The sequence below is a fragment of the Nothobranchius furzeri genome, chromosome 2 (genome assembly GCF_043380555.1).
Source record: "Nothobranchius furzeri strain GRZ-AD chromosome 2, NfurGRZ-RIMD1, whole genome shotgun sequence".
NCBI classification, from domain to species: domain Eukaryota; kingdom Metazoa; phylum Chordata; class Actinopteri; order Cyprinodontiformes; family Nothobranchiidae; genus Nothobranchius; species Nothobranchius furzeri.
In genome coordinates, this window is record NC_091742.1 from 99,968,512 (window position 1) to 100,040,590 (window position 72,079).

The 72,079-nt window shown below is 43.2% G+C and overlaps 3 protein-coding genes and 1 pseudogene across 8 annotated transcripts in view; 3 read left to right on the top strand and 1 right to left on the bottom strand.

Annotated features, from left to right (window-relative positions):
* Positions 1-1,279: 1,279 nt before the first annotated feature.
* On the top strand, positions 1,280-14,998 carry LOC107372458 (gastrula zinc finger protein XlCGF57.1). Of its 3 annotated transcripts, XM_070548580.1 has the most exons (4): positions 1,280-4,788; positions 4,859-5,325; positions 12,905-12,989; positions 13,058-14,998. In XM_070548580.1, exons 2-4 carry the CDS (start codon positions 5,323-5,325, stop codon positions 14,494-14,496), a joined length of 1,527 nt encoding a protein of 508 aa, XP_070404681.1. In that variant the 5' UTR covers positions 1,280-4,788; positions 4,859-5,322; the 3' UTR covers positions 14,497-14,998. The 3 variants fall into 3 exon arrangements, with proteins under 3 accessions (XP_070404681.1, XP_070404682.1, XP_054593511.2); XM_070548581.1 differs by having other exon boundaries at positions 1,280-5,001; XM_054737536.2 differs by lacking the exons at positions 1,280-4,788; positions 4,859-5,325 and having other exon boundaries at positions 12,862-12,989; positions 13,069-14,998.
* Positions 5,319-11,601, bottom strand: LOC139066249 (uncharacterized). 3 transcript variants are annotated; one of them, XM_070548688.1, is made up of 5 exons: positions 11,521-11,601; positions 10,555-10,748; positions 10,324-10,488; positions 5,747-5,991; positions 5,319-5,670 (listed from the first exon to the last, which is right to left on the bottom strand). In XM_070548688.1, the coding sequence occupies exons 2-5, from the start codon at positions 10,743-10,745 to the stop codon at positions 5,648-5,650; spliced, it is 624 nt and encodes a 207-aa protein (XP_070404789.1). In that variant the 5' UTR covers positions 10,746-10,748; positions 11,521-11,601; the 3' UTR covers positions 5,319-5,647. The 3 variants fall into 3 exon arrangements, with proteins under 3 accessions (XP_070404789.1, XP_070404787.1, XP_070404788.1); XM_070548686.1 differs by having other exon boundaries at positions 5,319-5,991; XM_070548687.1 differs by lacking the exon at positions 11,521-11,601 and having other exon boundaries at positions 5,319-5,991; positions 10,555-11,215.
* Positions 14,999-26,729: 11,731 nt separating the features above from the next.
* On the top strand, positions 26,730-39,686 carry LOC139066233 (gastrula zinc finger protein XlCGF57.1-like; annotated as a pseudogene).
* Positions 39,687-60,141: 20,455 nt separating this feature from the next.
* The window catches only part of LOC107374653 (oocyte zinc finger protein XlCOF6), a 27,847-nt gene continuing 15,909 nt past the window's right edge, over positions 60,142-72,079 (top strand). Inside the window, exons 1-4 of one of the 2 annotated variants that reach the window (XM_070548478.1) lie at positions 60,142-60,624; positions 60,721-60,883; positions 61,015-61,099; positions 61,605-62,015. In XM_070548478.1, coding sequence (XP_070404579.1) covers positions 61,090-61,099; positions 61,605-62,015 — 421 coding nt within the window. In that variant the 5' untranslated portion in view covers positions 60,142-60,624; positions 60,721-60,883; positions 61,015-61,089. The remainder of the gene's footprint in view (positions 60,625-60,720; positions 60,884-61,014; positions 61,100-61,604; positions 62,016-72,079) is intronic. The other variant, XM_070548479.1, reaches the window with a different exon arrangement.

The window sequence follows — 72,079 nt, forward strand, 5'->3', positions numbered from 1 at the left end:
GCTCCGCCGCTGTGTAGTTGTTTGACTACCTCAGCAACTTCTGCCCCCGAGATCGGACAGTCCATCCCCAGGCCTCCCAGCTCTGGTTCCTCCTCGGAATGCGCATTGGTGGGATTGAGGAGCTCCTCAAAGTATTCCTTCCACCGTCCGACTATAGCCTCAGTTGACGTCAGCAGCTCCCCATCCCCACTGTAAACAGTGTGAGCTAGTTGCTGCCTTCCTCTCCTGAGGCGCCGGACAGTTTGCCAGAACCTCTTTGGAGCCGATCGATAGTCTTTCTCCATGGCCTCACCAAACTCCTCCCACGCCCGAGATTTTGCCTCGGCAACTGCCACTGCCGCACCCCGCTTGGCTATCCGGTACCTGTCTGCTGCCTCCGGAGACCCACAGACCAGCCACGCCCTGTAGGCCTCCTTCTTCAGCCTGACGGCTCCCTGAACCTCTGGTGTCCACCAGCGGGTACGGGGGTTGCCACCACGACTGGCACCGGCCACCTTACGACCACAGCTAGCAACAGCCGCCTCGACAATCGCAGAGTGGAACAAGGCCCACTCGGACTCAATGTCCCCCACTGCTCTCGGGACGTGGTCAAAGCTCTGCCGGAGGTGGGAGTTGAAGACCGTCTTGACAGGTTCTTCTGCCAGGCGTTCCCAGCAGACCCTCACTATGCGTTTGGGTCTGCCAGGTCTACGTGGCATGTTCCCTTGCCATCTGATCCAACTCACCACCAGGTGGTGATCAGTTGACAGCTCCGCCCCTCTCTTCACTCGGGTGTCCAAAACATACGGCCGCAGGTCAGATGATACGACTACAAAATCTATCATCGATCTGCGACCTAGGCTGCCCTGGTACCAAGTGTACCGGTGGGCATCCTTATGTTCGAACATGGTGTTCGTTATGGCCAAACTGCGGCTTGCACAGAAGTCCAATAACAAAACACCGCTCGAGTTCAGATTAGGTGGGCCGTTCCTCCCAATCACACCCCTCCAGGTCAAGCTGTCATTTCCCACGTGACCATTGAAGTCCCCCAGCAGGACAATGGAGTCCCCTGATGGAGCACTAGTGATATTATATTATTATTATTATTATATTAGTGATATTCTCAGCACCAGAACAGTGAAACAAAGAAAGATTCCTGAGTTTGTTAGTAATTTTATTTATTAGGTGCATCTAACCTGTTCTATTTTTCTCTGAAATGAGATCAAATCAGTGCTTCTATGGGTTGTCTCCACTCTGCACTGGAAAATTTTACTTTATTTAGAGATGTGTTATTCCCCCCCCCCCCCCCCCCCCCACACACACACACACACACACCGGCCCCCCGCCACAGCTGGAAAAATTCCTAGGCGAAACACTGGACACCATGGGTAAGGGAGGTGGTGGAGGCTGAAGGAGAGATGCTAGATCTAACCTTATTGACTTTGTCCACAAAGAAAGACAGAAAGTTCTCACAGTCTGCAACAGAGTGGATGGAGGCTGTAGGAGAGGCAGGAGAGACGGTGCTGCTGATGGTGTTAAACAGCACCTTGGGGTTCCCTTTGCTCTGGGACACCAGGTTGGAGAAATAGGAAACCCTAGCGTCTCTGACTGCAGAGTTAAAGGATGTCAGAAGATCCTTTAGGTGCAGCAGATGGACGTGGAGATGGGCTTTCTTCCACAAACGTTCAATTTTTCTGCATTGGCGCTTCAGGCTGCGAAGGCTGTCATTAAACCAGGGAGTAGGGTTCACTGCAGGAACTGATCTGGTTCTGACAGGACAGATGTTGTCCAGAATGGAGAGGCAGTGCTCGTTAAACTGAGAAGTTAAGGAATCTGGGTCATTATCAGAAGAACAGGGTGGATCAAAAGCAGCAGAAAAATTGCTAGCTGTGCTCTCATTAAGAAAACGAGAACTAGCCATACGGCGAGCAGGAGGTGGGGACGCAGAAACTGACAAGTTAAAGAGGAGGCTGTCACAGGATAACACTTGTATTTTAATGAAGCAACAGATGTTTTACTTATAAGGCAGTTATGATTTTAAACAACAATGTCAGCGATCAGCAATTTTTCTCTATCAGTTGCTCTTCTATCAGCTTGAATCAGTCGGCCCATTCTGCTCTGACCTCTAGCATCAACAAGGCATTTGGCCCACAGGACTGCCGCATACTGGATGTTTTTCCCTTTTCACACCATTCTTTGTAAACCCTAGAAATGGTTGTGGGTGAAAATCCCAGTAACTGAGCAGATTGTGAATTACTCAGACCGGCCCGTCTGGCACCAACAACCATGCCACGCTCAGATTAGCTTAAATCACCTTTCTTTCCCATTCTGACCTTCAGTTTGGAGTTCAGGAGATGGTGTTGACCAGGACCACGCCCCTAAATGCAGGGTGGTAGAGACGTATGGAGACGGTCGTTCTGAGACATGAGACTGTGTGTTTTTGGTGAACATCAATGCAGGAGTGTGTAAAACAGCTCATGTTTAATTAAAATTAAATAAAATATTTATTTAACTTGACATAAATTGTAATGCTTGACTGTTGTGCTACAGCCATGGGAGGAACATTTTGGGTCCCAGCCAGATTCTCTGCTTCCCTGCTGCTCTCTCCATCATCATGCTGCTCCTTGCTCTGCCTCTCCACTTGTCTCTCCTTCACTCACCTCCTCCACTTCAGCCTACTTGTCTAATATATTAGCCACATGTTAGATTCCTAGCGATGGGTATCGAATTCGGTACTTTTTAATGTACCGACCGAATTCCATAGTTCCGACTGAGCACCGATTCACGTCATTCGAAACAGTGCCTCGTTTCGGTACCCGTCCTTCATAACGAGAACTTGTCTAGACAGCTGCGCATGCGCAACAGCGTTATGTCGGTCGCTGCGAGCCAGTTGTAAACAGAGCAGCATGGTAGAAAGAACGCACGCTAAAGCTTGGGTCCACTTCACTAAATGTGATGGGTAACTGGGTGATGATGAAACCAGCGACAACGATCTAAGTGAGACATCCTCATCTTAATCTGCTCCAGCAGCTAAATAAACTGTTTAAGATAACGTTAGCTTGATATGTTAGCTTCCATTGCCACCATTGTTATCAGCTAATGGTGCGTTTGCTTTCTCCTCGGAAATTCTAACTTCCCAGTAGGAAAAATCAAATGAAAAAGGACGGTAAAAGGAATGAAGATACACAGTAAATTTAGTTCACAGTAAAGATGTTTGCTTCAGTTTAATTATCAGCTTATAAAACTACAAGGACGATGTTAAAATACAAACAGTTGTGTGTTATTTATCGTGATATTTATCAAATATGGTTATATATTGAGAAAAATATATATTTCATTATAAAAGAGAATTAAAATATTAAACACTCAAAAGTATTTAAAATTGGTACCGTTAAGTACCGGTATCGATTCCTAGGTACCGGGAATTAGTACCGGATCGATTCAAATGTCAAAGGTACCCATCCCTATAGATTCCCTTCAATCACCAATAGGAACGTTGGGAATATCACACGTATCACGGTACAGATCACTCAGAGGGAACTGGGTCACGATAAAGAACAATGAGCATCTTCATCTAACGTTACCTCAACATCTTCCTCGGCTTCCTTCCTCTTCTTCTGAAAATGCGAGCAGAAATGAGTCTCGGTGGGAACATGACCCGACATGAAGCTGTACGCTGTTACCGATCTGGAATTACGCATTAACGACACACCACATTTGTTGGGTAATTAAATGTTGGGTAATTTGTACTTCTCCACTATCCCTTGTACCTGAAATAAACACACATCACAAAAGGGAGACATTTTACACTGAGTTAGCCAAATGAGTGGGAGACCACCAGTGACACTAACCCTCTCCAGAGCTAGAGTCCATGCGACTCTCTTACCAGAAACGGGCTCAAAACCTCAAACTTTAGCCAAACAATCTCACACGTCTTTTTCCTTTCATCAACCGAACTTTCTCACACACTCAAGAGCTTGTGGCTCACACAGCTGGCCCACTGCAATCAACTTAAACCACACTGCCAGCGGTTAAAGGCACGGTCCGTAAGATGACACCGGCAGGGTGAGGAGGAGGAGATTTTTGAATTCGAACGGCTGTTGCTCACTCCCCCGCCCTTCCTGAAAGAGCCAAAAGCCACGCCTCCTAATGTGCACGCGCAGAAAAAGCCGAGTCACCACCAGAGCATTGCTTCTTCGTAATAGAGCTGAGCTAGTGTTAGCAATGGAGTAATCTGAGGTAAGAAAGTTGTTTTTAACCAGCACATTAAACACTTACTGTTTACAAAAGGCATTTTATAAAGAATATCTATAAATATATTTATATTTTAAAATACCAGTAACAGTTGACAATCTATATTGTAAATAAAATTAATCCTATCAAATTGTTAGCATTTTATTACGAGTAATTAGCTTATTTTTAATTGCTTTGCCATTCAAGATGGGATGAATATATCAAAGCATATAATTTATGTGGTTGTTTTCATAGGGTTTCTGTTTATTGTTGGTTTAGCCCAAATTTTGACTAGATGTAATCCTGATCTGTGTCAAAATTGATTAATATGCAAGAGTACTTTTTATAATAGTATAATTTTTTTAATTCTAATACAAATTAGAGTTCATTGATTGAGGAATCCTCTGAGGAAGAGTTTGAACCTCCTATTGCATCCTCAAGACGTGGTGCAAAAAGGAGATGCCCACCATCATCTCAAAGCCGTGGTGCGTCGAGAGGCCGAAGAAGTGCGAGACACTCAGCTGTGGACCTTGGAGATGAAGATCTCTCTCGAGAGAGCGAATAGACTTTGAACGTGTAAGCATAACAATATTACACTAAATTATCCTAAAAACTGTTGCTGTAGCATCTCTTTCCACTTTTGTAGCAACACATACAGAACCTGAACCCTCAGCAGGCTATTGACGTCCTTACCATGGTGCTGGACAGAGACCTTGGTGTTCTCTTTGATGTACTTGCCCTCTCTGGTCCACCTGCCACAACACCTCCAACATCCAATCAACCTTCATGGTGTGTATGCTCCCACTGCAGAGATGCCAACTGATCTGGAAAAGAAATGCTGCCAACAGCCTCCCCAGACATGTATTTCAACTGTAACACACATGGAGGAGTTTATTCTGCAAAATGGTGTTCTTCGCCTGGCCAGAACGTTGTGGAATGAGTTTCGAGCGGTTTATGATGACCCGGACCCTGGTGAGGACAACAGACAGTTCCGCCATGCAGCTTACAGACAATTTGTAGCATGGCAGCATGGAAAACTTGGTGGAGGGCGCAGAGTAGTAATCCCAAGCTGTGTTGTCTGGAGGATAAGGGGAAAATTCCCTGACCCCAATGGTAACTACACTGGTTTTATTCCAAGACGATTATAAATAAATGTATATATTTGATATTTTACATAAGTTTGTTTTTTATATAGTTTTGTTTGATGCTCTAATAAAGTGTTCTAAAGCATAACTCTGTGTTGCATTTGTAAAAATACCATAAATGTTAAAACTCCTGCACAACAACAAAAACTTAAGTCTACCTCCAGCATTTTACATACATTTTTAAATTATTAGTCCTTATTTTCCCAAAATATATCTTTATTTTCAACAAACAAAAAAAACACAGGAAACAAAAATAAAGGTTTTGGGTTTTCTCTTGCCTCCCCCAACACCTATGTCTGTGGCAAAGTTTTACCTGTAAATAAAAAATAAACTCATTTAGCAATGGACTATTGTGTGGAAGATGTAAGGCAGATAATGTTTTATTTTACCATCACCGCGAGTCCGTAGGTGTTGTAGAAGTTCCTCTGTTGATGGTGCAGGGACTCCGGACAGCAAACCGTAACGCCTTGGATCCTCAGGCCTTAGCTTGTAGCGTCGAGGAAGACCTTTCTTGCTTGTCAAACGTTGGTTGACGATCATGGTTTGGATCTCTGGGATGTAGGAGTAGTCTTTTGCCACCTTCTCAGAATACAGCCTCCAGCATCTTGATTTTTTGTTGAATATTTTATGGTATCTGAAATGACACATGCCATAACTTGTAGTAGAGCCCTGCACTGAAGCCCTAGGCCCTCAGGTCGGGCTTCGGGCCAACGACTGTGTAATTACCTCGGACACGGGCCGGGCCGGGCTCCTTTATTTTTAATCGAATTCATTAAAAAAAATTGAAACACTTAAACCAGGGGTCGGCAACCTGTTCCCATCAAAGAGCCATTATTACCCGTTTCCCACAGTAAAGAAAACACTGGGAGCCACAGCAGCCGTGGCGTTGTGGGCGGGGCCTACCCTCAGACAGCAGAGCGCTGCTCACAACAGGTGACAGCAGCCAGTACCGGTCGCTCGTGTACGTCAAAGTTATCTTTCATAAGACGATAATCAATAAAATGATTTATATAAAGTGGATCCAGAAGTTGTAGCCCGTCTCTGCTACAATATTTAGATATTTTTCACCCTGTTGGTGGTTTTACTGAGCAGGTGCCACTTTTGTCATACGTTTCTTTTTAAAACACAAGGGCGTCAGTTTGTTTTCAGAATTGCTGGGGACAATAACCATACACTTGAGTGGGGTTTAAAAATTGCTGGGGACAATAAAGTAGGCTAGCACAGGGGTCGGCGGCTCTGGAACCGCATGCGGCTCTTCCATCCATCTGATGTTGCTCTCTGTGCTTGTGAAATAATGAATGGATATTTAAATAAAAAGCTTTATATTTTACTGCATTAATTTTACATCTGTAAGCTAATTCTAAATGTAAAGATTGTCGGCGTAAACCTGAACAGTTCCAACCCGGTCTTACTGTGAGACCGGGTTGACGCGTCACGCTTGTGCGTAATCATATCGGCGCTTCTGAGCTGCTTTCTGACCTTCCCCACCTACAAAGTTTAATTACAACAATCAAACGTGACAGAGCCTGGATTTGTATTCTGAACAGTCTAAACATGTTTTAAAAAGAAACGTAGGACAAAAGTGGCACCTGCTCAGTAAAACCATCAACAGGGTGAAAAATACCAAAAATTGAAGGCAGAGACCGGCTACAACTTCTGGATCCATTTTATATAAATCGTTTTATTGATTATCGTCTTATGAAAGATAATTAAGATGTACATGAGCGATCAGGCGCGTTGCAAGCTTTTCAAAAGTGTGGGGGATGTTGTCTGTGCCTAAAATAATTTCATGTTATTCATCTTGTTAGTTTAATTTCCATAATAGCGGAGCAGGTGCGAATTTTAGACGCGTCACGCATGTCTCCGTTTTAAACATGTTTAAACTGTTCAGAATACAAATCCAGGCTCTGTCTCGTTAGATTGGTGTAACTAAAGTTTGTACTGAATGAAACTTTACATTAAACCATGTTGAAAAGTAAAGGATCCGATTAAATAGTTTCCCCCTCATTTACAGTCAGTACAGTGCAGTGCGCACGGCTCTGGGGTTAATCAAGTTTAATTGTAACATTAATGTGTTACTGGACACGCTGGTCTGGTTGGTTAGACCAGTGTTTGAAGTGGAAAACACACACACACACACACACACACACACACGCACACCAATTAAAATAATGCTGATAGCGTGGACTAGAAGCCAGGTGATGGTTTACATATTTAAATGATGATCAGGCTGCTGTAAAATGTAATCTCCATCCACATCCAGACACAATTATCCTCTATTCTTTCTCTATTTGCTCTGCTCTTGTCTGGGCTGACGTAGCTGATGGTGCGCGCGGCGCGCCTAACTAGCGGCTGATGCACATTTTACGCATTTGGAGAGGTGGACTGGATGCTTTGCGTTTACTGGAAGTTGGTCCACTTAACGCACGGTTGTAGACTAAATATTAATGACAAATGAATGAAAATTAAATTGTGAGTTTTTACTTAATATTTTAGAAATAAAAATGACGGGGGAAAACATTTATGATGTCTTTTTAAACTAAATTTTCTAGTGCGACCTGCCTGCTTCACTTAAGTCATTGCTTATTAAGGTCCGTCCAAAATTACCGTGGCCCATCCAAAAATGAAAACCTGGCGCCGCGCCTGTTATAAACCTCTGCAAATTGTTGTTCTTCACTTTATCAAACTCAGACTTTGTACAGCTAATGTCAAGATGTAAAATTATGAATTCAGTCGAGCTCTTCCGTCCGTCCCTCTCCTGCTCTCCTGGAAACCCGACATCGGCTGGGAGGTGAAGAAGGAGATGAGGCAAACAGAGTGAGTGCGACGTAAAGAAACCAGACTGGTGTGGAGGTGAGCAAAACAGCTGGAAAAGTGTGGGTGTTGAATCCCCCACGGGTGCGACGCCCTCGGCTGCTGTCACCTGTTGTGAGCAGCTCTCTGCTGTCTGAGGGTAGGCCCCGCCCACAATGCTGCGGCTGCTGCGTGTTTTCTTTACTGTGGGAAATGGGTAATAATGGCTCTTTGATGGGAACAGGTTACCGACCCCTGGTATAAGATCTGAGCTGGTAAAACAAAAATCCTCATCAGCAGGCGTTTTTGAAAGTGGGGGGGACACAGCTGCCAATCACTAATTTTGCCGGGGACATGTCCCCGGCGTCCCCGGTTAAAATGACGCCTATGTTAAAACATGTTTAGACTGTTCAGAATACAAATCCAGGCTCTGTCACGTTTGATTGTTGTAATTAAACTTTGTAGGTGGGGAAGGTCAGAAAAGGATCCGATCATTTTGTTTTTCCCTCATTTACAGCGACGGAGATAACGGCGCAGTGCGCCTGGCTCTGGTGTTAACCAAGTTTAATTATATCTCTTTGCAACAATTGTCACAAGAAAACAGAACAGTTAAAAGCAGGGCTTGTGTTGTGTTGACCGGACAGTTCCCGTATTTGACCGTTTATTTTGACGGAGAAAGAATAGAAAGAATGACCCCGACGCATGCAGACAAACTGACATTTTATTCTATGCACATCACAGATGTAGCTAAATCACCCAAGAAAAGATTCCCATCTGAACATCTGAGCTGGACACTGAGCTCAGCCCAGCTCACAGTCAGCGTGTACTACATAAGGTACACAGCGAGCTGAAGATGTGGAGAGGGGCTTGGAGCACGTCGCAGAACCAGAGCGCATGCGGGAAGATTCCTCCGACTGATCTTCCCGCTGATCTGAATCTGATGCGGCTCTCTGCTTGTAAAATAATGAATGGATATTTAAATAAAAAGCTTTATATTTTACTGCATTAATTTTATATCTATAAGTCAATTCTATGTAAAGATTGTCTGTGTAAACCTGAACAGGTCCAACCCGGTCTTGCTGTGAGACCGGGTTGACGGGTCACGCTTGTGCGTAATCATATCGGTCGCATTCTGAGCTGAAGAGGATGTGAGATTCTGGGCTTCTCCTCAGACGGCTCCTGGATGTGTCGCCACATTGGAGACAGGAACAAGCGCTATTCAGCCAAAGTTTCATAATCAGGAAACATTTTCTAAGTGACAAGTCTCGCTGAGCGACAGGGTTTGGAAAACGCTCGCTTCAGTGGGAGGAACCTTCCCGCATGTGCTCTGGTTCTGCGACGCGCTCCAAGCCAATCTCCACATCTTCAGCTTGCTGTGCACATATGCGCTGACAGCGAGCTGCGCTGAGCAGTGTCCAGCTCAGATGTTCAGATGGGAATCTTTTCTTGGGTGATTTAGCTACATCTGCGATGTGCGTAGAATAAAATGTCAGTTCGTCTGCTTGCGTCGGGGTAATTCTTTCTATTCTTTCTCTGTCAAAATAAACGGTCAAATACGGGAACTGTCCGGTCAACACAAGCCCTGCTTTTGACTGTTCTGTTTTCTTGTGAAAATTGTTGGAAAGAGATAAAATTTAACTAGATTAACACCAGAGCCAGTGCGCCGTTATCTCCGTGACGGTAAATGAGGGAAAAACAAATTGATCGGATCCTGCACGTCTTTTAACACATTGGTCAGGGTTGACGCACTTTGTTTTCATTTAGTTGGTTAAAAAAAGTCTGGCTCGGGTCGGGCTAGAGAATCCTGAAAACCTTTTCGGACCGGGTCGAGCTGGAGCTCCACTCCCTCGGGCCGGGCCGGACACGGGCTCAGATTTTAGGCCCGTGCAGGGCTCTAACTTGTAGTATACAACAAATTAGCTGAAAAAGTGTTTTAAATTAAAAGTAATTTAGGTAAGCCCCACCTGGAGGCGCTATTATTGAAAATGTGGTGTTTCTGTTATTCTACAGTTGGCCTCTTAACAGCATGTTGTTAAACCAATATGTAGCAGTTAGGAGCGTTGTGGTTGTTCATCTGAGGAAGTTGTTAATAAAAAATGACTAAAACTGGACCAGTGAATTATGAATTCATGAGTGTATGTTTTATTAAAAATATAAATAAATAAATACATACTGTATCGATCCATCTGCTCTCCTCTTCACTTCTCGATGTGAGTGGTGATTGTAGTCCAGTGCAGCAAGCAGTATCCGTGCCTCGTAAACAGGTGGGATGTAACTGAATCTTTTGCTTGCATACATTAGGAGATGGTTGTGAAACGCCTCCAAATTTGCTGTAGATCTAAAACAAGAATTTAACATTTAGAACAATTATATTATTATTTATAGCTATAATTAAATACAGTACCTGAATTTCAAATGTTTTGGGACTTCTTTCAGCCAGCGTTCACTGAGAATGATGTCACTGAGGGCTTTGTGTGGAGTGGAGCCTTTCTGAATCCAGTCTTTCTCTCTGTCACTTAGTAAAGGATCATGCTGACAAGCATCCAGAGACCACTCATGTTCTCCAGTCACATGATGGAGTAGACCGATCCACATGTCCTAAAAGACATATGTGGCAATTAGTTACACTTTTTTATATGAAAACACAAATAATGCACTTACAAAAAACTCATAAGTGTTTGCCGACTTGCAGCAAAACCAAAAATGGTTACAGATATCTTTGTTCCACTGTAATAAAACAAATCTCCCCAGCCTTCACAGATTTTTGCACGAGCTGATTATCATTCCTTTTATTTTAATATGGAGTTTTCACGTAGGTAAGACCGCAAAATCAGACAGTAATCTGTACACGTGGCCCACCCAGGCTAGCACAATATGTCTTTCAGTGCTAATGGAAACGTAAGGTTTTGGATACGTTCCTGATCAATCACACCTAATTCTAACTGCTGAATCATCTCCTCAGACTTCTACAAGTGCTACATGAGCTGCTGATTACTCATTTTAATCAAACACGCAGCTCAGGAAAGTGTAAACATCTAATACAGCGTTCAAGATGCTAACTGAACCCCGCTAACTCTGAAGTTATAAATAAGAGCTTAAAACAATACACTGATATGGCCTATAGTTAAATGCCACACTAATCATTAGCTCCCATATAAAAAAAACACTAAAATCCCCTTTCGTTACTCAAACTTCTTCCAAATATAGCATAAATAGTTCGACTAGCATCGATTCATGTCGACTTAGCATTCAAGCTAATGCTACATTAGCCAATAGGACACCAAACATACAAAGCTTGTTTGCTCTATTACTTCTTTCAGTGAAAGAAAGATTTTAAGTAAATTTATCCGAAAAACAATAAATAGCTTACCTGTCTAAAAGATACTTTGCCAACTCTTCATCCGTTTTCAGGCCGTGTAGATCACGAAAATCTCTCCATCGTGTGTAAAACAATCTCCAATGTAAATTCTACTCGACTGTCTTAAACGTCTTACAGCCACTTTTGAAGAAGGGCTTTTAAACTTTTTAAATGTTTTTTGAGATGTGGAAGGCAGTCAAGGAATCTGTAATTTGGGGTTTTGTTGCTCCATGTTTCTGCAGTAAGCCGAGTGAGGCGCGTGACACTGTTGTGCACGCTGAGATCTGCTCGTGCTCGATGATTGACAGCTGCCCCCTGGTGGAAACGCAGCACTATTGGTCAATGCGTTAGGCTTGCAGAAATATTGGCTGAGCTCTACAGGGCAGGGGAGGAACTTAGGAGAAAATTGAAATATTAAAGATTATTTACTTTTTTTAATAAAATTGGGTCAGATGGTCACAATCAAACATTTTTAAAGTTATTCTACATTTAAATCTTAGACTGTGCCTTTAAGGAAAAAGGTGCAAATTAATGAAGTACTTACTCTCCTCTGCGTGGTACATTCGTCCTGAGTTCGGGAAGGCGAGAGCTTAAATTGGAATCTGCCTGCAAGGCTAAAAGGCCGGCCGGTGAAACAATTTTAGGTCCCCGGGCTTTGATGGAGGTAAGTGGCGCCTGTACGGCTCCCCGAAGTCAGCTTCCCACCGACTGCTCTGCCTCCCCGTACGGGCCACCAAATGATAGGGAATTTTTCATTTATCCCATATTACCTTAAAGAACGACAGACAGAGAGAGAGAGTAGATTGATTATTCGTAATTTCCATTACCCTGAATCGTCATGCGAGAGCTGGGCGCTGAAAACCCGTCCATGGAGCCACCCGGAAACCTCCCCCACTCTGCTCCAGACAAAGCCCTCAGCTCACCAGCTCTGCATGCCCGCATTCTCCACCAAAATGTTGGGTAATTAAATGTTGGGTAATTTGTACTTCTCCACTATCTCTTGAACCTGAAATAAACACACATCACAAAAGGGAGACATTTTACACTGAATTAGCCAAATGAGGGGGAGACAACCAATGACACTAACCCTCTCCAGAGCTAGATGCCACGCGACTCCCCCTTTCTTCAGAGTTTCCAGTGGCTTTAATCAGCAAAGGATGGAGAAGGCGGGGCCTTCTCGGGTTACAGAGGTACAGAGACCCATCACCCCCCACACAAAGGAAGATTCACAGACCAAGCAAAATGAACATTTAATCAAAATACCTAACAACATTGACTACGTTACTGTTCACATGTAGCAGCGTGCGTTAGCATGAAGCTGGTTTTCACAGGTCTGAACTAAAAATGCCTTCTTCTAACGTAAGGTTCCTTTCTTCCACCTTTTCTCTCCCTGTAGTTTTCTTTAACTCGTGAGAGCAGCGCACCGCACAGAAGCCGGCTCCTTCACACACGGGGAAAAACGGCAGTACTGGTTTTTCAAAGTAAAATACATTTTAAAGTTTTGTTATATTTAAATTCATTTTAAACTGTGATAATTCATTCTCTGTAGTTGTGTGTCAGTTTAAGGAAGAAGGAAGAGCTCCTGAAGAACTGAGGCCTCCTTTGAACCAGAAGGACATGGAGCCCCTCAACATGAAGCAGGAAGAGGAGGAGCAGCTTGATGAGATCAAAACTGATGCCACCAACATTTCATTCTCTGCAGTTTCTCATCAGGTTAAGGAAGAAGGAAGAGAAGTTCTGTTGTCACAGTTTGATCAGAAACAACCTAAAGACAGAGATCTTCCAACCAGCAGCACCACTGACCAGATGACAGCAGAAAGTGGTAGAGAGGACTGTGGAGGAGCAGAAACTACCAGGAATCCAGATCTAAATCTTTATGAATATGATTCTAACTCTTCAGAGACTGAAGTCAGCAATGATGAAGATGATGACCAGGATGGCAACAATTCTGACTGTCAGCTGAAACTCTTGTCAGATTCTGAGCCAAACACCAAAGATGATAACAAAGACTGGAAGGAGAGCAGGTCTTCTAAATCACATGTTAAGGCTGTCAAATCTTTCAGCTGCCCAGAGTGTGGTGAACAGTTTCTCCATGAGCGGTCTCTCCAGAAACACATGAGAGTGACAAGTCATTCAGGACTGAAGTCTTCAAGCTGTTGTGTTGATAAGAAACGTGTTAGAGTGAAGCAAAATGTAGACTCTAGCAGGAAAGTTCAGACAAAACTAAAATCATTTAGTTGTGATGACTGTGGAAAAAGTTTCAGCTGCATATCACATTTAAACATTCACATGAGAGTTCACACAGGACAGAAGCCTTTTGCTTGTGAGTTCTGTGGACAGAGGTTTAGTGTAAAGTCTAGTTTAAACATTCACATGAGAGTCCACACAGGCGAGAAGCATTTTACTTGTGAGCTCTGTGGACAAAGATTCGCACTCAAGGGAAATTTAGACAGACACATGAGAGTCCATACAGGACAGAAGCCTTTTGCTTGTGAGCTCTGTGGACAAAGATTCACACTCAAGGGAAATTTAGACAGACACATGAGAGTCCATACAGGACAGAAGCCTTTTGCTTGTGAGCTCTGTGGACAAAGGTTTAGTCTAAAGTCTAGTTTAAACAGTCACATGAGAATTCACACAGGACAGAAGCCTTTTCCTTGTGAGCTCTGTGGACAAAGATTTTGTGATAAGTCAAGTTTAAACAAACACATGAGAGTTCACACAGGAGAGAAGCCTTTTACTTGTGAGCTCTGTGGACAAAGATTTAGTCGAAAGACACATTTAAACACTCACATGAGAGTCCATACAGGACAGAAGCCTTTTGCTTGTGAGCTCTGTGGACAAAGATTTACCCAAAAGGGAAATTCAGACACTCACATGAGAGTCCATACAGGACAGAAGCCTTTTGCTTGTGAGCTCTGCGGACAAAGATTTGCTCAAAAGAGAAGTTTAAACTTTCACACGAGAGTCCACACAGGACAGAATTAATTTACATTATTAAAATATATATTTTGTGACTTCTAAGGGTGTTGAATGAAATGTGCTACTGATCTGGAAGCTCTTTTAACTGAAATGAAAGGCAGCAGTTTTATTAAATGTTTTGTTTTTGGAGAAGAAAAGGTTGAAAATGAAATGTTTGTTTGCCACTAAAGAGTTTTATTTAATCTCTTTGTTCACTATTCAGTTTGTTGTTCGCTGTTTCTGGAGTTTAAACGTAAATGCTGATTTTTTGCAAAGTGAGATGGCTCGCCATCAAATTCAGCAGATTAATCCACTCGTGTAATTATCTGTCATGCAAATACAGGTGCTGGCCAGTAAATTAGAATATCATCAAAAGGTTGAAAATATTTCAGTAATTCCATTCAAAACGTGAAACTTGTACATTATATTCATGCAATGCACACAGACCAATGTATTTCCGATGTTTATTACGTTTAATTTTGATATTTATAGGTGACAACCAATGAAAACATCAAATCTGGTATCTCAGAAAATTAGAATATTCTAAAGGCCAATGAAAAAATGTTTGTTTCTCTAATGTTGGCCAACTGAAAAGAATGAACATGAAAAGAATGTGCATGTATAGCACTCAATACTTAGTCGGGGCTCCTTTTGCCTCAATAACTGCAGTAATGCGGCGTGGCATGGACTCGATCAGTCTGTGGCACTGCTCAGGTGTTATGAGAGCCCAGGTTGCTCTGATAGTCGTCTTCAGCTCCTCTGCATTGTTGGGTCTAGCGTATTGCATCCTCCGCTTCACAATACCCCATAGATTTTCTATGGGGTTAAGGTCAGGCGAGTTTGCTGGCCAATCAAGGACAGGGATACCATGGTCCTTGAACCAGGTGCTGGTGGTTTTGGCACTGTGTGCAGGTGCCAAGTCCTGTTGAAAGGTGAAGTCTGCATCCCCATAAAGTTGGTCAGCAGCAGGAAGCATGAAGTGCTCTAAAACTTCCTGGTAGACGGCTGCATTGACCCTGGACCTCAGGAAACAGAGTGGGCCAACACCGGCAGATGACATGGCACCCCACACCATCACTGACGGTGGAAACTTTACACTGGACCTCATGCAACATGGATTCTGTGCTTCTCCGCTCTTCCTCCAGACTCTGGGTCCTTGATTTCCAAAGGAAATGCAGAACTTGCTTTCATCAGAAAACATAACTTTGGACCACTCAGCATCAGTCCAGTCCTTTTTGTCCTTGGCCCAGGCGAGACGCTTCTTGCGCTGTTTCATGTTCAAGAGTGGCTTGACACACGGAATGCGACACCTGAATCCCATGTCTTTCATGAGTCTCCTCGTGGTGGTTCTTGAAGCGCTGACTCCAGCTGCAGTCCACTCTTTGTGGATCTCCCCCACATTTTTGAATGGGTTTGTCGTCACAATTCTCTGCAGGGTGCGGTTATCCCTAGAGCTTGTACACTTTTTTCTACCACATTTTTTCCGTCCCTTCGCCTGTCTGTTAATGTGCTTGGACACAGAGCTCTGCGAACAGCCAGCTTCTTTAGCAATCACCTTTTGTGTCTTGCCCTCCTTGTGCAAGGTGTCAATGATTGTCTTTTGGACAGCTGTTAAGTCAGAAGTCTTCCCCATGATTGTGGTGCCTTCAAAACAAGACTGAGGGACCTTTTAAAGGCCTTTGCAGGTGTTTTGAGTAAATCAGCTGATTAGAGTGGCAGCAGGTGTCTTCTATATTCAGCCTTTTCAGAATATTCTAATTTTTTGAGATACCAAATTTGGAGTTTTCATTAGTTGTCACTTATGAATATCAAATTTAAATGTAATGAACATTGGAAATACATTGGTCTGTGTGCATTGCATGAATATAATGTACAAGTTTCACGTTTTGAATGGAATTACTGAAATATTTTCAACCTTTTGATGATATTCTAATTTACTGGCCAGCACCTGTAAACCTGATCAAAAATTAATACTTATATTATCCATATTTTTTGGCATCCAAATACAATTGGAAACTCTGATTCACATCTAGCAAAAGTATAAATCTGGTTTTCTCAAAAATCTGACTTTTGTGCAACAGTTATTAACCAGAATATGTACAATGAACTTTTAACGTTTTTTCAGGTAGTGCAAACTTATTTGAAATACCGTAAATCCTCTAATATTGGCCTATATTCAATTAACGGCCGGGTATCACACTTTGGTCGGCGGAGGTGAATAATGGCCGTTTTTTTTTATTGTGGCCGGGTGGAATGTGGTAACAAGCAGGTACGGGGGGTGGTTGTGTCATCCGTCTCACTTTTGATTCGCCAGTGATATACCACGAGGGTAACTAACCGTGCGGAGACGAAGAGAAGGAGAAAATTTGATATCAAGTTCAAAGAGAACGTGTTGATTATGCGGCAGAACACTCTGGGGAGCAGTAGGGGTTGTATGAACTAGTCACTAGTCGACTTCACCGCTCTATAGTGACTTTTTATGCCTGCCATCGACTAGTCGCTGACACATGATAATGACCGGCAAGCTGCAGTCCTCGGAAAAGACAGCGGCCTGCTGTCAGCAGGTGACAAGCTCCTGCGCGTTGGGAAGCAACGCGCTGTGCCAGAGCGTCAGTACTGACACCCGCCGTAAAACGGACATTTAACCAAATTGTGACGTTTACCCTCTTGCAATTTAACCTTCCCCTCACCCCCATCCTAACCTTAACCAGCTTGCGCATGCAAAGCTCTGATCGTTGACACGCTCCAGACATCTGCGTCCTGAGCACGGCCACAGTAACATTATCAAATCAGGTGTCGCCACCTCAAAAAAAAAATTTAACACGCGATCGTTCATGTCGGCTCATTTCCTTTTATGTTTTCTGTCTTTTATTTGTGCCTGATGCTTTTCGCTGCTGTGGATCAGGGCACACGTGACCCAACACGTAGCTCGACCGGCCATCTTGGGTAGGTCAAAAGGGAGTGATATTTTTGGAATTACTAAACAATTTTGCCCCAAATATTCATTCTAAAGCCAAGCTTCCCTGTAACTAATTCTTTAATAAGTCTACAGATAAGGTTGTTTCTGGGTAAGATTAGTAAATTAAAGAACTCATTACTAATTGGAAGATGGGCACAGAGGAAACAATGCAATTACCATCACAACTTCAGGCTGCGATGCAAAGCGCTTTCCTACCGATGATGACTGAGATAAAGACCATGATGAACATGTTCTGCACTCTTCAGCAGGACGTTGAGGACGTCAAACATTTTGTGCGTGATTTTCAGGCGGCACGGGCAGCGAACCCGTGTTTGGCCGAGAAGCCGCCAAATGGGACGAGGATGCTGCATGCTGGTGTTTTGAAAGGTTCTGACTCACAGGAAAACAACAACACCTCGCCGATCGTTCCATCCGTGGCGATGTTAAACGATGCACCCATGGACGATGGCCCAGGTACCGCTATCGCCGTAGCTGACAAAATATTGCTCGCACCTTTCGACGTGAAGGAGGGGACTAGTAGACCCACAGTAGAGGTCACTGTACATCAGGGACATCGCTGTGTCGCTTTACTAGACACGGGTTCGGACATTACGATCATGAGCAAAGGTTTTTACAACGGCATGTGCGACAAAAGGGGGGAGGGCCTCTCCCCCCCGCCCACACTCATTCCGTGCTCGTTAACTGTCAATGATTTCAATGGCATTCCAGCAAACTTGTCTTCGAAGACTGAGATCCAGATCTCGATAGGGCCCATGATCTTGAAACACCCCGTGTACATCAGTGAGGCTATGACCATGCACATGATCATAGGTAAGGACTGTCTCCAGCGCCTTGACTCTTTCATCGGCTACGAATCCGGACAACTGTTTGCATGTGTGAGAAAGCCTAAACCGTACAATCCGCCGCCTGACGCGGACTTCCACTGTTCTGTGGCAAGTCTTCAGGAAGGGGGCGCGACTGCGGGCTCACCACCACGCTCAAAGCCACCGGGAAAGCCCCCTGAAGTTCTGTCCCAGATTGAGAAAGTCATAGACCAAGCGGATGCTCTCACCCCTGGCGTCCCAAGGACCAGTCCAGGAAATCATTGACAGCCTCTTGGCTAAAGGGATCATTCGACCCTGCAACAGCACCTACTCGGCTCCGTTGTGGCCGGTAAAGAAGCCTAACCCCCAAATTCCACTACCTCCGCTGCGCTCCGACACGAACGCCGGAGCAAAATCGGTCCCGTTGTAGTCAATCAGAGCAATTCCACTACTGCGGCCGTGCTCCGGCAGTGCGGCGCAGTGCGCCGCCCTCTGTTCCGGCGTCCGGCAAAAATAGAATCGATCCTATTTTCGCCGGGCGCCGGAGCACCTCCGCAGTAAATGGACAGAAATCACAACGGCCCAACAGGAAAAGGAGCAAGCACAATTTCCGTTTTTCACAATAAATCGATAAACAAAAGGCGTTTTTTGTTTCATATGCACAGGTTTAACAACTTTTAACAACTATCAATGGCGGCTGAAGTTTAAATGCACAAAAGTAAGCCATAAATACAGTTTCTACTATCAAAGTAGTCACACTTTGTTGATCCAAACACTGCTGATCTGTCAACACAAATGATGGGCAGATTAAACAGCTCATGCCGATGTTTCTCCCACACAACGGGTGTTTGGATCTAACTTCCGCGTTTACTGCTCGGACTGTATCGCAATATCTCGAAAATCCCGCGCATGCTTGTTTGCCCCCCTCAGGTCTCCGCACCGGAGCGGAGCCGTTGTAGAGCGGGTACCAGTAAAAATTGAGTTCGGAAGCGAGCGGCTGCGGAAGGCGGGGGCGGACCGGAGCGGAGCGGAGGTAGTGGAATTTGGGGGTAATGGTAAGTGGCGACTAACCATTGACTACCGGCAACTCAACAGACAGGTTCCCTTGTCTAGGTTGCCTATGGCACGCCTGGAGCAGGAGCTTCCAAGAGTGAAAGATGCTAAGTACTTTTCCACACTTGATATTGCGTCCGGATTTTGGACGATTCCCGTCCACGAATCGGACCAACACAAACTTGCCTTCTCCTTTGCCAACCGGCAGTACACCTTCACCCGGTGTCCTTTTGGTTATTCCAACTCACCTGCTGAGTTCAACATCTTCCTGAACAAAGCCTGCCCCGATGCTCGAGAGCGGGGGACCCTCATCTATGTCGACGACATTCTTATTCGCAAGCGTACATTAGATGACCACCTGTCCGAGCTGGACCATGTCATGGGTCAGCTTGCGGCGGCAGGTGCAAAGATCTCTCTCGCCAAAGGACAGTGGTGCAGGTCGCAAGTTCAGTACGTTGGCCTCCTGGTGGGACCACAAGGAGTGCAGTCTCAACTTGGCAGAATTCAGGGCGTGGCCACCATCACACCTCCGACAAACGTCTCCGAACTTCGGAGCTTCTTGGGGTCTGTAACTACTCGCGTCAGTTTGTAGAACATTATGCTGAGATAGCACGACCTCTGACTAATCTACTGAAGAAGGAGGTGATATTCGAGTGGACAGAGCAGCACCAACAGGCCATGGATGACCTAAAGGCCACGTTGTGCTCGGCTCCGTGCTTGGCGCTCCCCGATTGTGACAGGGAGTTCCACCTTGAGTGCTGGTCTCTGCCAAGTTCATGACTGCGACAGGCGTGTGGTAGCCTATGCTAGTAAGCTCTTGTCTGGGCCTGAGTTGAAGTACTCAGACTGTGAAAAGGCTTTGCTTTCCACCATGTGGGCAGTTAAGTACTTTGCGAACTACATTGGCGGCCAGAAAATCATCATTGAGACACAGCACCAGCCGGTGACCTTCCTTAACAGTCAGCGTATCAGAGATGGTGTGGTGACCAATTCGCGGATCGCGTCATGGCTGCTGGCTCTTCAAAGCTTCGACATTGAGGTGCACTACGCCCAGAACCGACGTAGCCGTCTTGGCATGGGTTTGGCTGCGTGCCAACATTGCTCGGACGACGCCATCGCGTCAGTCCCGCCAGCCAGCCCTCCTCAGACTCTTCTAAACCACAACCACCACTACTTCGACCAGTCGTTCTGTGCGGATTTGCCGACCGTGTACGTATATGGCAGTGCTTTTCGGCACGGTCCTGCGCATAGAGCGGGTGTAGGTGTCGTCTGGGTAGACGCTAATCAGAGGGAATCCCAATGTTACTCTCTGGGTGAAAAAACCTCACAGTTTGCTGAAGTAGCAGGGATCTTGATTGTGCTACGCCACGCTAGGGACCGTGGCTTCCGTGAACTGGTGATTTGCACTGACTCGGACTACACGCGTCTCAGTTTCATATGTCATCTACCGTCTTGGAAGAGTAACGGGTTCCAGACCGCTAACCGGAAGCCCGTCAAACATCAGGAATTCTTCAGGGCATGTGACATTCTGGTGACTGCACTTGACATGCACGTTTACTGGCGTAAAGTCAAAGGACACTCTCGCGCACCCGGTCCAGAAAAGGAGGTGAACGATCTCGCAGACTCTTTGGCCAAACGGGGCGCGGCCGATGGTACTCCATGGGCTTTCAACCCCATGTGGCTTAGTGGACTGGTGTAGCGTCTACCTGGTCAACCCCACGTGTGTGTTGTGACTCGAGCTCAGGCCGCTAACGCGTCCACCTCAGAACCAACCAAAGGTGCGGTGTCCGTTCGGACTGCCTTTTCGGGTAACGATCTTGTCAGTCTTAAATCCCGGGACCCAGCTATCAGCAGGATGATCAGGTACATTTCTGATCCTAAGACCCAGCCACCGACTTCCATCGAGCTTGACTCCGTTCCTGAGCTTCGGTCTCTCTTTCGCATTCGGACCACGCTGAGGATGGTCGAAGGGTTGCTGATGCACGCCGCCAAGCCTCCTTTTCCGCCTGTCCTCGTCACACCAAAGCCACTAAGGGGGGGCATGATCACGCAGGCTCATGACTCTCCCTCCGCCGGACACAAAGGTGTCAAGGCCACGTTCGGTGCCCTGAGCCAGGTTGCTTATTGGCCGGGGATGCGTCGTGACATCTCGGACCACGTTGTGCGTTGCTTGGTTTGTTGTCAGTTTCAGCTGTCCAACCCTACGCACAGAGCTCCCCTACAGGAAAGGGGGCCGACCACTCCATGGTTGGACTTGCAATTCGATTGGGTGGGGCCTCTGACCAAATCCACCAGGGGAAATAAATACATCTTGACTGTCACCTGTGCATTTACCAAAAGGTTCGAATGTCTGCCGGCACCTGATGACACGGCGAAGACGACAGCGATCCTCTTGATGATTCACGCTTTTGCCCGCTTCGGTCTGCCCACGGGGGTCTACTCGGACAGGGGTACTCATGTCACCTCTGAAGTGATGAAACATCTGTGGGAACTGTTGGGTGTCAAGGCTAAGTTCCACATTAGCCACCGCCCCCAGTCTTCTGGACAAGTCGAAAGGGTGAACCGCACAGTTATCGGCATGTTGAAGAAGTACGTGTCAGCTAACCACCGAGACTGGGATGTGAAGCTTCCGTTGGTCCTCATGGCCATACGGGCTACCCCCCACGAGTCTACAGGTGTCTCCCCGTTTGAAATGATGACGGGTAGACAAATGACCCTACCGCTTCACCTGCTGTATCAACCGGTTCAGCCCGACACAGCCCCGGCTTGTACTGTTGCAAGTTCCTGCGGATCAAAAACTGTGGTCAGAAACAAGGGTCACAGAAGGGTCGCAGGGACAAGAGGTCAGAACTTGCTTCCGTGGACCAAACTGGGCAAAAGGTCAGGAAGCATCTGGCCCAACCTCTGGCAGGAGAGATGGGACTGAAAGAAACAGAGTGAAAAGAGCTCATCAGAATGGAAGGCCTTCATGAAGAATGCTGGGATTTGGAGGAGACTGAGGATTTGCTGCAAAGATGATGCCTGATGACCTGTGTTAAGCTGAAGAATCTTCATGAAGGATCCTGCATCTAGCAAAAATGATAACAAATGTCTTCTGTTGAGCTAAAAAGTGTGTAATTGGTAAATGACCCCATGACCTTACTATCATAAGATAATGATATATGTAACTAGAAGACTTTTTACCTTGTCTAAAGCTGACCCAAGAAGGGTATATAAGGAGCAGTTCTGAGCAGAGCTGAGGGATGAGTTTTGGGGCAGACGACAGACACAGCAGACCTTGAAGACCAAGTTGGTGTAAGCCAACTCATTATTCTTAATTAATCATTAGGACTAATTTCTCCTTGGGGGAAGTCGTTAGTTTTATATTTACTCATTTTTGTATTTTTTAATCTTGTAATAAATTTTTTGGAAAGAGATTCACATTCCTGATTCTTTCAGGTCCTTTTTAAAGCTTAAAGTGGGAGCCCTGGCCATAGGGCAGAGGTAAGCACATTAATTATAGGTTCCTGAATTATCAGGATTTACTTTACGGTTTGTGACAGATTAATAAAAAGAAACCTTAAGTTAAAGAAGCTTGTCTTCTCCTCTCCCGCGAGTAACGAGATGTCTTAAGGATGATAAAACCAAAACATTAGTAGGTTATTTTTTGGCTCTGATTGCAAGTGTGAAAAAGTATTTGCCAGCGCTGGGAGGTTGGATTAATTAGATAAATTGATAAATCTATGTTAGCCTGATCAACTAACAAGAATCATTTTATAGTTACCAACCGCCCATATAAGCTGACAGGGGCGCAATTAATCCTAATAATCCAAAGAATGGCCAGCGAAGGATGGCCACCTGCTGGGCTTCGCCTTAGTATCTAAACCAATAGATAATGGGATTAATTAAAAAGGAAGTGTGCTCTCACAAAGAAACAAGTATTGCATATCATTTTACCTTAAAATAGAAGACTGATTCTAATTAGGAAGTCCCAAACCAGGGTCTAGTACAATAAAACTCACCGACATCCCCATGAACCCTGAAAAAGTAGCACAGTCTTATAAGTTCTAACGGAACTGGGTTTTAACGGAACCGACAAATGGGACGTGCTTGCGACAGTACGAGCGACCAGTACTTGCAGGACCTGAGAGCCCACCTGCTTGCAGCATTCTCGTTCGCACAGGCATCTCTGGAGAAGTCGGCTGAAGGCAGGAAATCTTATTACGATAAGAAGGCCTCACATTCCGAACTTGACGTAGGTGATGAGGCCTGGTACTACATTTTCGCTCCCAAAACGGGTAGCAATAAGGCGACCTCGGGGAAGCTGGCAAAGAAACTTTTGCCCAAATGGTCGGGTCCATAGCTGATAACAGATAAGCTCTCTCCGGTCGTGTATCAGATCAAGATTACCTGCAAAAACAAGGCGCCCGTCTACAAATGGGTCCACAGGGACCATATGAAACTGCACAAGGGTTCCACAGATTTGGTCGATGCCAACAACGACAATTTACCGACTTCGAAAGGGGGGTGATAAATACGCCCCGTTGGTTCCACGGATTTCGATCTCAGGTTACACAAATTTGTTTGTTTGTGAGTGTACATGGTTGTCTTTCATGTTATACATCACGTGCAGACTTGGAGTGTGTTGAGGCGGACATGCTGTGGGCTCCTGGAGTCAGGTAAATGGCCAGGTAACAGTGAGTGGGTAGGCCACATAGTACTGTTATCCAAAATTTTGTTTTTTTGATCTTTACTAATCATAATTCCTTATGGGTACATTAACATGAAAGTTATTACTAACTCCACTGATTTACATTTTAGTACTGATTTACATTTCTGTTTTTTTTTTATAGTATCTTTGACAAGTTGATTGAAAAGTGAATGTTATGATTTTCTACGTTGATTTACCTTACAGGGCTATAACCAATTTTGCCTCTATCCTGTCAGCGTGTATTTCATGTGAAGATTCACTGATACCAGACAGGGTTCTTTCATTTTCTGCTTTTCGCACCATCCTTTTTGCAGAGGGCTGCATCCATTTCTTCACTTAAAGGGTAATTCACATAAAACTTACACATAGTCATAGGCGTCATTTTAACCGGAGACGCCGGGGACATGTCCCCGGCAAAATTTGTAATAGGCAGCTGTGTCCCCCCCCACTTTCAAAAAAGCCTGCTGATGAGGATTTTTGTTTTACCAACTCAGATCTCATGGGGGGATTCAACACCCACACTTTTCCAGCTGTTTTGCTCACCTCCACACCAGTCTGGTTTCTTTAGTCGCACTCACTCTGTTTGCCTCATCTCCTTCTTCACCTCCCTCTTCTGACAGCTGATGTTGGGTTTCAAGGAGAGGGAGGGACGGAAGAGCTCGACTGAATTCATAATTTTACATTTTGAAATTAGCTGTACAAAGTCTGAATTTGATAAAGTGAAGAACAACAATTTGCAGAGGTTTATAACTGGCGTGGCGCCAGGTTTTCATTCTTGGGTGGGCCACGGTAATTTTGGATGGACCTTAATAAGCAGTGACTTAAGTGAAGCAGGCAGGTCGCGCTAGAAAATTTCGTTTAAAAAGACGTCATAAATGTGTTCCCCCGTCATTTTTATTTCTAAAATTTGAAGTAAAAACTCCCAGTTTAATTTTCATTCATTTGTCATTAATATGTAGTCTACACCCGTGCGTTAAGTGGACCATCTTCCAGTAAAAGCAAAGCATCCAGCCCACCTCTCCAAATGCGTAAAATGTGCATCAGCCGCTAGTTAGGCGCGCCGCGCGCACCGTCAGCTACGTCAGCCCAGTCAAGAGCAGAGCAACTAGAGAAAGAATAGAGGATAATTGTGTCTGGATGTGGATGGAAATTACATTTTACAGCAGCCTGATCATCATTTAAATACGTAAACCATCACCTGTCTTCTAGTCCACGCTATCAGCATTATTTTAATTGGTGTGTGTGTGTGTGTGTGTTTTCCACTTCAAACACTGGTCTAACCAACCAGACCAGCGTGTCCAGTAACATATTAATGTTACAATTAAACAGTTTGACTTCATGTAGGCTAGGAACGTTTCACCTGCCGTGGCCCGGCCGCTTCTGCTCCACATAAACTTTGTGCGTGATCAAATGTCTCTACAGGTGCTTTCTGAGCTGAAGAGGCGACTGGATGCGTCATCCGTCTCCATATTAGAGACGAGAACAAGCACTATTCAGCCAAAGTTTCATAATTTCATAAAAAGAACATTTTTCCAAGTGACACATCCCTCAGAGAGACCGGGTTTCCAGACCACTTCAGTGGGAGGAAATCTTATCGCATGCACCGTGGTTCTGCACTGCGCTGTGAACCCCTCTAGATCTTCAGCCCACTGTCCACCGTGGGCGCTCCGAGCTGCGCTGAACACAGTGTCCAGTATAAAGCTCTGATGTTTGTTTACAAGCACAGAGAGCCGCATCATATGGATGGAAGAGCCGCATGCGGCTCCAGAGCCGCGGGGTGCCGACCCCTGTGCTAGCCTACTTTATTGTCCCCAGCAATTTTTAAACCCCACTCAAGTGTATTGTCCCCAGCAATTCTGAAAACAAACTGACGCCCTTGGGAGACGTGGATGCGGGACCATGAACAGAGACGATGGGGTCTACACATTGGATCGTGCATGGGACTGTGTCATCAGTGAGGGGAGAGCGGGCAGCAGAGGGCGACGTCCTCTGCTGCCCGCGGATAAACGGAGTAGGAAGTGACGCCACCATCAGAGTCAGCTCTGAGGAAGTTTACAGCCACGAACAAAACTGTCAGCAAGGTTAAAAAAACCTTTTCTGTGTTTTAAAAAGAACCAAAAATGCAACGTCATACTAAAACAAGTCACTTTAGTGTTAACCCTCTCAGGCTCAAAATAAGTCTTGATTAAAGGACGAACAACTAAGTCCTTCAGGGGAACTTCAGAGTTAAAAATGCTCATGAAGTACGTATGTGGAGTAACCAGGTAGGTAGGTTTTTACGTTGCTAATCTGCAACGCCTGCCTCCAGAGGGTTAAACAAATTATTAAATCTGAAATCAGCTTTAGTCTTCAGTTTGTTCTCAATGTGCATGGCATAACGGATGGTGGCCCTCGGTAGTTTAGAAACTCTGGATACGGCCCTGCTACTGTCTCTCATCAGAAGCGCACGAGAAGCACCGCAGCTAAAGAGGAAGAAGCCTGCGGCTTTTCAAAATAAGGTGAAAACTCAACGTATCATGATATTTAAATTATTTCAAACTACAATTATGGTTAGCATAAGTGCTCAAATATAGGCTGTATGTGTCACTTCTTACGTTGTTGTACAGTAGAGTAACGGGTTGGGATTTGTTGTGGTTGGACTTTTATGTTGAAGGGATGTTCTTGGCCGGCTGTGTGCAGAGTTCCGGTTCGGTTGTTTAGAAGAAAACGAGCTAGTGTGATCGGAGATCGTTAACGGTGTTTCTGCTGGAGTTAAGACGTGGGCTGCGGCCAACAGTAACCCGGAATAAAGATCCGAAACGGAAACAACAAGTTGGAGTCATTAGCATCTCTTAGAAAAGGCAACAAAAGTGTGTTTTATAGGTGTGGTGGCTTTTGTTGAGCCGTGGCGGTGCGACACGAACTAGTTTAGCCCAGCAGAAAGGCCCCGCGGCTGGCTGGACCCAGCTCGACACAGCAGCAGAGCGGTAAGCTTCATATCACTCTAAAATGTCGGCTAACTTTACTGTACACGTTCATTTACGGGCATTAGCAGCGTGCTAGCGTTAGCATCCCGCCTGCTAACGCTAGCACAACATGCTAGTAAAGTTAGCACCCAGATTAATGTGGATTCTATGAAGGTCAATCTGTTTCAAAAAGCACTAACTTGTAGATCTGTTGTGTGTATTTGTACTACATGATGGGTGCTTGAAAACAGTGTGTGTGTGTGTGCGTGCAGTACAGTGTGAGGAGCTGTACACCAACACCCGTAAACCTGTAAAGCTAAATATTTACCTGTAAGAAACACTCACATGCGTGTGAGATAAAATACAGTTGTGTGTGACATTTTCAACTACAAGTCTGTAAACACAAGTGTACACATCTGTTTCTGCACACGCTCAACTCTTTTATTACAACTGCACAGCTTCCCTCTCACACATCTGATTTTTGAAACTATTTTCACGATTAATATGTGTCAAAATGCACAAGTTTGTAAATGTGTTGTCTGAGTCCGTACAACACAGTGTGGGCTTGAAGATTGGATGTGAGTGTGTGTACTGTAAAAGGTGAGCTTGAAGTTTTGAGGTGAGTGTCTGTGCATTAAAATGTGAGAAGCTGCACATCAACATGTGTGAAATTGTGAAGATAAATGGTGCTTGTAAGAAAAAGTAAATTGTATGTGAAACAAAATAAACTTATATGTAAAATTTTCTTCTGCCAGGGCCGGCTTTGGCGACAGGCGGCCGCCTGGGGCACCATCTGATGGATAGGGCGCAAAATTTAAAAAAAAAAAAATAAAAAGTTCATTAATTCATGTTTGTAATATGAAATGCGCTCTCTACATACTCAAAATTCCCCTTTGAAATGACATGAAATTAAAACATCAATATTTAAATTCTAATAATCTGGCAGCATTTCGAGCTTCCGCTTGAGCCACCGCTCCGATGCATTTGACCGTTAAGGTTGCCATAGTTACGTGTGTGGGTGGCACTGTAGAAGGACGTCCTGTTGTCGTCGCGTTTAAGCGTTTGATATTTTACGATGAAAAGAACACCTAAGCCATCGGGATCAGCATTCCGAAAGCGAAGGAAGGAAGAAGAATAAAAACGGGCCCAAAGCAGAGGTATGTAGACTTTATAAGTTTTGCAAAGGAACTTTTTGCGTTAGCATTGTAGCTAACTGCCTCTCCTGCCACGCACGGTCCACGGACGGACCCTCGCTAGCTGTTTACACACACAATACAGTATCTGTAACTTTAACCCATTCATTTTACTTTTGAATCGTCGTGTCCAGATGCAGTGAGACAATGTTGAGTCTCACTGTGATGATGAAGAATGTAAGATTTTTTACTGGTTTTTGGAGCTTGATTGCAGCCTTTTATGAACGTTGTTTCAAGTTTTAAGTACGCATACAATATGAATTTAATATTTGTATATCAGAAGAACGTTAGGTGTGGGTGTAGCAAATTTTCAACTTTGTCCTTCACATCGGGCGGGCGGCACCGCCGCGGCCGTGGCGGGGACTCCCCCGCTGCCGCCGGGCCCGGCGGGGAGTGAGAACTGCCTAAACACAGCATGACATCTTATGGCGTCTCTTTCTTGTTTACGCTGCAGCGTCTTCATCCAGGCATCACGCAGCAGCAGCACATTTACTGAGCTACAATCTCAGCATCTAGAACCAGGTGAGTAAGTCACTTGTTAGGCTATTTGTAATCAGCAGTAGAAACGGGCTTTTTCAAATTAAACAGCTTATCACATATATCGATATGCAAGATTAATTTATTTGAATCCACACCAGACACTTGTTTTTGGCACAATCAGTGCAGCATTGATTTAGCATTGAGAATATTAAATAATCTGAACACACACATCTGAAATTGTCTCCTTAAGATGTTATTGTCAGTTAGGCTGTAAATTTGTAAAAAAGATGGACGTTAGTTTTTGTGACATAGTGAGTCATCTTCAAGGTATAAAGGTTTATGTCCTGAAGAAGGTCGTACAGAAACGCGTCGGTGTTTCCTTGTTTAATAAATGAAATCCTCAGAGTGCCTCAGATCACCGGTTCTTCTTCCTCATGTTCTACATTTATCTGATGCTGAAGAGCACCTGAGAGTGAGACATACGTTTTTTCAAATAATCCCCACTTCCACCTGTTTTTGATCATTTTATTCATGTTTTCATAGAACAGATGAAAAAAGATCAATAAAATAAAAAGTCCAGTAACATTAAAAATAATGAAAAGCATCACTGCACATGACCGAGGAATACTGAACATGAAAGTGGCGCTGTTCTTAATTCATGCATCAGAGGGTTAAGTTGCTTTGTGTGTGTGTGTGTGTGTGTGTGTGTGTGTGTGTGTGTGTGTGTGTGTGTGTGTGTGTGTGTGTGTGTGTGTGTGTGTGTGTGTGTGTGTGTGTTTATTTTCTCACAGAAGAAGAACCCAACACCAGCAGACTCAGTGCTCCACTCCAACAGCCTGAAGAGACGCCATCATCAGCTTCAACAGATGTGTGTGAACATGTAGGAGCTGCTGGCCCCATGGATCCTGCTGACTGGCCACAGCAGTAGAACAAAATGGAAAGTAGAACTTTCTTTATGATGACACTTTGATGTTTGAGTTTTGCTTTTGATTGCACAGTTTAATGCTGCTGTTGATTTTGCACCCCCCCCCCAATGACATTTGTTCAACATTTTGAGTTGTTGGTTATTGTAATATTCTCAGGTTACTTATCTTTCAAGCTTACGTTTATTCTTCAGGCTGTTGACTTTAAAGAGTTGCTGTGTGAATATTTAAAATAAAAAATTAGTAACTAAGGAATCACTGTGGAGCTGCTTTTTCCAATGTGTGGTGGGTGGGTGGACTTGGGTTTGGGTGAGAGGCGGGGGGGGGGGGGGGGGGGGGGGGGGGGCAAAATGGCACTCTCGCCTTGGGCACCAAATTACCCAGAGCCGGCCCTGTCTTCTGCGACCCAGTAAATACAACTTCTCAAATACGTTTCTGCGCATGCTCAGTTGTTGTTTTACAAGCGCACAACTCTCCTCTCACGAGTCTGACTTTTGAAACACTTCTGGCAGGTTGTGTGTTGCAAATTACAGCTGTGTGTATCTGCAGAGGCGAGTGGAGCAGGGGATGAGGGCGAGGGTGGGGGCGGAAGGAGGAGCCACAGAGGGAGGGTTGTCATTGGTCGGCTCTGGTTTCCAGGACAACAGGCTCAACCAATCAGAGTGAGAGTTGCGTTTTTCCCTCGGCTTTCAGTCCGCTGCCGTCTGCAGTTCACGATGGCTGAACGAGCTGGGGTAAGTACATTTCAAAGGACTTTCTAAACTTATTTTAGTCATTTCTTCGTCTTTTTATTTCAACAAGGTGACACACTAACATAACGGCATGCTATTTATACCATTATTAAGGCCTTATTATAAGATATTTGTACAAATATGTAGTCTAGCTGAAGTTTATATGAGCTGCTTTGCTAAGTTAGCAGAAACAAAAACGCCACTGCTAACACTGAAGTCTTGCATTAAGGCCACTGTGCTTGGGTATAATCCCAGGGGTGTTTCTCAATGTCAAGGCTTAGAGGACACTGTCCTTCCTTGGTCAAAGAAAACAGTTAAATGGAGCTGACTTGCGTCACGTGACCAGGGCTCCCGTGATGATCACGTGACGTGCGGCAAAGTTATAATTATACTTATAAGTTGTATAATGAGCATTTTACTTTTTAAATTGCGTGTATATTGCTTGAATTACATGTATAAGGGAGTTACTAATTGCTGGCCACCGAAGCTGCAATGATTAGGCAGCACCAACTAACCAACTTCTGATTAAAAAAATAAACATTTTAGATATCAGCCTGATAATTAGCCTGACAATTAGTTTTTTTAATCACCAGTAAAACAATAAAAAGTAATCATTTGAAACCTTTAACTCTTGTTTCCTTTCTCGGGGATCCTATTAATAATAACTGTTACATGTGATATTTAAAATCTGCATTTGATTGCTCTTTTAGTAACCCTTCATTTTTGTTTTTCAGGAACTGCTGCTCAACTATCTGCTTGAAAGACTTTACAACCGTTCGTCTAATTGGCTTGATCGAGTTCCTCTAGATCTTGATTTTTTGGAATTTGTATGTTGTCAGGAGCTGGTTATTCTGGGTGCCATCTCAAACCAGTTTGACGTCCCTCAGGACATTTTAAATGCACTTGCCCAAGTTTATCAGATGACCTGCTGTCAAAATAAAAAAGAAGCACAAATTATTGTTGCTCACGAAAGAGGAGCCATTGGTCGTCCCAAACTACTTATTCCTGAGAAATACACACAACACCTCATTTCTTTAGGCTTACCTGTCACGTGTATTGCACAGCGGCTGGGGGTATCTAGAGTTACATTACACAGGCGAGTGAAAGAATGGGGTTTAAGTGTGAGCCAAACTTACAGCACCATGACTCACGATGAGCTGGACTCTCTAGTGTCACAGATCCATGCCAGAAACCCAAATGCAGGGTATAGATTGATAATAATAATGCATTGAACTTATATCGCGCTTTTCAAGTCACCATGATGAAAGGTCTGCTGAAGTCACAAGGATATAGACTTCAGTGGGAGCGTGTTCGGTCCTCTATGCGCAGATTAGACACTGCAGGCGTGGTTTCCTGAATGTCCCATCTCCGATGTGTGGTCAGAAGAACGTATTCTGTGCCTAGCCCACAATCATTTTATTGCAGGAGCTTTACATTCCACAGATTGAACGGGAATCCAGTGGACTCATCGACAATGAACACAACTCTGGTGTTCAAGTTCCAGAAGTTGAATGCCCGCTAAGTCCAGGAGGATATTCTGGACTGTGCAGCTGTGGATCCACTGAGGTCAATCTTGGGATTGACAGTTATTTAGCCACACGGCATTACATGCAAACCATTGGCTATACTAAAATCTTTCATTCTTTGCATCTTGTCATCAATGACTTGTATAAAATGTCTGTGAAGGATCTTGATAAGTCTCCATTATCTAACTGAACACGTTATTTTAATCTCCATGTAATATCTTACCACATCTGAACTTGAAAGTACAGATTAAATGACTCATGAACATTTGAAAATGTTTGCATGTTAATATTCTTCGATGGCAAACTAAAAAAATTAAACCTTCATAAGTTAAAAATATAGTAATCTTATTGTGTGTACTAAAAATCTAACTGCCCTTTCTTATTCTCTTGGATATTGAAATTCCCAAATTTGTGAGAATAATGAAAATTTTGTTGCAATTTGATGTTTTTTTATTTAAAAACCTGCAAGTCTAACGTGTTAATATAGGTTACAATCATTTGTGAATTCAATAAAATGTTTTAAGTTTTTAAAAATGTTTTATTAATAACATCTTGAACTTAAGCAAGAAATGACAGGAAAAAACATTTAGCATTAAGCTACAAAAATATTGTTCTGTTGTCACGACCCTGGATGCAGCAATGCTTTGTTTGTTGCATATGTATAAAATGCAATCTTGAAAATGATTTCTCTACTTGAAAAATTACAATAAAACATTTATCATATAACACAGCTGTGCCTTACTTGTAACTCAATATTCCTGAAACTTTCAGCTGTAACTTGATGGTTAAATAAAAAAAAAAAAGATTTGTTTGGTATAACCTGAACAGCACTGGCGAATAGCATGACGTTAAACTTTAGGTCAATCCAAAACCATGAACATTGGTCGCTATGCAACTTTCAAGATGATTGCGAAACTCATCAAATGTTGTGTAGTGGCAGGGCAGACGTAGAATATGGAAGCAGCTAGATGAGGTTGGATGGTCTGCCTGCATTATTGCCACTTTCATATCCTTCATGGGTTTCTCCCATCCAACCCAGAACTTCACGAGCTGCTTCCTTTGCTCTTCAGACACTGAAAAAGAAAAGAAAAAATGTCAAAGACAAATGAGATATAAAAGATCTTCTGTGCCATGTTTACTCAAGATACTTAGAATGTAGCAAACCCACCTTATCTGCTGTGTCGTATAAAACACTTTACTCATTTTAACCCTCCCACTGTCTTCATGGGTGACCCCACCAGGAAAGTTGACCACTGAGCAGGATTGATGGTTTATCCCTTCAAGTCCATGTGGCAGGGGTGAGGTGGTGCTCACTCCTCACCCCTGCCACATGGGCCCAAGGGATAAACCATCAATCCTGCTCAGTGGTCAACTTTCCTGGTGGGGTCACCCATGAAGACAGTGGGAGGGTTAAAGCTTCTAAAATAGTTTGATTATACACATTTTATGAAAGACAACTGTTTAAAGATAGAAGTGGAATAAACCTTTTATGATTTTCAGGTTTATTCCACTGATTTTCAGGTTTTTGTAATGGTTTTAAAGTGTCTTAATGGTCTTGGCCCTTCTTGCCTTTCTGAACTGACTACCATACAAACCCTCACGTCCTCTGCACTCCTCTAGCTGCCATCTCCTTGTGATCCCGAATGTCAGGACGAACAACAATGGTCAGGCGTCCTTACAATATAATGGCCCTTGCCTCTGGAGCAGGCTGCCCGAGGACCTCAGGACCAGAGAGAAATTTTAAGAGCAGGCCGAAGAATGAACTTTTTTAGCTTAGCTTTTAACTGCTTATTATTTATGATTAAATTTCTTATATTTTAAGAAAGTTTAGTTCTATATTTATGATTTGATATTGTTTTACTATTTCTACAATTATATTGGTCACTACTTATTCATACATTACCTCTTTTTATTTCATTCTTGTACTTATTCTAATACTTTACAGCGTTTCCTCAGTGGGAGCCCTCTGCCTCAGCGGCAGTGGCCTGGGTGCTCTCCAGGTAGTGCTTGGGTGCAGGTGGGGTCCTTGTCCTCCCTCCTCTGTGAGCCCTGTCTCGGTGCCCTGGCTGCTGCCGTGGATCTACTGGAGTTGGGTCAGACGGCTCGCCTGATGGCGTTTCCTGACTCATCTGAGCTCTGCCCAGTGTTTGCATATGTTCTCTAATGTGTTGTGTGTGCATGTGGGTATGTGTGTGTGTGTGTATATGCGTGTTACTTGGTCGGGGAAGGGGGTTTCAATTGACAATGAATTTTGTGGGATATGTCAGGTCTTTTCTTCCTCTGAAGCTATTTGAGTTACATTTTTTGTTTGAAAAGCGCTTTATAAATAAAGCTGTAGTTTGAGTGTAACCAGAAAAAAGCCAAATAGCTGTCTCAACAAATCTACGCAAGTAGCTTGTGATCTAACATTTCACAGCAAGAGGAGATTCGCTGTCATCCTCCAGCTCTTCTTCATCCGGCCAGGTGATGTGGTCCAGAACCATCTGAATGTGACAAAATAAAATAGCATATGATTAAAAAGTGAAATCAGGAAATGCTCATATTTATTGAGTTTTAAGAAATGAATACCTCAGCATTGCAATCTGCCTTTTCCTGGCATCGGAATACGACAGATAAGACATCTGACCTGGCCAGATGTCAGTGCATTCCTGTCCTGGTGGACCAAGGGCCTCAAAGAATGAACCTGCGGGCTGGACGTGGCCCACAGGCTGTCAGCTGAATACCGCTGGTCTAAAGAGTGCCTGAAAATGGATCCCTGAGAAAGGAAACAAGAGTTAAAGGTTTCAAATGATTACTTTTTATTGTTTTACTGGTGATTAAAAAAACTAATTGTCAGGCTAATTATCAGGCTGATATCTAAAATGTTTATTTTTTTAATCAGAAGTTGGTTAGTTGGTGCTGCCTAATCCTTGCAGCTTCGGTGGCCAGCAATTAGTAACTCCCTTATACATGTAATTCAAGCAATATACACGCAATTTAAAAAGTAAAATGCTCATTATACAACTTATAAGTATAATTATAACTTTGCCGCACGTCACGTGACCATCACGGGAGCCCTGGTCACGTGACGCAAGTCAGCTCCATTTAACTGTTTTCTTTGACCAAGGAAGGACAGTGTCCTCTAAGCCTTGACATTGACAAACACCCCTGGGATTATACCCAAGCACAGTGGCCTTAATGCAAGACTACAGTGTTAGCAGTGGCGTTCTTGTTTCTGCTAACTTAGCAAAGCAGCTCATATAAACTTCAGCTAGACTACATATTTGTACAAATATCTTATAAGGCCTTAATAATGGTATAAATAGCATGACGTTATGTTAGTGTGTCACCTTGTTTAAATAAAAAGACGAAGAAATCACTGAAAGTCCTTTGAAATGTACTTACCCCAGCTCGTTCAACCATCGCGAACTGCAGACGGCAGCGGACTGAAAACCGAGGGAAAAACGTAACTCTCACTCTGATTGGTTGAGCCTGTTGTCCTGGAAACCAGAGCCGACCAATGACAACCCTCCCTCTGTGGCTCCTCCTTCCGCCCCCACCCTCGCCCTCGTCCCCTGCTCCACTCGCCTCTGCAGATACACACAGCTGTAATTTGCAACACACAACCTGCCAGAAGTGTTTCAAAAGTCAGACTCGTGAGAGGAGAGTTGTGCGCTTGTAAAACAACAACTGAGCATGCGCAGAAACGTATGTGAGAAGTTGTATTTACTGGGTCGCAGAAGACATTTTTACATATAAGTTTATTTTGTTTCACATACAATTTACTTTTTCTTACAAGCACCATTTATCTTCACAATTTCACACATGTTGATGTGCAGCTTCTCACATTTTAATGCACAGACACTCACCTCAAAACTTCAAGCTCACCTTTTACGGTACACACACTCGCATCCAATCTTCAAGCCCACACTGTGTTGTACGGACTCAGACAACACATTTACAAACTTGTGCATTTTGACACATATTAATCGTGAAAATAGTTTCAAAAATCAGATGTGTGAGAGGGAAGCTGTGTAGTTGTAATAAAAGAGTTGAGCGTGAGCAGAAACAGATGTGTATACTTGTGTTTACAGACTTGTAGTTGGAAATGTCACACACAACTGTATTTTATTTCAAATGCATGTGAGTGTTTCTTACAGGTAAACATTTAGCTTTACAGGTTTACGGGTGTTGGTGTACAGCTCCTCACACTGTACTGCACGCACACACACACACACTGTTTTCAAGCACCCATCATGTAGTACAAATACACACAACAGATCTACAAGTTTGTGCTTTTTGAAACAGATTGACCTTCATAAAAACGCCTTGGAAACTCACCATGTAATGCTCCTAACATGGATGAGTACCTGCTGAGGTGATCAGCTGATGGTGTGACTTCGTTCAGGGTTTGCATGTGAGTGAGAGTGTTGCTCTCCAGTTGACTTGAAAGAAACTGCATCTTTCTCATGAAGGCCTTCACGAGGCTGTGCATTTCATGAACAAAAAGGCCCTTGCCTTGCAGTTTGGTGTTCAGTTCATTCATCAGTGCAGTCACATCAACAGCAAATGCAAAATCTGCCATCAATCCTCATCTGAGAGTTCTGGAATGTCTTTGCCTTTCCTCTCGCCAAACTCTCGAATCTCTGCTTTCAAGTCCCAAACCCTCTTCAGCGCTTTCCCCAGGCTGAGCCATCTGACAGCTGTGTGGAGTCCTCCAAGAGAGCCATAAACTGTCTGTGATCCATCGCCCGCGCCCTGATGAAGTTTATTATTTTAGTAACAACATCAGTAACATGGTTGATTTTAGCACTGACTTGCACAACACATGTTGGTGTATAATACAATGCAAAAACACCAATTTTTGATCTGCATTGATTTCTGTCACTTTATCTTGCATGCGTTTCAAACGTCCGACATTTTTCCCTGTAAGATTTGGACAACCGTCTGTTGTGACAGCTGACAGTCTCTCCCATTTCAATCCCAGAGTGCCCATGCACGCATTTACCTCTGTAAAAAGATCACTCCCTGTCGTTGTCCCTTTCATCGACCGCATTGCTGCCAGCTCCTCTGTGAGCTTCAAGTCCGTTATCCCCCGGACAAATACGAGCAGCTGGGCTGTGTCGCGGACATCACAGCTCTCGTCTAAGGCCAATGAGAAAAAGTCAAAACTTGCCACTTCACGTTGCAGCTGAAGCTCCAGGTTCCCCGCAATGTCCTCGATCCTCCTGGTCACGGGTCGCCTGGACAGCAGGATTTGCTCAAATGCGCCTTTTTTTCAGGGCATTTTAGTGCGGCAGAGTCCACCATGCACTCTTTGACAAACTCTCCCTCCGAAAACGGCTTGCTGTTTTTAGTTATTTTGTGGGACATCACAAAGCTGGTCCTGGTTGCTGCATCCCTGGATGTGTGAAGCTTAGTAAAAAAGCCTTGCTGCTTTTGCAACTTTGCTAGCAAAGCTTCGGATGTCCGTGCCCTCTCAGCATCAGACAAGTTCTTGTATTTTTCAGAGTGTTTCTTGTCGTAATGCCGACTCAAATTGTAGTCCTTAAACACGGCAATCTCCTCCCCGCAAACCAAACACACGGCTTTACCTCCGACTTCAGTTAAAAAAAATACTTAGCAGTCCAATTTTTGTTGAAAATCCTTCATTCGGCATCTTTCTTCTTTTTTTTTTTTTTCTCATGAGCGGACATTTCTGGGGGCTACAATCACCATGTCAACCGCTGGTACTTGTTGCTATACGTATTGCGTCATTGTGCACGTAAAAAACAACTTCAAAATAAAAGCAATGCAGCCTTAGCCCATGCATGAGGTAAAATGAGAAAATACATTTATTTTGTAATTTCCAATTAACCTTACGCGGGCCGGTCAAAGTCAACCAAAGGGCCGTATGTGGCCCGCGGACCGTAAAATGCCCAGGTTTGATCTAACGTAAGGTTCCTTTCTTCCACCTTTTCTCTCCCTGTAGTTTTCTTTAACTCGTGAGAGCAGCGCACCGCACAGAAGCCGGCTCCTTCGCACACGGGGAAAAACGGCAGTACTGGTTTTTCAAAGTAAAATACATTTAAAAGTTTTGTTATATTCAAATTTATTTTAAACTGTGATAATTCATTCTCTGCAGTTTTGTGTCAGTTTAAGGAAGAAGGAAGAGCTCCTGAAGAACTGAGGCCTCCTTTGAACCAGAAGGACATGGAGCCCCTCAACATGAAGCAGGAAGAGGAGGAGCAGCTTGATGAGATTAAAACTGATGCCACCAACATTTCATTCTCTGCAGTTTCTCATCAGGTTAAGGAAGAAGGAAGAGAAGTTCTGTTGTCACAGTTTGATCAGAACCAACCTAAAGACAGAGATCTTCCAGCCAGCAGCACCACTGACCAGATGAAAGCAGAAAGTGGTAGAGAGGACTGTGGAGGAGCAGAAACTACCAGGAATCCAGATCTAAATCTTTATGGATATGATTCTAACTCTTCAGAGACTGAAGTCAGCAATGATGAAGATGATGACCAGGATGGCAGCAATTCTGACTGTCAACTGAAACTCTTGTCAGATTCTGAGCCAAACACCAAAGATGATAACAAAGACTGGAAGCAGAGCAGGTCTTCTAAATCACATGTTAAGGCTGTCAAATCTTTCAGCTGCCCAGAGTGTGGTGAACAGTTTCTCCATGAGCGGTCTCTCCAGAAACACATGAGAGTGACAAGTCATTCAGGACTGAAGTCTTCAAGCTGTTGTGTTGATAAGAAACGTGTTAGAGTGAAGCAAAATGTAGACTCTAGCAGGAAAGTTCAGACAAAACTAAAATCATTTAGTTGTGACGACTGTGGAAAAAGTTTCAGCTGCATATCATCTTTAAACATTCACATGAGAGTTCACACAGGACAGAAGCCTTTTGCTTGTGAGCTCTGTGGACAAAGGTTTAGTGTAAAGTCTAGTTTAAACATTCACATGAGAGTTCACACAGGGGAGAAGCCTTTTGCTTGTGAGCTCTGTGGACAAAGGTTTAGTGTAAAGCCCAGTTTAAACAGACACATGAGAGTTCACACAGGAGAGAAGCCTTTTGCTTGTGAGCTCTGTGGACAAAGGTTTAGTGTAAAGTCTAGTTTAAACATTCACATGAGAGTTCACACAGGGGAGAAGCCTTTTGCTTGTGAGCTATGTGGACAAAGATTTAGTGATAAGTCAAGTTTAAACAGACACATGAGAGTTCACACAGGGGAGAAGCCTTTTACTTGTGAGCTCTGTGGACAAAGATTTAGTGATAAGTCAAGTTTAAACAGACACATGAGAGTTCACACAGGGGAGAAGCCTTTTGCTTGTGAGCTATGTGGACAAAGATTTAGTGATAAGTCAAGTTTAAACAGTCACATGAGAGTTCACACAGGGGAGAAGCCTTTTGCTTGTGAGCTCTGTGGACAAAGATTTAGTCGAAAGACACATTTAAACAGTCACATGAGAGTTCACACAGGGGAGAAGCCTTTTGCTTGTGAGCTCTGTGGACAAAGATTTAGTCAAAAGACAAGTTTAAACATTCACATAAGAGTCCACGCTGGATAGAAGCCTTTTGTTTGTGAGCTCTGTGGAAAAAGATTCACACGCAAGGGAGATTTAGACTCTCACTTTAGAGTCCACACAGGACAGAAGCCTTTTGCTTGTGGGCTCTGTGGACAAAGATTTAGTCATAAGACAAGTTTAAACTTTCACATTGGAGTCCACAAAGGGCAGAATTAATGAACGTAAATAAAATATATACTTTGGGAGAGTGTTGAATGAAATGTGCTACTGATCTGGAAGCTCTTTTAACTAAAATGAAAGGCAGCAGTTTATTAAATGTTTTTTTTTTGGAGAAGAAAAGGTTGAAAATGAAATGTTTGTTTGCCACTCAAGTGTTTTATTAAATCTCTTTGTTCACTATTCAGTTTGTTATTCGCTGTTTCTGGAGTTTAAACGTAAATGCTGATGTTTTGCAAAGTGAGAAGGCTCGCCATCAAAGTCGCCAGAGTAATCCACTCTTGTAATTATCTCATGTAAATAAACCTGATAAAAAATTAATACCTATATTATCCATATTGTTTGACATCCAAAGACAATTGGAAACTGATTCACAGTTAGCAAAAGTATAAATCTGGTTTTCTCAAAAATCAGACTTGTGCAACAGTTATTAACCAGAATATGTACAATGAACTGTTTTTAACATTTTTCAGGTATAATAGTGCAAACTTATTTGAAATAACAGAGCATAAGATTTGCTCACAGATTCCAGAGTTCATCTAGCTCCACTGCACGGTGTAGCGGCTCTCCCTCGCACATCTACACATAACATTTTACTTTCTGTAATTACAAATCCAAGTTTCACTGTGACATATAGAAAAAGTTCATGTACAAGTTCGAAGGTTTTACTTTGCTGTTTAACGCTAACAGGGTAAGCATAGGGCCAATATTTATGCATACTAAGTGTACTAGTATTGTTTCCTCCATCATACATACAGTAATTTATTCATATATTGGTATTATTTGGCTTCCTCACTCTACTCACTTTGCTATGCGTGCACCTATCACAATCTGGAAAATATGCAGTCCAAACTGATTTGGTCTAAATATATTCTATTACAATTATTACCTCTGTCGAAGTCATGCCGGCAAACCTGTAAATTACACCGTCACGGGACTGACTCAGCTGTTGTTTTTGTTCAGGAGTGTGCACATACAGCATGCGCGCCTCGTGCACATGAAGCTGCAGTTACGCTTTTGGCCTGAGGGGGCAATTGCGAGCATAAAAATTCAAAAGTCCGTGAAGTCCCTTTAAACCATGTTTCATTCTTTTCCTTTTCGGAACCAGGTAAAAGCTCCAATAAACTCATGTGCATCTTTGGCATCATTAACAAGTATCTCAGACTTTGAAAACACACCTTTGACCTCCTCAAATGACCCATTTGTCAATAACAATTCAAGTAACTGTTCTTTAACGCTAGAAGCTTTACTCAGCAAACATTTCCATCTTTTTTCTAAGTCAGAGATTGTAAGCAGAATGCCCTTTCTGTTCATTTAATTTCCCTTTTACCTTCACACACTGCTTTCTTGCGTTCAACCGCACCAGTTGGGTTTTCACACCTTTAGACAAAATGTATCAAGGTCACTCATACCTTTTAACTTAACCCCTTTAAATTCAGATCAAACAAAACACTGGTCTACACGATACTCTTCAAGTTCAAACTTTTAATAATAAGTCTTTTTCTTCTTTAGTTCATTTCAGATGTTTTCACCAATGTGCATTGGTTTCAATGTCCATTATTAAGACTGTATTTAGACTGTAGCGCTACCGGTACTTCATATGATGAACTTCATGCACCAACCAGATGCTCCTGCTGAATCCTCTTGGCCGCTTCAGGCACAACCTGCTTGACTTGGTTCGGCCCCTCACTTTGAGCTCTCTCTTCCGCGGGTCCCAGCACCGCTGGTCTGCGTTGCTCCTGGCCCGCTGGCTCCGTCCTCTACGGGTCCAAGCACCGCTCCTCTCTGCCCCTCCTTGGTCCGATCACCAGGCGCCATCCTCTGTGAGACCCAGTCTCGCTCTGCGCTCAGGTAAGACCCAGTCCTTCCTGGTAGCTGCGCCAAGGCCGCCTCTGATCCTTGCTGCGTGGCTATGGTCAAATCCAGTTTCCCAGCTCTATGGCAAGCCAAATGAGCATTTATTCTGATATCAGGATATCAGCCAGAATTGTCATGAACATGTAAGCCATTTCTGTCCACTAGTTAACTAGTTAGACATGTTTGTGTCAACTAGTTAAATATCGAGGGTGAAAATGTGCCCACTAGTTAACTAGTGACAGCAGAAATGCGCACTAGTTAACTAGTGAACACATTTAGGCTTCAGTAGTTAACTAGTTGACACAAAAACTGCTCACTAGTTAACTAGTAAAAGCAGAAATGCATACCAGTCAGCTACTTGAAGGTATTTGTCTCACTAGTTAACTAGTGACGGTCAAAATGTGCACACTAGTTAACTTGTGGTAGACATAAATGCGCACTAGTTAACTAGTGAACATATTTTGGCTTCACTAGTTAACTAGTTGACACATAAATGGCTCACTAGTTAACTAGTAAAGACCAAAATGCATACCAGTCAGCTAGTTGAAGGTTTTTGTGTCTCACTAGTTAACTAGTGATGGCCAAAATGTGCACACTAGTTAACTTGTGGTAGACATAAATGTGCACTAGTTAACTAGTGAACACATTTTGGCTTCACTAGTTAACTAGTTGTCACATAAATGGCTCACTAGTTAACTAGTAAAGGCCAAAGTGCATACCAGTCAGCTAGTTGAAGGTTTTTTGTGTCTCACTAGTTAACTATTGATGGCCAAAATGTGCACACTAGTTAACTAGTGAAGGCTTAACTCCTAACTAGTTAACTAGTTGGAGTAGGTCAGTGCCACTAGTTAACTAGTGAACCATTAATGGCTCACTAGCTAGCTAGTTGATGGCAGCAGGCTCACTAGTTACCTAGTTGATGCATCCATTGTCCAAACTAGTTAACTAGTGAGGACATAAATGTATACTAGTAAACTAGTTCAAGTCTACATTCACACTAGCTAGCTAGTTGCGCAGAATTCTAATTAGGAGGCGGAGAATTTCTCAAATTAAGACTCTCTATTGGCTCCCTGTGTCAAAATAAAATATGACAACCAATCACAGTGCGGAATTTCGTAAAATCCCACCCCAAACATTTGCATGCGGCACACAAGTTAACATGCTTGCCAGAGGAACCTCAGCTAGTGAACTAGTAGTGGCTTCAGTGTGACACTTACATGTAAACTTGTGAAGGCAGAACTGCTCACTAGTTAACTAGAGAGGGTACAAATGTCCACTAGTTAACTAGTGAGGTGCAAAATAAGTGTCACTAGTTCACTAGTGGGCCCCAAATCGCCCACAAGTTAACTAGTAAGGTGCGGATATGCTCACTAGTTAACTAGTGAGGTGCAGATTTGCTCACTAGTTAACTAGTGCGCCCTAAAGCGCCCACTAGTTAACTAGTAAGGTGCAAAAAAGCATCACTAGTTAACTAGTAAGGTGCAGATATGCTCACTAGTTAACTAGTGGGCCCCAAAATGTCAACAAGTTAACTAGTAGGGTGCGGATTTGCTCACTAGTTAACTAGTGAGACACAGATATGCTCACTAGTTAACTAGTGATGTGCGGATTTGCTCACTAGTTAACTAGTGAGGTGCAGATTTGCTCACTAGTTAACTAGTGTGCCCTAAAGCACCCACTAGTTAACTAGTAAGGTGCAAAAAAGCATCACTAGTTAACTTGTAAAGTGCAGATATGCTCACTAGTTAACTAGTGGGCCCCAAAACGCCAACTAGTTAACTAGTAGGGTGCGGATTTGCTCACTAGTTAACTAGTGAGGCACAGATATGCTCACTAGTTAACTAGTGAAGTGCGGATTTGCTTACTAGCTAACTAGTGAGGCGCGGATTTGCTCACTAGTTAACTAGTGAAGTGCGGATTTGCTCACTAGTTAACTAGTGAGGTGCGGATTTGCTCACTAGTTAACTAGTGAGGTGCGGATTTGCTCACTAGTTAACTAGTGAGGTGCGGATTTGCTCACTAGTTAACTAGTGAGGTGCAGATATGCTCACTAGTTAACTAGTGAGGTGCAGATATGCTCACTAGTTAACTAGTGCGCACAAGACGCACACTAGTTGCTGTTTTTTGAGCAATCTAGTTTACTTGTTATGTAAAAATGTGTTCTTACTAGTTAACTAGTGACAAATTTACCTTCACTAGTTAACTAGTTGACATATTTGGCCTTTCTAGTTCACTTGTAATGGGACAGGAAGCACTCACTAGTTAACTAGTGAGCATATCTGCATTATAATTTTTTCTCACTAGCTTATAGAGGGCAAACTGAGCCTTACATGTTAACTAGTGACAGTGTTTTGTGTTCACTACTTAACTAGCTGCAGAAAAATGCCCCTAAAACTAGTAAATTTGTGGAATTTGAATAAATACACACTTGGCTGGCATTCTGTGTAACATGTTAACTAGTTCGACCGCTGTACAGCTCACTAGTTAGCTAGTGAGCAAATCCGGCCTTTACATGCAAATGAAGAAATGCAGAACAGCAATGTGATTGGTCCATTTAGGACTGAGAAACAGAGAAAGTATGGCGGACTCTGTTCAGGCTGTTCTAAGAGAAAATTTGATAAACTAAGATTGTTTGAGCACATAAATATGTTTTGACGATATTTGTAGCGAGAAAGTTGTGGTGTATTGCTGTAATCTTTGTTCAGTTAACGTGTGCAGTCTTTAGTTTTCAGTTATTAGTCTGAAAAAGCCTGGAGGCGGAAGGCAGCGGCAGACAGCATGTCTGTTTCTGTTGACAGGAAAGTGCAGAAACTCCGCAGAAATCTCCGTCAGATATATTGTTTCACATTTGTACGGAAGCGACAAGTTTATAATAATAAAAAAGGCTCGATTTTACATACGTTGCTGTAAAGCCTGCCAGCACTCATATATTTTAATAGTGTTTTAAAGGTATAAATTTGCGAAGAGATTTAGAACCTGATGCTGGTGGTCTAGTGACTAACGCGCTCGCCTGCAATGGTGAAGGTCGCGGGTTCGATCCTGGTTCATACACTTTAGTTTTGTACATTATTTCACTTCTTTTCTTTTGCATAATTTTTGTATTTATGTCATCAAGAAACAAAATACGTAACGGATTAGTGGGCAGAGTTACACACACACACACACACACACACACACACACACACACACACACACACACACAAAACATGTAAACAAGTATTTTATGAGTATGAATCTGATTATTGCCGACAGTCGATATTTAAGCATGTGTGTCCCCCTTCCTCAATCCATCCTCGCAAAATAAAATCATCGGCACAGCACAGCAGGCTTTCTCTTGATCCAGAACTAGCACTTCGAAATTGATCATGTCCGCGGCCATCTGCTGCACAATCAGCTGCTCGCATCGCGGGAAACATTGAAAACAGCTTCATGAACTGAGACACAACAGGGTTAACATCGACAAAAAAAAAATCCACAAATAAATCTAAATAATTAATGCCATTTCCGTCTTTTTCGTTGAAATATACAAATAGCAGATCATAAATCTAGAGCAGAAAAAGCTGCTGCAGGAAGCAGGGTCTGTAGTTATTCATGCACCAATTCATCAATGCGATTATTGATCAAGATCAGGTAAACTGATATTAATGTTGCAACATTTCATTTGATCATCTGAATGATACCATACAACTGAATGACCTGTTGAGTCTCTGCATATTCAGGTATTTACTACGGAAAACAAACAACAGCAGGACTCCCCATGTTATTTCTCGGGTCGCTGGCCCGCGGTCGTCTGGGCCGCTGCGGTCAGCTCTTAGCCGGGAAGCCCTCGTTCGGCTGCGTGGGCTGCTTCACCGTGGACCAGCTCCCAGCAGCCGCTGGTCAGGAGAAACGCTCTGGCTGCAGCTCCGATCAGACCCTACCAACACCTCGCCACAGACAGCACCGCATTAAAAGCCCACAATTACGACCCGCTCCCCAAAGTTACAGTTCTCAAGCACTGATGAACACATACATAACCCACAACAGCTATGAAATGTGTGTTATTTACGGCAAAAAGGAGATATTTTTCAAGCCGACGTGCCAATGTTAACCGCAGTTGGCTTGGAAATGTGCAGATTTTATTATTTTTGTCAATTAAAATCCCCCTTGTTTGCTCTTACATTTTACGAAAACGCAATATTAATTAAAGCACGCTTTAGTGATCAGCATGTAAAGCAAAGAAGAAATGTGAACATTTCAACCCATTTCGAACTAACCAGTAATATGATTTCTTAACACGGTGCAGCGGCAGCATTTAAAAACCAAAATATAGTTTTTACTCTCCAAAAAAAGGAGAAGACAGTCACGGTGCAGCAACCCATTTTAGTCCATTAATCTCCACAATAAATATCCAGACAGATAATTTCTAAGGCCTCGCTGTAAACTCCAATGTCACCCAGGACCAGTCTTAAAGAGACAACGCGCTTAAAGGGAAAGTGTGTAGATTTCTGGCAATAGGGGGTAGTAAATACCAAAGTCACTGCAAACAAGCTGTATTTTTTGTTCAAGTGAGGACCTTACTAACTAATGCTCATAAAGCCAACAAAACCCTCTGGACTCTAGCTGTAACTCTCAAATTAGGATATGAGATTAATGACTCAGGTTCACGCTCCAATACATTAATTGTTTGAGAAATGCATCTTTTTATGTTGAGTGCCATCCGCCAAATAACACACAAGAAAAGGAAGAAGAAGAGTGTTGTTGCACAGTTTTCAAAGGAGTCAAAAACCACCAGCAAAACCATAAATACAGCTAAATAAACATAGAATCCAACATGGCGTCCTCCAGAGAGTCGGACCCTCGCCTGTGTATTTTATTACTATGAAGGGTACATGAACTGATTAGGAACACAATGTCATAGGGTCAAAGGTCAAGGTTGTGTGAGGTCATATATATATCAAAAATTGCCTGAACGGGTTGAATGATTTTGACCAAATCAGAGGTGATAGCTCCCTATCAAAGGTAGATAAACTGATCAGGTCACAACCTCATAGGGTCAAAGGTAAAGGTCGTGTGAGGCCGTATATATGAAAAATTGGTTTTTGTGTGCAATATCTTCTGAACAGGTTGAAATACTTTGACCAAATCGCAGGTGAGAACTCCCTATCTAAGGTAAATAAACTCATGAGGTACAAAACCTCATAGGGTCAAAGGTCAAGGTTGTGTGAGGCCGTATATATGAAAATTTGGCTTTTGTGTGCAATATCTCCTGAACGGGTTGAAGGATTTTGACAAAATCAGAGGTCATAACTCCCTATCAAAGGTAAATAAACTCATCACATACACAAGTTCATAGGGTCAGAGGTCAGTGTCATGAGAGGTAATATATATGACCAGTCAGGCATATCCCGCGACGCTCTGCATCGATTTGCAGGGCTTTCTTGTTTCTACAGAGTTTATGTAGGGTGCTGCTGGTTTGGGGTGTTATGTCAGCAGGCAGAGTTTAGGAGTCTGACAGCTGTGGGGAAGAAACTGTTTCTGGACCTGGTAGTCTTAGTCCATAGGCTCCTGTAGCGCTTCCCAGAGGGCAGGAGGGTGAAGAGTCCATTCGATGGGTGACTGGAGTCTGATGGTTTTCCCTGCCCTTTTCAGACACCAAGAAAAAAGGAGAGTAACTTTATTTTGTTTGTGTGATTTTATTTTGTTTGTGTGACTACTGGTTGCAGTTCCCTGTTCAATTGATTGCTGTTCCCTGTTAAATTTAAAAAAGAAAAAAGTCTAAAGTTTTGTTTTGACTGGAGAGAACTAAAAAAGGTTACACTGTCTTCTGGTACTAGCTCAAAATAACAAGTGGTGATCGCTGCAGAACCACAAAGGCGGAGCTGCACCAGAAGGTGGAGCTGCACCAGAGTCAGCCCCACCCATTCCAGAATCAGCCCCGCCCATTCCATTAGAGTCAGTCTAATTCCTTCCAGTTGTCAGACTTGATAGCATTCTGGAACCAAAGAGGGTGTTGTAGCTAAAAAATGCGAGATTGAGGACGGAGTTGAGAAGTTAATTGAACAGTTTTTGTAAAGGTTCCATATAATTAAAAATCTAACTTTTGGAACTTTTAATGATGTTATATTGTCATTTCCTCATAAGAAACACGCCAAAGCCATTTTTAGCCTCATTCATGCATTTTCCTCCCATCTCAGCTTCAATTTGGTCTCCTCCCCCGAAGCGGGTGTGGTCTTGGTTCTCAAATCTGGATATTCTGTGAATTTTCTGACAAATTATTTCTGAAATGACTTCTACTGAGACACCGCCAATAAACCATACATCCCATCTCAGAGACACACTGGGCAGCACAATTACATGTAACACCACTTGATTTATAACAGATGTGGTGGTGTAGTGGTTATGGAGTCAGGTTGACATGCTGTTTCGCCTCCCAGTAGTGTAAGTTTTAGGTAGTTTACAACCTCTTTTCTTCATTTCTAGCTACACTTGCCAGTACTATGTTTACAACAATTTACTGGTATACCGTTTAACATATAATGTGTTTATTTATTTATTTATTCGTTTATTTAGCCAGTGTGAGTCCATTTGTGAGCAGAGTTTCAACTAAAATGCTGTTTAGGAACGACCAAATTCAAAGAACTTTTAGCGACATAAATATTTTGCTGAAAATAAACATTACAACTAAAATATGAACAAATTGAATGTGGCTAAATAGACTGCTGATGACCCCACCGAGAATCGAACCAGCATCAGCTGAGGGGAAAGCAAAAACCAACTCAGACAATTTTACCACTAGACTACCAGAGGCCATTCAATAAACCGAAGTGCTGTTAGACACCAGTTTTATTAGACCAGCTGTAGGCAGATATTCGCTAAAAGAAACCTTTTCATTTCGAGATATATTCAGTCTTTGTCATGTAGCAAGTTATATTTATCTTGTTTAATTGGAGCATAGAACATAGCATTAACGACTGTAAACTAGTAACAGCCGTAATTCATGTGGGTCAGGTCAATTTGCGATAAAGTTGAAAACAAAAACGGAAGTCAGTGGGCTAGGCTGAGTTTGCGTGAATGGGCGGGGTGCAGCTCCGCCTTTGTGGTTTTGCAGCAAGCACCCTCTCCAAAATAACCACAGTTTTTTCCCTCAGTGTCATTTGATCTATTTCTTGGGAAGATGGATGGATGGATGGAGATAGCCTTTTTCAATACCAAACTTTCATTACCAAACAAAAATGAACTACAATAAAATTACTGGCACACTAAATTCCAATGGGACTTGAACTCGCCAACTGATCTCCCTTACACGACACCAAACGAGGTGCTTTACTTGATTTGGGAGGGGGGAATAAAAGCAGTAAAACAATAAAACTTTGAACATTACAACACAAAGAGAAAATAAATAATGTTACAGCAATTGCGGAATGCCATCTGCGGGATTCGAACCCGCCGCAACGACCAACCAGTAGGTGTCAAACCATGACTAATGAGTGCAAGCCTTGGCGCTCAGGGACACCCATCAGTATGTGATTAAGAGGCCACAGCACATACGTTTTAGACTGGGTGGGATTCTTATACCCAACAGGAGTCTTCTGCCCGCCTTCTCATTAGAATATGCATAATTTGTGTTTCAGGCACTAGTTAACTAGTGAGCTGCTGCACTGCCACACATGTAAACTGGTGAAATTTCAATTGTTCCACTAGTTAACTAGTGGACAAAAATGGTCAGCTTGTATGTGTTTTTAGATGTAACTAGTTAACTAGTGAGCAAATCCGCACCTCACTAGTTAACTAGTGAGGTGCAGATATGCTCACTAGTTAACTAGTGAGGTACTAGTGAGGTGCAGATATGCTCACTAGTTAACTAGTGAGCATATCTGCACCTCACTAGTTAACTAGTGAGCAAATCCGCACCTCACTAGTTAACTAGTGAGCAAATCTGCACCTCACTAGTTAACTAGTGAGCAAATCCGCACCTCACTAGTTAACTAGTGAGCAAATCCGCACCTCACTAGTTAACTAGTGAGCAAATCCGCACCTCACTAGTTAACTAGTAAGCAAATCCGCACGTCACTAGTTAACTAGTGAGCATATCTGCGCCTCACTAGTTAACTAGTGAGCAAATCCGCACCCTACTAGTTAACTAGTTGGCGTTTTGGGGCCCACTAGTTAACTAGTGAGCATATCTGCACCTTACTAGTTAACTAGTGATGCTTTTTTGCACCTTACTAGTTAACTAGTGGGTGCTTAAGGGTGCACTAGTTAACTAGTGAGCAAATCTGCACCTCACTAGTTAACTAGTGAGCATATCCGCACCTTACTAGTTAACTAGTGGGCGTTTTGGGGCCCACTAGTGAACTAGTGACACTTATTTTGCACCTCACTAGTTAACTAGTGGACATTTGTACCCTCTCTAGTTAACTAGTGAGCAGTTCCGCCTTCACAAGTTTACATGTAAGTGTCACACTGAAGCCACTACTAGTTTACTAGCTGAGGTTCCTCTGGCCAGCATGTTAACTTGTGTGCCGCATGCAAATGTTTGGGGTGGGATTTTGCAAAATTCCACACTGTGATTGGTTGTCATATTTTATTTTAACATAGTGAGCCAATAGAAAGCCTCAATTTGAGAAATTCTCTGCCTCCTAATTAGAATTCTGTGCAACTAGCTAGCTAGTGTGAATGTAGGCTTGAACTAGTTTACTAGTATACATTTATGTCCTCACTAGTTAACTAGTTTGGACGATGGATGCATCAACTAGTTAACTAGTGAGCCTGCTACAATCAACTAGCTAGCTAGTGAGTCATTAATGGTTCACTAGTTAACTAGTGGCACTGCCCTACTCCAACTACTTAACTAGTTAGGAGTTTTGCCTTCACTAGTGAACATGTGGACACTTTGAACTGTCACTAGATAACTAGTGAGACACAAAAACCTTCAACTAGCTGACTGGTATGCATTTTAGCCCTTACTAGTTAACTAGTGAGCCATTTTTGTGTCACCTAGTTAACTAGGAAGCCAAAATGTGTTCACTTGTCAACTAGTGGGCATTTCTTCTGTCACTAGTTAACTGGTGTGCACATTTTGGCCATCACTAGTTAACTAGTGAGACACAAAAACCTTCAACTAGCTGACTGGTATGCATTTTGGCCTTTACTAGTTAACTAGTGAGCCATTTTGTGTCACCTAGTTAACTAGTGAAGCCAAAATGTGTTCACTAGTTAACTAGTGAACATTTCCGTCTCCCACTAGTTAACTGGTGGGCTCATTTTGACCCTGACTAGTTAACTAGTGAGACACAAATACCTTCAACTAGCTGACTGGTATGCATTTTGGCCTTTACTAGTTAACTAATGAGCCATTTTTGTGTCAACTAGTTAACTAGTGAAGGTCAAAATGTGTTCACTAGTTAACTAGCGTGTACAGTTTGACCCTCACTAGTTAACTAGTTGACCTGTTGACAAGATATCAGAATTAATGCACAAGCGGCTGGCCAAATTGGGCAAAGTTAACAAGTGGGATTTTTACATTCAGTAGTCAGCTAGTACGAGTTTTTGTACCTTACTAGTTGACTAGTAAAAACTAAATGTGTTTTAACTAGTTAACTAGTGGACATTGATCTGTCCACTAGTTAACTAGTGAACACACTGAGCAATACTAGTTAACTAGTAAGATATGAAACATTTTAACTAGTTAACTAGAGAGAATTTAGGCCTTACTAGTTAACTAGTTGACATTTAGGCTGTCACTATTTAACTAGTTGACACAAACATGTCTAACTAGTTAACTAGTGGACAGAAATGGCTTACATGTTCATGACAATTCTGGCTGATATCCTGATATCAGAATAAATGCTCATTTGGCTTGCCATACAGCTCCGTGAGTTGTCACCACACGCTTAATGCTTCCTCTGTGTGGGAGAGCGCACCCAGTGCGTTGTCAGACGGGAGGCAATCAGCACTGGCAGCGCGCAGGTGGATGCACCTGTACAGCTTACCTCTCCAACATAATAAGGAGATAGGTTTGAGTTATTGTTGTGGCTTTTTTGTTGGATAACACATGCCTTATGTGCAGAATGAATACTGGGTTGAAATGTCCTTACAAATAAAAGGGCAATCCAAAATACATGTGTTGCGTAATTTTAATTTAGCATTCTCCACCATTATGTTGGGTATTTCAATTTATTTCTTATATTACCTTAAACTTAAATTACCTTAAAGTCAGAACACACACACAGAGGGATTAGATTCTTAATTTGGTAAATTGTAACAAACCTATTAAACAGACAATAAACTCTGCAAAGTGTGACACTTTGCAAAGGCCATAACATACGTTACAAAGCTCACTTTGTAACGGGTGAGAAAGAATCAGACCATCAGACACGGCAGCCATTTTCCTCTCACAAAGGAGCCGAAGCTGTGGAGGGGTTTTATTTGCACATACATAAACCACACCCACAAATTCCACAACACAAGAGAAGTTTCTAGATTTGAGCTAATTTTCCTACCTGACCAGTTTGCTTTTAACTAATGGAAAACACTTTGGTCTTAGCATGCACAGGAAAACTTCAGATACTGGATCAAAATGCCTAAAGCAGAAAGGAGTTTCTGAAAACACCCAAACGTAAAAACAAGTAAGGTCAGGTTTTTCCCCAACACATTCAACAAAAGATTTCACAACAAAGATGAACAAATAAAAATACCTAACAACATGTTTGGATTCGCTGATCCATTTATTAAAGTAAAAAGGAAGGGGAAAATAAAACCAAAACTCAAAGAATATTGATGCCTACACTATCCTGCACAGTCAAACCGTTTGTCTCCAAAGCCACACACCTGTCGCTTGATTAGGTCACCTTAAACCTCTAAGTAGAGCCACTCCCAGAGTGCCCTCTGCAGTAATTGGCTCCAACAATACACACACACACACACACACACACACATACACATATATATATATATGTATATATTTATATATTTATATATGTATGTACGTATATGTATATATATATATATATATATGTATGTATATGTATATATATATATATACATATACGTACATATACATATGTATACATATATATATATATATATATATATATATATATATATATATATACGTACATATATATATATATACATATATATATACGTACATATACATATATATATATGTATCTACTAGTGGTGTGCATCTCTACCTGCCTCACGATTCGATCTGATTCCGATTATCTGCCTAACGATTCGATTTGAGTCTGAAATGCATCACGATTCTTCACACAAAATTTTCATTACTTAATAAAAGCAGTAGAATAGTTTTCAATTTCTTTTTGATTTCGAAATCCCTGAAAAACAGAACATTCATCTATTCACTATAGTGAGCAATAATGTTTAAAGTGTGCTGCCTATAATTACTTAAATAATATAAGAAATAATGTTTTCGGTAGAGCAGCTTTAAGATAGAACATTACTGAACTTAAAAATAGTAAACAAATACTGTGTTAAGTGATTCTTTCACATCCAGGATCCCAAAACCGAAATTAGCCCAGACATCCCATTTAAATGTAACAGTGTTATATATGTATGTATGTTACAGTGTTGCCTTTCCCAGGATCTACAGATGATCTTTTTTGTATTCATTTTCTTCTTCCCTTTCCTCACTTGTTTTAATGACAATTAAACTTTTATGATATTTAAAAATCATTTTTTATTTTTTTCTTCCTATTTTTGTACTTTTTTGTAAAAATGGCTGCCGAGGTGCTGACACACAGCTTGACAGGTCCTGTGTGTTTGCTGGAAAAGTCATCTAAAAAGCGTAAAGGACCTTGGATTGTACTATCAAAGTCCTGCTCTGTGGTGTGGATAACTCTCTATCTTCTGTTGACCTCAGCATGTCCAAGAAAAATTAGCAGTCAAACCCTGTATCCTGCCAGATGGAGTCAGCATATGCTGTACACTAGAATACTGGACTATGGCCATGCCAGGCCACCCCAAGATGAACAGGAACAAGCCTTCACAGGTAGACCGCTCCTTGGTGTTTTTAATCTCATGCTGATGCTTCTCCTGGCTGGAGATGTTGAACTAAACCCTGGACCTCAGCATTTAACTGGATTAGCCCCATGGCTAGCCGGACCAGTGCTGACTGGGCCTCAACCTCTGCAAGTGGTATTAGCACCACTACCAGCTAGGCCTCCACTTCCACTAGCTGGACCTCTACCTCTGCTTTCGGGTTGTTTACATCTACTAGCCGGGCAATCACCATTGCCAGCTAAGCCACAGCCTCTTTTGGCTGGGCCTTCACCTTTGTTGGCTGGACTACCACTTCTGCTAGCTGGATCAACACCCTGTTTGGCTGGACCTCCACCTCTGTTGCCTGGGCCCTCACCTTTGCTGCATGGGTCTTCACCTCTGCTGCATAGGCCTCCACCGCTGTCGTATGGGCCCCCGCCTCAGCTGCATGGTTCTCCATCACTACTGCATAGGCCTCCACTGCCGCTGCATTGGCCTTCACCTCAGCTGCATGGACCTCCACCTCAGCTGCATGGGCCCCCACCTCAGCTGCAAGGGCCTCCACCACTACTGCACAGCCCTTCACCACCTCTGCATGGGCCTTCACCACTGCTGCATAGGCCTCCACCACCGCTGCATGGGCCTTTACCACTGCTGAATGGGCCTCCACCTCAGCTGCATGGGCCTCCACCTCAGCTGCATGGGCCTTCACCACTGCTGAATGGGCCTCCACCGATGCTGCATGGGCCCTCACCACTGCTGCATGGGCCTTCACCACTGGTGCATGGACCTCCACTGCTACTGCAGCATGGGCCTTCACCTCAGCGGTATGGACCTCCACCGCTGCTGCATGGGCCCTCGCCTCTGCTGAGTGGGCCTTCACTTCTGCTGCATGGGCTTTTACCCCTGCTACTTGGGCCTCAATATGTACTGCATGAACCTCCACTTTGGCCACATGGACCCTCACTTCTATTTCCCAGGCCTCCACCCCTGCTGCCTGGATCTCTACCAGGGCCTTCACCTCAGCCAGATGGACCTCCACTTCTGCCACATAGACTTCCACCTCTGCTTCCTGGGCCCATACCTCTGTTACCTGGGCCTTCACCTCCGCTGCTCGGGCCTCTTTCTCGGTCAGCTTGGTCTTCGCCTCTGCTCCCCAGGCCTCCACCTTTGCAACCTGGGCCCCTGACTTGGCTGGGCGGGCCTCAACTTCTGCCACCCGGGCCTCCACCTCCGCCGCCCGGACCTCTACCTTTGCCGCCTGGGCCTCTGATTCGGTCAGCTGGGCATCCACCTCGGCTGCCCGGGCCTCCATCTGCATCGACAGGGCCAATGCTCCACCGGCTGAAATTTCGCGGCATTCACCCAACGCGATATGTGCTATGTCATCAGAGCACGATAACAACAAAGCCTAATAAGGGAGCACACAAGGAAGTAAAATATCAGTGTCTTGGAAAACGTGGAGTAGATTTCAGCCTTCTCCGCTCTCTCCCAAAATATAACATAATAAGCGAATTAAAAATAGAGCTCTTCAACACCCAGTCATTGGCAAATAAGAGTAGTCTAATCCTGGATCATATTAGTGACAAAAAATTAGATCTGATGTGCCTCATTGAGACCTGGCACAAACCAGATTCATATCTGTCACTAAATGAAGCCTGCCCACCAGGGTATACATATCTGGAAAAGGCTAGGACCAGCGGCCGTGGTGGGGGGCTAGCTGTTATCCATCGAAGCGACTTAATTGTAATCCCCCTCCCAATACAAGAGCCTAAAACTTTTGAATGTCTGCTATTTAAATGCAGACCACAAAAAGAAGCAATTACCATGCTTCTAATCTATCGTCCTCCAAAACCACAACCTGGATTCATCTCTGAAATGCAAGATTTTCTTACATCACTCTGTGCAATGTCACATAACACACTTATCATGGGTGATTTTAATCTGCATGTAGATTGTCCTACAAACCGTTCTGCAGTTGAGTTTCTGGATGTACTAGATTGCTTACATCTTACTCAACATGTCACAGTTCCTACACACACAAAAGGTCATACCCTAGATTTGGTCATTACAGATACTCCCGCCATTACAAACTTACAGGTTTATGATTTGGGTGTGTCTGACCATAGTGTTGTCTCCATGGAACTGCCACTAAAAGACACATACAGTAAGCCAAAACGTCAGATCCATTTCAGAAATTTAAAAGCTATAGAATCCATCCGCTTTAATCAGGACATTCAGAATATTCTATCGTTAAAACATCACACGTCAGTAAACGAATCTGTTCACAGTTACAACCTAAACCTCCACAAGATTCTTGAATCACATGCACCAATAAAAACAAGGTCAGTTACATTCTCCAGGTCAGCCCCATGGTATACAATAGAACTACGCAAAATGAAAACAAATGGCCGTGCCCTGGAGCGTCTGTTTACCTCCAAGGAGTTGCTTGTTCATAAACTGGCCTACCGGGACCATCAAAGAACATACTCTAGAGCCCTCACTGCTGCCAGGTCAAAATATTTTTCACAGAAATTCGTAAACAGTGCTGGAAATTCAAAGCAGCTATTCTACACCATAAATTCACTGCTAAACCCTCCTACAAATCCACATACTGACACTAGCATAGATAAATGCAATAGGTTCATGGACTTTTTTACCAACAAGGTGGCATCAATCCGATCCTCCATCAGTCGTACAGTTCGGCATCCGTTTGACACCACCTTTCCACATACAATAAATACCTTTTCTGATTTCTCAGCAGCCACTCAGACAGAAGTGGAGCAAACAATAAAAAGCTTGAATACCTCAACCTGCCCCCTTGACCCTCTCCCGACACAACTTTTAAAATCAAATATTACAGTCGTCAGTCCATTCATCACTACAATTATAAACCAGTCATTACACTCAGGTCAGGTTCCCTCAGCCCTCAAAACTGCAATAATTCGTCCCCGTCTGAAAAAGCCCTCTCTAAACGCTGCTATCTTGACCAATTACAGACCCATTTCTAACATACCGTTCTTAGCTAAAATACTGGAAAAAACTGTAGCACACCAACTCCACAATCATCTCATTACTCATAATCTGTATGAAAAATTCCAGTCCGGTTTCCGTTCAGCCCACAGCACAGAAACTGCCCTTGTCCGTGTTATGAATGATTTACTTCTAACTGCGGATCAGGGCTCACCATCTCTTCTCCTCCTACTGGATCTGTCAGCGGCGTTTGACACTGTGGACCATACCATCTTACTAAATCGACTCCAGACTGTGGTTGGCCTTTCGGGAACCACACTACATTGGTTCCAGGAGTACCTTACGGGCAGAACGGAATTTGTAGCTTTAGGACAAAGTCAGTCATCCCCCCACACTGTAAATTGTGGAGTACCACAGGGGTCGGTTCTTGGGCCAACCCTTTTCTCCATCTACATGCTTCCACTTGGACAAATTTTCCATAAATACAAAATATCGTTTCACTGTTATGCAGACGACACTCAGTTATACATGAAAATGGACTCCACTACACCTAAAACTCTTCCATCTGTACTTCAGGTCTGCCTGGAGGAGATGAGGGCATGGATGGCCGCAAATTTTCTTCAATTAAACAGTAATAAAACTGAAGCTATCATTATCGGCACTCCACATCAAACACAGTCTCTCTCCCTTAGCAGTATTTCCATTTTCGGTCATGACATTCCCCTTTCCTCTACTGTAACAAATCTTGGTATCAGACTAGATTCAAATCTTACATTTGACACCCACATCCGTCACCTCTGCAAGGTCTCTTTTCTCCACCTCAAAAACATTGCTAAACTCCGTCCCTCTCTTTCCCTGCCAGATGCAGAGAAGTTGGTCCATGCATTTATCTCCTCCAGGTTGGACTATTGCAATGCCCTCCTCATTGGGGCCCCCGGCAAGAGCATACAAAAACTCCAGCACATCCAGAACTCAGCTGCCCGGGTCCTGATGAGGAGGCGCAAATACGAACATATCACTCCAGTTCTGAGATCACTTCATTGGCTGCCCATCCAATATCGAGTTCAGTACAAAATTGGCCTTCTTACTCACCAGTGCATCCATGGGACTGCTCCTGCCTATCTGAGTGAACTTCTCATCCCACACACTGCCACAAGAACCCTCCGATCTACCACCTCTTCACACCGCTTGCACCAACCACTGACTAAACTCTCCACTATGGGAGACAGGTCATTCAAGGCAGTGGCCCCTCAATTTTGGAATTCTCTCCCAGAATTTCTAAGGGCCACACAATCTGTGGAGCTTTTCAAAAAAGGCCTCAAGACCTTTTTGTTTAAACAGGCTTTCTAGTGCACAATGACTTATTGAGTGTTTTACTTTATTTTGTTGTTTTTACTTATTGTTTGTATCCACTGTAATGACTTTTTAGATGGGTTTTATCTATTTCTGGGGACTGTTTTTATTTTCCATGCTTGATAGTATCCTGAAATTTTAACTGTTTTTAACTAGCTGTGTACCTTATACCTGTCCCCTATACTCTGTAGCACTTTGAGATTACTTCTGTAATGTAAAGTGCATTATAAATAAAATGTATTATTATTATTATTATAAATATATGTGTATATATATATATATATATGTGCGTGTGTGTGTGTATATATATATATATATATATATATATATTTATATATACATATATATATTTATTTATATATACATATATTGTTGGAGCCAACTACTGCAGAGGGCACTCTGGGAGTGGCTCTACTTAGAGGTTTAAGGTGACCTAATCAAGCGACAGGTGTGTGGCTTTGGAGACACACGGTTTGACTGTGCAGGATAGTGTAGGCATCAATATTCTTTGAGTTTTGTTTTTATTTTCCCCTTCCTTTTTACTTTAATAAATGGATCAGCGTATCCAAACATGTATTTTGGATTGCCCTTTTATTTGTAAGGACATTTCAACCCAGTATTCATTCTGCACTTAAGGCACGCGTGTAATGTCTGCTTTAACTGAAACTCTGGGGACATGTGGACACTGAAAGACTCCTAATTATTTCTCAGCAAAAATAAGAGAATAACGTTACTTTTTCCAGACATCGAGAAGTCGTCCTTTCTCAATTTGATTGACTGTGAATTTGTCGCCTTGGCTGCAGTTGGGGGATCCCTTTCAGCTCTCATAAACTTCTCAGGATGTTGCCTTCGGTCCATAGTCGTTCCTGGGGTGTCACTGATAGAGAAAATGGATTGAATATTGGTCATGTACACATGCACAACCACAACAGATACATATTAAAGACCTCCAGACTGCAGCTTTACAGTGTGTCATTCATACCAACAAGATTATACCTTTGATCATATTTAAAATAAATACCTCTGTGAATGACTGTAAGAACCTGAGGAACTCCCGTGCCGTGCCCGAGAATGGGATCTGGACAGACTTTGGCCAGGGGGTGGAGGATCTGGTTTAAAAAGTGAAAAACAAGAAGGGGAATTGCTACAGCAGATAATGCAAATAAGTATCATTTGAGGGAATGATCATGTGGTTTCTATTTGGATAAAACATAGATTTTAATAAAAAGCTATGTTTTAATTACAAAATCATCAAATATTTATTTTGATGGGCACGACAGCCAATAGAGGGCACCAATGCAGTAAAAAATCACTCGGCTGGCGCTGCTTGTTGGAGCTGCCGTAGTGGCCGACCACCATTTTCGATTCACCCCCAGTGCATTCATTTCTACTGAGGAAAGTGAATACCCAACAAAAAATTTAAAAATAAAATTATATCTAGTAGGCTAGAAATGTCACTAGTAATCTCACTAGATCTGTTTTCAATTGTACGCCAGTTGTTGTAACCGTAGGCTGCAAAGGAACGGGCATAGTTGCTCACTCTGCATTGACTTTGGAGAGTGAGGAGACCCATATAATATGGCGGCGATTCTGTACGCCCTCCAGCGCCCAATGGGGTGTCTACGTGTTCATGTTGTTCTAACGTTAAATATTGTTGTTAAATAAACTCATCCCGACGGCAGAAAAACCGTGTTCTATTGCTGCATCTACAACCTCTAAAAACCATTTGTTGCTATTGCGTTCGTGTTATATATCCATCGAACGAGACGGAGAACGCATGCTTAGGTCCGGGAGGCGCTTTTTAAAATTCATCAAACAGCACAGCGATTGCACCCTCCAAAAATTAAGTGATCCTAAAGTAACTAGAGGCAAACATGACGCCACAGACATCATAAACTTAGATGCTTTGTGGACTGGCGCTGCTGTAGTGGCCGGCCGCCATGTTGAATGATCTTCATTCGCACCCAGTCGTGATTCTGTCAGTCAATGATACGTGGCCCCAGCTGCACGGACCCCGGAAACGTGTCCATCACCTTCTCACCCCGGCCAGTGAGCTCTGGTCGAGTGAGGAGTCCACCTAAGCGCTAAGAACCTGAAACAGGCCTGTGGGTTATGTCATGACTCCACTGTGCCACTCTGTCGCATGGCTTTCTGGACTGGGTGGGATGCAGAGTGTACCACCGTCCAGTGTTCACTGTGGGCTAACCCTGAGGTAAAAGGTCAGGTCAGAGCAGGATCTAGGTTGAAGATGGTTGAAGTTTGTGGGTTTAGATTGTGAAAAGTTTGGAACGAACCACACCACACAGCAGGCCTTTGTTTTCCAGGAAAGTGGTCAAACAGGATCTGTCTCAAACGCAGGAAAGAAAACATCAACTATAAGAGCGTACAACACAAAAACGTATAACAGTCAGGGTCCAACATACAATAGACTGGTTGGGCTGCCATCTTGGAAGAAAAATGATTATGATGCATGGGTGGGAGGTTTTTTTTAAGGTGGAGGTATTCTAGTGGACCCCCATGATGTAGTAGTATTTATATTGAGTATTTTATTAGTATATGTTACAGTATTTAATTGGATCTGTAGAACATTTATCTTTGTTCTTCTGCCTAGCTGGGTCAGTGAGCCTCTAGTCCAGCAGGTGGCGCTAGCGCACCTTTACGCTGGTCACGGACCACCGGAAGCAGCAGAAACCGGAAGCTGCTAGCAGAGCTAGCTTGTTGTTGTTGTGGTGTGTGAGGAGAAGATTTGAGGCTCTGCAGTAAAAATGTCTTCACTTCAGTCTCTGGGAGAGTTGATCAGCTAAAGCGACTAACTGCTGCTGCTGCAGAAATCTTCTCACCAGGCTGTGGAAACTTTCTTCTCCTCCTCAACAACTTGGTGGAGTTCTTTCCAGAAGCAGAGAAGCTATTCTGCGGTCTTCGTGACAATCGGAGCTCCAGAAGCAGGTGATGGGTGAGAAAAGCTTTTCTCTAGACTTCCTGCCCTCTGGATCTGCTGCTGTTCCTTTGGCCTCTCTGAGAAACGCGCTCGTTTTGCTGCTTTCATCAGATTGAAGAGGTTCCCTCTATCAGACTCGCTCATCTGAGTTGGTCATGATGCAGGATCGCTGCTCGCTCTCTCATCCATCCTGCTCACACTCTCCGACGGAAAAGGCCCGAATCTGAATGTGACTCTGGAGGAAAAAGCGGTTAGCTCTACTCCGTGAACTCTGGTGAGCAAAGGTCCTCTTTTCCAGACTGGATGTGTCCTCAGCTGATCAGAACCAAAGCGTTGGATCTTTAATCTCCTGCGTTGTTCTGAAGCAGCATCTTAATCAGCTCTCCTGCTTTGTTTCTATTGCAGCTGTTAGCTAAACACGGCTAAAGAAAACCTGCTACCACTTCAGGATCATCCATCAGCTGGGACTGCTTCATCAGCATGGACACAGGTACTGGTGTGTGTGTGTGTGTGTGTGTGTGTGTGTGTGTGTGTGTGTGTGTGTGTGTGTGTGTGTGTGTGTGTGTGTGCGTGCGTGCGTGCGTGCGTGCGTGTGCGTGTGTGCGTGCGTGCGTGCGTGTGTGTGTGTTCTGGACAGCATGGACACAGAACACACAGAGCTGAAGAGCAGAGATGGTCCCTGACAGCAGCGACGTCTACGTGTTTACTCAGGTTCCTCTTGGCTGAATAGTTGCTGGTTTCATCTGGGAGACGCTTCTCCTCACAAGCTTCACACCTACAGCTTGGGCTGTGAGGAGGAGGCGTAGAAGTTCTGCTCAGAACCAAACACGCTGATTGTGCTGGAAGGTTTTGTTGTTCCTCACGTAGAAACATGTTTTTATCTCCATGAAGTTCATGTTCTTGTTCCTTCTGCCCTCATCATGTAGCCGGTATCACTCCTGGTGTAAACATAAGGTATGGTGGGCTGTAGCATCACGTGTCTGTGTGTCCTACAGATGTTCCACAGCTGGCGCTGGTTAAAGAAGAAGCTCCTGGTGAGGACCAGCAGGACCCAGAACACCTCCACATGAAGGAGGAACAGGAGGAGCTCTGGACCGGTCTGGAGGGAGAGCAGCTCTGTTTGAAGGAGGAGCCTGAAGCTGTCGGGTTTCCTGTTACTGCTGCTTCTATAAAGAGTGAGGATGATGAAGAGAAGCCTCTGATCTCACAGCTTCATCAGCAGCAGATAGAAGACCGAGATGTTCCAACCAGCAGCTCAGCTGGTGGAGGAGCAGGAACTAGCAGGAACCCAGGTCTGAACCCTCATGAACAAACATCTGACTCCTCAGAGACTGAAGTTAGTGGAGATGATGATGATGAAGATGATGATGATGACTGGAATGAGAGCAGGTCTTCTGAGTCAGATGGTAAGTCTGTCAACAAGTCCTTCACAAGTGGTCTCTCCAGAGACACGTGAGGGAGACGAGTCATCCAGCAGTCAGGTCTTCAGGCTGTTTGGTTCATAAGAAATGTGTTAGAGTGCAGCAACATGTAGACTCGTGCAGGAAAGTCCAGAAGAAACCTAAATCATTTAGTCCTGATGACTGGAGAAAGGTTTACTACAAATGTAAACAAACAAATCACACGAGAGTCCACACATAGCAGCTGCTGTTCCAGAGTACGGGCCAGCCTCATCCCCCCCAGATCTGCTGCTGGCAGGATCCTGGTGTAGGTACCCAGGAGTCCGGATGCTGCAGGATGAAGTGTAGAGCCATGCTGATGGTGTAACGTGATGGAAGTGCTTACTTTTACTGAGTGATCAATAAGATGTGATATTCCATCTAATTATTAATGATCAATCTTTGAGTATTTGATTTAATACGACCTTAGGAACACACACTTCATATTAATTCAGACAGAGTCAAGAACATAGTTTATAAAAATGAGTTTAATTCTGTATTTCTAAACTAATGATTACACGACTGTTAGGGATTGTATCAATAACCCAATACCTGCAGCTGGAGAGAGAGGAGAGACCGCAAGCAGACAAGTCACCAAACTGCAGTCAGGGGCAGAAGCTCAAGGCAACCGCCCCGAGTCACGGATAACCTAAGGGTGGTGCGCGCACCCCCGGGGGTGCGAGAGCTGCCGCTAGGGGGTGTGCGAGGTGAAAAGTGTAATGGCTGCGGAGCTCAGAGAAGTCTGTCAGGTGTCACCATTAGCGTAGAAACTCATTTGTGGGCGGGCCAAAGAAAAAGTAAGTGGGCCCAATAAATGTAATTGAAAACAAGTATATTTTACTTGTGTGTGTGTGTGTGTGTGTGTGTGTGTGTGTGCGTGTCCTCCACATGTGCCCTAGCTTCATAATAACAATGCTCCGAGCTTCAGCACTCTGGCCTGCGCACGCCGATATGTTCCGTATTTGATCATTTTTAACGGTGTTGGAGGAATCTGAAGGTGGCGAGTCATTCTGGCAGATTGTAATTAACACCTGTCTCATGCAGGTGTTCTGACATTGTAAACCTCACACACAGAACATTGTGGATGTAACTAAATAACAAGAAATGATTCCCATTCAGGCTATTAACAGCGCGCTGAAGATCTGAAGTTCAGAGTGCGTCTGTCAGAGGTCAGACGCGTTCCAGCAGAACCACGGCTCACGGGTGCACAAGTGAGCACATCTGGGCTGGGCAGAAGTTTAAATAGCGCCGATAACGAGACGCGGTGACTGGAGCAGCTCATGGAGCTGTGCTGCACACACACACACACACACACACACACACACACACACACACACACACAAACACACACACACACACCTACTGATTCAAGAAGCACACGCTGCGCCGTCAGACTGAAGGCAGAAATGAGCGCTGCCTCCTCTGTGATAAAAACTTTTAAGAGGTTTTATCACAGGCGTCACTTTAACCGGGGACACCGGGGACATGTCCCCGGCAAAATTTGTGATTGGCAGCTGTGTCCCCCCCACTTAAAAAAACGCCTGCTGATGAGGATTTTTGTTTTACCAGCTCAGATCTTATACCAGGGGTCAACAACCTGTTCCCACCATTATTACCCGTTTCCCACAGTAAAGAAAACACCGCAGCAGCCGCGGCGTTGTGGGCGGGGCCTACCCTCAGACAGCAGAGAGCTGCTCACAACCAGGTGACAGCAGCCGGTACCGGTCGCTCGCATGGGCGTTGCACCCGTGGGGGATTCAACACCCACACTTTTCCTTCTGTTTTGCTCACCTCCACACCAGTCTGGTTTCTTTGTCGCACTCACTCTGTTTGCCTCATCTCCTTCTTCACCTCCGCTTCTGACAGCCGATGTCGGGTTTCCAGGAGAACAGGAGAGGGACGGACGGAAGAGCTCGACTGAATTCATAATTTTACATCTTGACATTAGCTGTACAAAGTCTGAGTTTGATAACGTGATTAACAACAATTTGCAGAGGTTTATAACAGGCGCGGCGCCAGGTTTTCATTTTTGGGTGGGCCACGGTAATTTTGGACGGACCTTAATAAGCAGCGACCAATGGGCCATTCCCATCTGTACCGGGTCGGCCCGGGCCGGGTAGCGTAGGTTGTTTACATATCTGGGTGGCCTGGTATTTTTCCGGGCCAACCAAGGCTCATTCTCAGCCCTCTTCTGGAGGGGTCTGCTTCAGGCCGACCAGGGCCAACACACCCACTGCTGACAGCAAATTCACACCTTCCATTAGAGCAAGCCTCTGATTGGTGGGTAGAATCAGCCCACATGGGCTTAAGGCAAGGATGTGTGGAATCAACCGGGCCAGGCTGGGGCCGACTGGGGCTACCCGGCCCAGGCCGACCCGGTACAGATGGGAATGGCCCATTAGTGAAGCAGGCAGGTCGCGCTAGAATATTTCGTTTAAAAAGACGTCATAAATGTGTTCCCCCGTCATTTTAATTTCTAAAATATGAAGTAAAATCTCCCAGTTTAATTTTCATTCATTTGTCATTAATATGTAGTCTACACCCGTGCGTTAAGTGGTCCATCTTCCAGTAAAAGCAAAGCATCCAGCCCACCTCTCCAAATGCGTAAAATGTGCATCAGCTGCTAGTTAGGCGCGCCGCGCGCACCGTCAGCTACGTCAGCCCAGACAAGAGCAGAGCAAATAGAGACAGAATAGAGGATAATTGTGTCTGGATGTGGATGGAGATTACATTTTACAGCAGCCTGATCATCATTTATACGTAAACCATCACCTGGCTTCTAGTCCACGCTATCAGCATTATTTTAATTGGTGTGTGTGTGTGTGTGTGTGTGTGTGTGTGTTTTCCACTTCAAACAGTGGTCTAACCAACCAGACCAGCGTGTCCAGTAACATATTAATGTTACAATTAAACAGTTTGACTTCATGTAGGCTAGGAACGTTTCACCTGCCGTGGCCCGACCGCTTCTGCTCCACATAAACTTTGTGCGTGATCAAATGTCTCTACAGGTGCTTTCTGAGCTGAAGATGTGGAGATTGGCTTGGAGCGCGTCGCAGAACCAGAGCGCATGCGGGAAGGTTCCTCCCACTGAAGCGAGTGTTTTCCAAACCCGGTCTCTCAGAGAGACTTGTCACTTAGAAAATGGTCCCTGATTATGAAACTTTGGCTGAATAGCGCTTGTTCCTGTCTCCAATGTGGCGACACATCCAGGAGCCGTCTGAGGAGAAGCCCAGAATTTCACATCTTCAGCTCAGAAAGCGCCGATATGACTACGCACAAGCGTGACGCGTCAACCCGGTCTCACAGTAAGACCGGGTTGGACCTGTTCAGGTTTACGCAGACAATCTTTACATTTAGAATTGGCATACAGATGTAAAATTAATGCAGTAAAATATAAAGCATTTTATTTAAATATCCATTCATTATTTTACAAGCACAGAGAGCCGCATCAGATGGATGGAAGAGCCGCGGGTTGCCGACCCCTGTGCTAGCCTACTTTATTGTCCCCAGCAATTTTTAAACCCCACTCAAGTGTATGGTTATTGTCCCCAGCAGTTCTGAAAACAAACTGACGCCCTTTGGGTTTTATAACATTTTTCATTCTAGGTCAAATTAAGATATTAGCTTCTATTTTGGGATGACGTATTAAAGTCGGGTCCGCTCCAGCCAGTGACTCCTCATGAACCTGACTACATGTTACTGCAGCATTTGTTATTCCAGTCCGCGTGGCAGCGGATCGCAGATTCAGCCACACCATAAAACAGCAATAAGTCGGTCTGAGGTAAAAGTGAACCTCATGGCTATAGCTTTTCCATCTTGTCCCCTATAGACATTTGATTACACACAAGTAGGTGATCAGTTCAGGTTTACGCAGAGCAGAAGGAAGGAGAGCGCTCTGGCTGCACAGGTTAAACGTTCCTACTTTAAGAAAACCGTTAAATTGCATTGTTTATGTGCTACCTGGGCACTCTAAATATTTATTTAAAATTATATCAAAGGAAATTGTAATGGTATCGAATGTTTATTAATTACTATTTAAAAAATGAAAGTGATGGGGTAAAAGGTCGATCATATTTTTTTAGCCCTGTCTGTCGAGTGACTGTTTAGGTTGACGTCTGATTATATATATATATATATATATATATATATATATATATATATATATATATATATATATATATATATATATATATATATATATGTATATGTATATAGGGTTGTCACGGTATGAAAATTTAACCTCACGGTTATTGTGACCAAAATTATCACGGTTTTCGGTATTATCGCTGTATTTTTTAAACGGTGTTGCATATGTTCAGAAAGCATTGATAGTCCTGTTCTACACAAACTGAAATAGTTTTGAAAAGGTTTAACAGTGTTTATTAAACCTAAAATAACACAAAGCCTTAGCAAAAGTGCAACTTTTCACAAGTAAAGGAACAAATAGCTTCTTTTTCTGGAACTTGTTACAGTACTCAGTGCAGGTTTAAATTATACAAATCCAAACATTCAAAACATAAACAATATGTAAACAAATCAAAGAAACACCACTTGTTTTCTCATATACTTGTTTTCTTCATTATCAAAATGAAAATCTAAAACTCCAGTCCACACTTGACTTGAGCACTGTACAAGTCAACCTTAAAAAATATGTATTTAAAATAAATAGCCACTTTAAACAAATGACTAAAATAACTACTACACTATGTAATCAAATCCAAATGTTCAAGTATAAATGGCATTGAATAAGTAAACAAATCAATGACAAGGAACTAATTGTATATTTCTCTTCATCATCAACAAATAAGATGCTTCATCCAGCAACAGGGTGTCCGTGACACGGTTTAAATGCTGCCAGAGGACGCTGCGGCTGCAGTATATAGTGACTCGTTGCATTCTCCCTCAGCCAAAAGTCCTCACGTCATGCATTTAAGCTAAAATGCTAATGCTAACTTACCTTGCACTGGCTGTAGAGACGTGGGTGATGGTCACGCAGATGTGCCATTAGATTCGAAGTGTTGCTGCCTTTTGCAGACACTTGTTTCCTGCACGTTCTGCAAACGGGATAGCCGTCTTCTATTAACTGTCCCTCAGCATTTTTCAGAAATCCAAAATATGCCCATACTTCCGAGTTAGTCTTCTTTGAGGGCTGATGGATGTCCTGGGCACTGCCGTCTCCTCCTTCGGCCATTATTTCAGCTTCAAAGTTTTGGTGCCGTTGCAAACTAAAAAGTGCGTGTGCGCGCCGCGGGAACTTCAGCTGAAGCGACGGTGGCTGGTAAGGGTCATCGCGCCGAAACCGCGGCCACGGTAAACCCACCGAGATAATTTAGTTTTTTTAAAACTGGACGGTTATTTTTATTGTCAACTTTTTTACCGGGGTTTACCGCTATACCGGTTACCGTGACAACCCTACACATATATATATATATTTATATATATATATATATGTATGTATATATATATATATATATATATATATATATATATATATATATATATATATATATATATATATATATATATATATATATATACATATATATATATATATATATATATATATGTATGTATATATATGGCTATATATATACATACATATATATATATATATATATATATATATATATGTATGTATATATATAGCCATATATATAGCCATATATATATATATATATATATATATATATATATATATATATATATATATATATATATATAAGACATCTGACGATAACATCAAACAGCAGCTTACAGAGATACAAGTGAGATAATGGAAATCAGTTAAATCAACACCATCATAAACTAAAGAAGAGCTATTCCATACATCTCGATGTGAAATTACTGCCATGCAACAATTCTACTATTTAGAGCAGTTCCTGTAAAGAGATTGGGAAGGATTAGCAAAACCATAAAATATACAGAAAACATCAGTAGAGTTTATTGAAACATCAGATGAATTTAAAGCTACAGGTCGCACACGACTGTTTCTGTGAATGAGGAACAGGTAGTATCAGTTCATGCAGCTCTAACTATGGCAGAAGCTGAGGCAAACCTGGCATTCTTCATCAAAGGGCTTGTCCGTAGACTGAGTCCCGGTTGAAGAACGGTTTGGAACGGTTCGAGTCCACGTCCGTGTATCAGGATGGTTTCAGTCTTAAGTTGATGACTTCCTTGAAGTCCAGGTCTGGAATATAAGAATGGAGTTTGGGCTGTGAAAGCGCACAGTTCAACTTCTCAATAGGGAGACGTCTGGGTCCTTCCATGGCGTGTTGAGGTGATTGTCCACCTGTCAGGGAGCTGATCTTGACCCCGAAAAGTCCTTCAGATCTTTTGACCGTGAAACCAGGTTGGAGATTGGGTGCAGGTGATTGAAGCAGTTATCCTTTTCCAGCGTCTCCTCTTCGCTGTGTCCTGTCGTAGTTGATTTGTCCAGGGGCTCTTCAGCCGAGGTGGGTGCAGGTCACGCTGTCATGTAGGCAGAGTTTTTCCTGGCTCAAACTGAGGCAGAGGTGGTACCATCCTGACCGTGCGCCAGCACATGCGCACTCTGTGCATTCAACTGCCTCACTTCTTTAAAGGCTAAATATGATGAAAGGCTCCATAATAAGCATTAGATTGGTGTTTAGTTCCTTTTCCCATCTGATATTTATAGTTAAAATATATTTAAATATTTGACCTACATTTCAGTAACATGCTCGGTTTGTATCAATAACACTCTTCTTAGTCGCAGTAACACGTAAATATATGCAGTAAAATATAATGCATCTCATTAACATGCATTTGTGTTGGAAATGCTAATAACATGTAATTTCTGCTGCTAACAGTGTAATGGCGGCATGTCTATTATGTACGGGTTAGGGTTGGGGGGGTATTCCGTTTTGCCTTGGCCCCCAAAATGTCTTGAAACGGCCCTGGATGTGTGAGTTTTGAAGGTGATCTGAATTGTATCAGATGTATAAATATGAAATGTGTATAACTTATTGTTTTATAGGTAAAAACGTGTAGTGGAGATAAATCTACCTACATTTTACTTTGTTTTCTTGTTTTTATCTAACTATTTCCTGTCCTGTCTGTCTCTCATCTTCCTGCATCTCCTCTAAACTCTCCAGAAAATCTGCTGCCTGGATTCTTACTTTTTCACCTCATCAGTTACTTCTGAGCAGATCAAAGAGATCTCCTGACCGCAAAGCGGAGAGCGTTTCGATGCTGCGTCAGTGAGGTGAAATCACCGCAGCACACGATGAGCGGAGCACATTAGGAACGATTAAAAGACAGAATACCAGAGGATATAAACAGATATGAATGATCATGTGTTAATAATCATGTTTTGTTGCGCCACCTTGAGAATGTATCGTGCACCGGACGCAGCGGGCTTATCAATGATCAGCGCTCTGCGTCCTCTCCGCCCAACAGAACCACGCTACGCTGAGAGTCCATAAATATTGTAATATAAGCAGAAACTGGATCTTTCCTGACTGATTTCTAGCCCCTCCATAGTTCCATTCCTGCTCCTGGATGAAAAACCGGGCATTTTATTCCATGTAGGGACTCTCGCCTTAGAGTACTGCCCCCGCAACCCGACTCCGCATAAGTGGATGAAACTGGATGGATGGATGGATGGCATTTAAGGTGGTGTTATTGTTCCTTTATTCCCAGATAATGTAGCCTGCAGCACTCATAACTTCGTAGAAAATTTATGGCCAGTCCACGTGATCGGTATCGGTCATCGGCAGCAAAAAACCTGATCGGAGCATTTCTACTCCGCAGGCTGTTTAAAAATGAGGATGCTTCATAAATAACCCTGAGGCAAGGAACATATCAGGAAAAGCAATCATTTGTGGACAGAACTGACAGGAAACGTGGGTTTAGAGGTGGTGAGAGCATGAAGAGGTGGAGGAGGATGAGAGACGAATTTGTCTGTTAAAAAGTCTCTTATATACACAACACAATATAAACACACTATCTTGGACGGGATACGTGACAGGATACCACAGAACAGCGCTACGCCCTCTGCTGTCCTGGTGAGGAATTGCTTTGCAACACTCCCCAGGAGACGAGAAGTATGAGAGCAAAACGCCTCCGTCTGTGCGTGCTGGTCTCTCCCTTTTGGAGCTGACGGAGAAGCATGACTCAGGCTTAACGCTGCAGATGCCGATGCTATTAGCATGGGCGCTAATGACTGTAAACAGAAAGGAAAGGCGCTTCGACTGACGTGTTGACGCCTCAAAGCACCATGGGATTTATAGTCTTTGCAGCATATGCAGCGACGGGCCACTCTGGTTCACGGGGGGAAAAATAAAATTAAAAAAGTTTTTTTAAATATCAAATTTGATCTTAAGCCTAATGAATCAATTTTACAAAATTTATATTGAATGGCTAGTATTAGTAATATTAGTAACATAAATACTATTTCTGGTAAGAAATGGCCCCCAGTATGCTACAGCCTTACTCAAACCCCAGTGAATGGATCTGGGCACCAGAAGATTTAAGGATGCTGGAGGAGAAACACTTGATGAGATAATTTCATAATAACATTTCTGCTGCATTAAAGAATCAGATCAGCTATTTGCCCTTAGCAGTGGTTACGTAAAGTCTTCAAGCTGAGATAAAGCTACATTTACCTGCAGCTGCAGCTCTTTCTAAACATTTAATCACAACAAACTCATCAGAGCAGCTGCACTTATGACCCACAACAATAACCTTTTAGGGATGGTTGCAGTATTTTGGAATACTGGAATCTTTTCAGATGTTTCCATGTTTGCTGTTCTGAGTGTTACGGGCCCTGAGCAAGACTCACTAGGAGTGGTGGATGTTGGGTATTTTGATCAATCCAAGATTACACCTTAGGGAAAGTCTAAAGCACAGGGGGTTATAGTAATCAATCCATCAACACCAATCATAAACAATCAATTTAGACTTTGCAAAGTGGAGAGGAAAAATACACACCAAACAAGGGTCTCAGTTCACTCTCATCAGACCGGGAGTCCTCCGACAGTATTTATTAAGCACACACAAAGATTAACGCACGCACATTCGACATTCCTTAGACTCTCGGGCGGGAAAGCTGTCAAGAGAGTCTGAACTTCTCCAGGTGCACCCTAAATCAACAAAGCCATTGCTAGAAGGGGGGGTCAAGGGAGTTTTACTGATAAAGGTCGGTTCCGAGGCAAGGTCATCCTCCCTGTAGGAACTGGTGGAGCCTGGTATCTGTCAACAGGATGAAGCTGCGTTTTAATAAGAAGCAGTTAAGACATTTATATTAGTTCAATAGTAATAATATGAGTTTTTTATCTAACAGTGGACCCGCAACATAACCAAGATGAGACCATCTTAAAATGATGAAAATAAGCTTTATTTGGAACTCCTGCACTCTGCGCCTATAGGTGGGATGCTCCAACAGGCCTGTAGGGGCAATGACAAAACACAAAGTGAGAGGATTTAATCCACTATCTCAATTAATAATATCCACTTAGGGAAAGAAAACTGTCTTTTTCAACAATTAATCGGAAAGCATATTTAACCCTATTTGGGAGTAAATTTGTCGCGAGCTTGTATTTTTATTGGTTCCGTTAGAACCTGGTTCCGTTAGAACCGTAGAATATGCTGCGTTTTCAGGGAGGTTGAGGCCACAGGTGAGTTTTATCGTTCTGACCCTGGTTTGGATTCCCTAATTTAGAACTCGTTTTCTAGTTTAAGGTGAAATGAAAATCGTCGTACTTGTTCTTCTGTGATAACACACTTTCCTTTTAACTCTCCCGTTATGTAATTGTTTTAAATACTAGGGCGAAAGTTACCGAGAGGCCATCTTTGTGACTATTATTTGGGTCCTATCAGGATTAATTTGCGCCTCTGTCAGCAATGTGGGCGGTGGTAGCTAGAAAATGATTCCTGTTAGTTGATCAGGCTAACATGGATTTATCAATTAATCTAATCAATCCACCCTTTGAAATGGTTCCTTCCCACACTGGCAGAGACTTTTTCACACTTGCAGAACAGAGCCTGTTTGAACCATCGAACCATTATGATAT

Coding starts and splice junctions, on each gene's coding strand:
- LOC107372458 (XM_070548581.1), top strand. Junction 12,990..13,057: donor GGCAGTACTGGTTTTTCAAA/GTAAAATACATT, acceptor CATTCTCTGTAG/TTGTGTGTCAGTTTAAGGAA.
- LOC139066249 (XM_070548686.1), bottom strand. CDS start 10,745: ATGTGGATCGGTCTACTCCATCATGTGACTGGAGAACATGAGTGGTCT. Junction 10,489..10,554: donor CCAAAACATTTGAAATTCAG/GTACTGTATTTA, acceptor TTCTTGTTTTAG/ATCTACAGCAAATTTGGAGG. Junction 5,992..10,323: donor AGAGCAGATGGATCGATACA/GTATGTATTTAT, acceptor GTGTCATTTCAG/ATACCATAAAATATTCAACA.